This window comes from Protopterus annectens, chromosome 2.part1 (genome assembly GCF_019279795.1).
Source record: "Protopterus annectens isolate FY-2018-M chromosome 2.part1, PAN1.0, whole genome shotgun sequence".
NCBI lineage: Eukaryota > Metazoa > Chordata > Ceratodontiformes > Protopteridae > Protopterus > Protopterus annectens.
The window spans coordinates 1,308,455,100-1,308,527,188 of record NC_056729.1 but is presented as its reverse complement, the minus strand read 5'-3'; positions in this window follow the sequence as shown (position 1 = coordinate 1,308,527,188).

The following is a 72,089-nucleotide window of genomic DNA, read 5'->3' as shown; positions in this document are numbered from 1 at the left end:
AAATTTTTTTAGGTGCAAGAAGAGAGGAAGGAAAAAACTAAGTGGGCTGGCCTTCTCAAATCTTCTCTCTGTATTAAGGAGAGTGAACACTAGGCTCAGAATATGATGTAACTGTACTCAATTAAGTGAGCAAATGAGATGGACCCAGGAGGAGTGTTCTAATACAGACTTACAGAAGGGGTGGGCAATTCCAGAGCCACCAACACTAATACCAACACAAGAACAGGGATGGAGGTTGGGGAGCTAACTGCAGAGAGACACACAGCACACTGTTCAGAAACACACAATTAGTAAACAGAAAAAATTAAAATACGTACTTTTAAAACTGCAAGTATGAACTTAACAGAAGACTAAAATTCACTACTGCAAGTTTCACTTAGCTTCAGCTTGTAATGCAGATGTTTGTAGCCAAGCAAGTCTCTCAGGAGTTGAGCATAAAATGATTTCTCAAACTTTGTGGCTAGCACTTAAAGTACAAAGGAATCCCTCTAGGCTATTAAATATCAGATAACAAAGAAGTGATACCAACACCCCCTCTTATAGCAAAATAACTGCAGAGAGACACACAGCACACTCTTCAGAAACATACAATTAGGAAACAGAAAAAAATGAAAATACAGTACTTTTAAAACTGCAAGTTTGTACTTAACAGAAGACTAAAATTCACTACTGCAAGTTTCACATAGCTTCAGCTTGTAATGCAGATGTTTGTAGCCAACCAAGTCTCTCAGGAGTTGAGCATAAAATGATTTCTCAAACTTTGTGGCTAGCACTTAAAGTACAGAGGAATCCCTCTAGGCTATTAAATATTAGATGAAAAAGTGATACCAACACCCCCTCTTATAGCAAAATAACTACAAAGAGACACACATCACACTGTTCAGAAACACACAATTAGAAAATAGAAAAAAATGAAAATATAGTACTTTAAAAACTGCAAGTTTGTACTTAACAGAAGACTAAAACTCATTACTGCAAGGTTCACTTAGCTTCAGCTTGTAATGCAGATGTTTGTAGTTAAGAAAGTCTCTCAGGAGTTGAGCATAAAATGATTTCTCAAACTTTGTGGCTAGCACTTAAAGTACAGAGGAATCCCTCTAGGCTATTAAATACTAGATAATAAAGAAGTGATGCCAACACCCCTCTTATAGCAAAATAACTGCAGAGAGACACACAGCACACTGCTCAGAAACACACAATTAGTAAACAGAAAAAATTAAAATACGTACTTTTAAAACTGCAAGTATGAACTTAACAGAAGACTAAAATTCACTACTGCAAGTTTCACTTAGCTTCAGCTTGTAATGCAGATGTTTGTAGCCAAGCAAGTCTCTCAGGAGTTGAGCATAAAATGATTTCTCAAACTTTGTGGCTAGCACTTAAAGTACAAAGGAATCCCTCTAGGCTATTAAATATCAGATAACAAAGAAGTGATACCAACACCCCCTCTTATAGCAAAATAACTGCAGAGAGACACACAGCACACTCTTCAGAAACATACAATTAGGAAACAGAAAAAAATGAAAATACAGTACTTTTAAAACTGCAAGTTTGTACTTAACAGAAGACTAAAATTCACTACTGCAAGTTTCACATAGCTTCAGCTTGTAATGCAGATGTTTGTAGCCAACCAAGTCTCTCAGGAGTTGAGCATAAAATGATTTCTCAAACGTTGTGGCTAGCACTTAAAGTACAGAGGAATCCCGCTAGGTTATTAAATACTAGATAATAAAGAAGTGATGCCAACACCCCTCTTATAGCAAAATAACTGCAGAGAGACACACAGCACACTGCTCAGAAACACACAATTGGGAAACAGAAAAATGAAAATACAGTCCTTTTAAAACTGCAAGTTTGTACTTAACAGAATACTAAAATTCAGTACTGCAAGCTTCACTTAGCTTCAGCTTGTAATGCAGATGTTTGTAGCCAAACAAGTCTCTCAGGAGTTGAGCATAAAATGATTTCTCAAACTTTGTGGCTAGCACTTAAAGTACAAAGGAATCCCTCTGGGCTATTAAATATCAGATAACAAGGAAGTGATACCAACACCCCCTCTTATAGCAAAATAACTGCAGAGAGACACACAGCACACTGTTCAGAAACACACAATTAGGAAACAGAAAAAATGAAAATACAGTACTTTTAAAACTGCAAGTTTGTACTTAACAGAAGACAAAAATTCACTACTGCAAGTTTCACGTAGCTTCAGCTTGTAATGCAGATGTCTGTAGCTAAGAAAGTCTCTCAGGAGTTGAGCATAAAATGATTTCTCAAACTTTGTGGCTAGCACTTAAAGTACACAGGAATCCCTCTAGGCTATTAAATATTAGATAACAAAGAAGTGATACCAACACCCCCTCTTATAGCAAAATAACTGCAGAGAGACACACAGCACACTCTTCAGAAACATACAATTAGGAAACTGAAAAAATGAAAATACAGTACTTTTAAAATTGTGAGTTTGTACTTAGAAGACTAAAATTCACTATTGCAAGTTTCACTTAGCTTCATATATATATATATATATATATATATATATATATATATATATGTGTGTGTGTGTGTGTGTGTGTATGTGTGTATGTCTACATATATATATATATATATATATATATATATATATATATATGTATATATATATATATATATATATATATGTTAATACATGTCCCCTGCCATGCCATGTGTGAGAGAACATCACACATCAATACACAACATATCTACACAGCAGTACATGGCTGCAAAATGGACTGTGGAGCGTGGTGTGTAACCCATGTTGGGAACACATTGCAATTGTTTGAGAAGGTGGGATATCTATGTTGGCGAACGGTAGTAGGCACATATTGGTATGTAGGTTTGGTTGGATGACAAACAAGACAGCATACAGGGCTGGTATATGACACATGTGGTGGGTAAACACTGTGGATAGGTAGTTTTGTTTGGAATGTGGAGGCCATTTAGCCCCCATATGGGTACAAAAGGACCAAGGTGCCCACCCATGGACAGTTACAACAGCATCTACATGGTCATAAAGGTACCTGGACTGTGGGCTGAGCAGGAGGAGCAAGCATGTCTAACCTGTGTATGTGTACTGCATGCCTCCAGGTGATGCAGCACATACCCCATGTCTTTGTGGAGCTCCCTATTCACCAGACCCTGGACCTAACTGTGGGTGACATAAATATGTCTGTGTGTACTCTTTGTAGGGGGGCACCAACCACTGAGGTGGTTCCACATGAAGGTAGTACAGGAACATTAGATAGTGAGGTTCCATGGTGGGTTGCAGATGTGATGTGGCCTGGTAACATGTCCACATTAGGTGGGAGAGGTGTTCCTGCTGACAATTATCCCCTACACATACTATTGTGTCACTGTCATGGAACATATGGGGGTTGTAATAGTCCACACAATCCCAGATCATGCCCAACAGCATGCATTGATATCCCCAATAACAATGAATGGCAGATGTGTAGCAATCACATAGCAAGCATACAACATGCATAAATGGAAACATAGTGGCAGTGACAATGGCATGCAGGTGAAATACTCCATAACAGGCCAGCAATGCCAGTGCCCCCACAGGGAGCATGTCTACAAACACATAGCAGGAAGTGTGGTACAATACAATATATGTCCCAGTGGTAGATAAACTGGAACCATACCACTTGCGTTGTGTGCACATTAAGTTGGAGTTGATATGGTGGTTGGAGACTATGTGTATTTGATTATGTTAACCGTGTGAGTTGCTCAGACATATTTCCATGTTTATGTCTTTCAGGGACAATGGCACATCCAAGGAATCCAGCATACAGTGCCGCTGAGGATGACATCATAATCAACAGCCTCATCCAGCACTATCAGCTGCTCTTCTCTGGGACAAGCCTTGATAAGCATGAGTACACCGACATGTGGAATGATGTAGTCCGCAGGGTAAATGATGTTGGCATGCACAGCCATACTTATGAGCAGGTCCACTATCATTGTAGTGACCTGTTCTGCTATGCACGTCACCGTGCTGCTGCCATGCGGGGTGACCAACTCACAACAGGGGGGGGGTCATAACATCCAACCCCCCTCACCAGAGTTGAGGAGCTGCTCATGAGCCTGGTGGCACCTGCCTGCCCACAAGAGCTACAAACCTATACAATCACGGCGGTGGGTGCTACCTACACACCAGACAAGCGGCATGCAGGTAAGGTCCCAGGGCATATCAGTAGACCACTGTTGTGTATGCATCTGTAAAGGTAGATCATGCATATGTGAGATGTAGAGTCTGTTGCTGTGTAGTACTGATAATCAGTTGTGCATAATCTGTAGTATTGTGGACTTCATCTGTTGTTTTACTGTAATGTTGCATCCACCCTGTAGCAATGCCACAGCTGTGGCCACTGACATCAACTCTATCTCATCCCAATGTAGGTCCCTCTGGGATACAAGCAAGGCAGCAGCCTGATGCCAATGAGTATGGTTTATCATGCTTGGCAATATACTGTGCATGTCATAGCTAAGGTTTAGGCCATGTACACATCTAACACACCTACCTATAATGCATGCTGTACATGTTCACTGACAGAGCACACACCTCACTAAAGGGATTACCAGCCTCAAACACATGCAATACACAGGCCATCTCAGACAACTGTGGCTACACTCCAGTGCACATTGCCAAGGCACAGGTGACATCTGCCTAACATACACAGCTATGTCATACACAGAGCAGTTGAACATGCTACACATAAGGAAATCCCAGTCTCTCTACAAACACATGCTCCAGGGTCCTGAACCTCATCAACACATTAAACAGAACATACTGGAGGATAGAGTCCTGTCCTGGGGAATTTCCACACTCTGGAACAGACTACCCATTCATATCAAGCAATGCTACTCATTGGCCCTTTTTACAAAAACACTTGATAACTGGATGGGAAATTGGGAATTCACCCTGGGTAGTATGTCTGTGCCACAGCCTGATAGGGACACAGGGGAATAACATTATTAGGTGGTGCATGCCTGGAAGCCCCTGTGGCTAGGTTTATTTAGGCCCATGGAACAATAGACCAGTACTCACCTATAAACCTATGTGTACCACAGGCAACATCAGCCAGGGCTCACTACAGATATGATCTGCATAATGGCGGGACATTGCCAAAGCCATGTGTTGCAATGTGCTCTGATGTACCAGCACCATGTTGGGGAAGTACAGAAAGTTGCAGTTATGATACATGTGCTGCACAATCCACACCTCACACCAACCCAGGGATTACATACCCATCAGTATCTTGCTGGTGCCACTGTACACCTGCATGTTTGCCATGCATTGGCAGGGAATATGCCAGTACACATGGTGTTCCTAGTTTGGGATACTGCAATATGACACACATGTGTAGGCCACAGATGTTGAGCATTTGCAATGTGGCAGGAGATGGTGAGGGTATTTCATCCTGAAACACAACAGTGCACTGGAGGGGAGAGACAAACACACTAAGAATGGCTGTATCTGCACACAATCAAGGTCATGAAGTGTGGCAGCCATAACCCTGACTCCACAGCACTAGTGATGGTACTGTGTGACCTCCAAGGGCTGCACACGTGTTTAGCATGCAAACATGCAGGTTTGGGGAGCATTTGCAGGGCTGACTAACCAACTACTGGCTCATGATGATGGCCCATGCTACTATACCCCTGCCAGGTATTGTGACCACAGTAGTACACATAGCAGTTGTTGCTACACACCATCATGATATGTGTGTGTGCACACATATGCACCCACAAATGGTATGCATCCCAATCAGCATCTGCACAACTGACACATATGGCTTGTAATGCAATTGACTGCCTAGGTCATATGTCACATATCAGATATGTGTATTGTTGACATATGCATGTTGCATCATGACATATCAGGAAAGAGGGTGCTATATCAATAATGGTCTGTACACTCACCATAGGTTCAGTAAAGTGTGTCTGTTGTCAGTCTAATGGTATTCTATCACTCATACATGCACCACTGATGATGACATCTGTGAATACACATCAGGCATTCACAAACCACATGTGTCCACATATAATCCACAAACACACAGAGGCTGTGAGCAGCAGAGGAAACATAACTGACACACAGATACACATCCTGCAATGGTGTGTATACCTGTGAGGTTTGGTGCACATTGCATGCCAGGGTGCTGAACAGATGCACAGCAATGCTGTGGACATGGGTGCAGTGTGTTCCAGGGGAAGGGCCATCACCTACTAACAGAAGCCATGCATAACAGCCATGTATAATGCTGGTAACAGGGATTGACTACAGTTGCCCTGCATGCTGTTGAGCACCACATGTCCTGCAGGTTGACATGTGTGTAATTACAGATCTGTGTGTGATAATGTAGTGCACCATCACCTGCTATTGTGTGTGTTGGGGGGTGCTGGAGTTGTCTGTAGGTGCTTTCTGGTGGAGTGTATGGGTTGTCATGTATGTTGACTGTGTGTGTGAAAGTCTGTGTGTGTGTGTGTGTGTGTGTGTGTGTGTGTGTGTGTGTGTGTGTGTGTGTGTGTGTGGTGTCATTCATACCTGCCATCTTCCCTTAGGAGTCATGCAGTAGATGGACATGGACAGACATATTATACACCAGGAATACATGTCTGAACTGTGATTGGAGGACAGCTGATAGTACATGAGTGTCCACAGCCAGAATGATGCACAGGGAGGTAATACTACACATCAGGGATACTAGTTTAACTGCAAACAGCAGAAATGTGAAGGTAAACCCATGTATGCAGCAGTATGGATGCAGAGGGGAATCATTAGACTACACCAGAGTGTTTCCATATTGTAATGTACTCCACATAGACAGTAGTTAGTGCAACAGATCATGCAGCTATTGAACAACTGTTTCATATGCCACCTCTGTATGTGACATAATTGACTGACTGCAGTAGCTAATAACAAATGGCAGCCATTCTCAACACATGTGGGCCACACCAGGGTGTTACCCGGATGACAATATGGTGTCATGGACATAACAGACCCCAAACAAGGAAAAGAGATAATGGAGTAACAGGTCATCAAACAAAGAAGGAACATTATGCTAAAGTCCCAAATACCAAAACTGATAAATCCAAAGAAAACAACAAAGTAATAGGACACTGCTGAGATAAATCCAGTAAAAAGCACGATTTATTGATGTAAGCGCTTTCGGGATAACCCTTCATCAGACATAATTTTAATACAATAAAAACAGCCATATTTAAAATACATATCATCCAATCATTTACTTACAAATACCCGCCTATTTTGTAAGGCGGGTTTGATAGGTAGGACATCATTAAGGCCCGGGGGTCTGTGTGCTCTCAATTCTACAATCCATTTGGATTCCGCTAAAGCTGTTCTATGCTTAATGCCCCCCCCCCCATCATTCACCCTAACATTAACTATACACCTAAATTTAAAACTATGTGTGGGGTACAGGCTTATGTGTCTATAGAGTGCATTGCTTACATCACAGTTCCTAATGTTACTGAGATGTTGTAAAACCCTAACCTTTAACATGTCGTTGGTCATTCCAATATAAAAACATGCACATTTTTCACAATTAGCCATATAGACCAAATTCTTTGTCCTACATGTTGCCCTCCCCTTAAAATAAAAAATCTTACTTATGTCTGGATGTTTAAAATCTATATCCCCCCTAATATGCGTGCAGGCCTTGCAGTTGCCACATGGATGAGTGCCTGCACTCAAATTTATCTCCATCCTCTTATCTAAGTGTACCTCCTTGCATAGTAGGTCTTTTAAGTTCTTATTTCTTCTATAATTAAATCTAGGATATTCACCTACTATGTCTTTCAGTCCGATATCACTAGTTAGTATATTCCAATTTTTCCGTACTATCTGGCAAATGTCCTTAGCATTACTTCCATAGGTGAATAACAAATTAGTTTTTCTTTCTTTGTTACTGTTGGGCACCATAACTTCCTGTCCACCCCTATTAATCCTATGCAGCCATGGCTTGTGTCTTGTTTCTCTAAGTTGTTTATTATTGCTCACTATATTTTTAATCAATGGTTTCCCATATCCCCTAACAGCAAGGTGCTGTTCTAACTTATACAGTTCTTCATCACAATATGCATCCTCAGAACATACCCTGGAAATCCTGCCTACCTGACTTTTTATGATATTGGGAAAAATATGTCTGGGATGCTTGCTGTCAAAAGACAGCAATGTGTTTTGCCAGCAGTCCTTCCTGTAGAGTCTCGATGTAAATCCCATATCAGTCTGCTCCACACAGACATCTAAAAAATCAATTTTATCATACGATGCTTTTGCACTAAAACTCAAGAATGTGGTAGTCGTATGTAAAAAAGCTAAAAAGCTTTCAAAGGTAGGTAAATCTCCATCCCATAAAATAAACACATCGTCTACAAACCTAACATATAAAGTTATATATTTGTACCATTGCTGATTGTTCAAAATCTCTTTGGTTTCCCATTTTGATAGCACTATATTAGCATATGAGTTAGCACAGGGGGTGCCCATGGCTACCCCCCGTGCTTGTCTATACAGCGAACCCGGTCCCATAAATACATTGTTATGTAGGACCAAAGAGAGCAATCTTTCCACAATATCTCTCATATGTGCTGTAGCTCCAAGTTCAGTAATAACCTCACCCACAGCTTTGATGCCATAGTCATGTTCAATAACCGTGAACAGGCTGTTGACATCCAATGTAGCCATCAACAGTTTCTTACCCTCAATATGCTCAATCTTAGCTAATTGTTCCAAAAAATGTCCTGTGTCCTTCAATATGTTATTAATCTTCCCTAAATAGGGTTTCAGGACAAATTCTAGCCAAATCGAGGCATTCTCAGTGACCCACCCTCTGCCTGAGACTATAGGCCTGAGTGGTGGATCACTTAATGACTTATGAATCTTCGGTAAAGCCTTAAATATAGGCGTAGTTGGTTTATCTATTCTCAAAAAATCATATGTCTCTTTAGTTATCTTCGTTTCACCCAACAGTGTTGCTAATTCATTATGCACCTTTTCTATAATTATCTTAACCTGTAGAGGGTTAATCTGTTCATAGGCCCCATCTAAAGACAGTGTTTCCTTCAATTTTTTATCATACCATTCTGTATTTAATATTACTATGGCCCCTCCCTTGTCCGCTGTTTTTATTGTTATCTCCTTATTATTCATCAAACCTTGAAGTGCCATTTTTTGTGCCATCGTCAAATTGTAATACCTACTGGTGTTCTTACTATCAAAGTATTTGAATAGGTCCTTTTCACACCCATTCATAAATAAATTAAGAGAGGGTGTAAGATTAGGAGCAAAACTGCTAGGTTTTCTTAGTTCCATTCTATCTCCTACTTGATTATCATACATCAATTTGAGTGCAACTCCTCTGCAGAACAATAATAAGTCAAAAATAACATCACTGTATGTACATTCCTTACTTGGCACAAATGTTAGCCCCTTATTAAGAACTTGTAATTCATCGGTATTTAACAGAAACTTGGACAAATTATATACAATACCATTAGAAGCACCATCAGTCATTGTAAGGTTTTCCTGCATTTGTCCACATTTCTGTCCTCGCTCAATGATCTTTTCCCAGCACCCTTCTTTCTTACTGGTGCTGGGAGGGTTCCCAAAAAATGCAACACTCCCTGGTTGGTCTTAGGGCGAGCCCCTAGATCTTGATTATGCTCTGTACTGGTATCCGGCACTACAACAATATTGCAGGCAGCCGAAATATTAGATGGTGTGGAGGTAGCACTTGCTGGACAAGGAAAGACTGCCTCTCTTTCCACATTCAATATTTCGCCTTCACGAGTGAGTTCCGTAGAGGTCATAGAAATAGCCATTAAGCCTTCTGAGGTCAGGGTACTAAGATGCTGCTCAGTCAGCTGTTGTGATCACATGTCTGAGCTATTAGATGAATTATACCTGAGTGATTGGCAGCAGTTATTGCAATTATTCAAGTCTGATGCTGGATGGGGGAGTACAGACAATTAAGTAGGGACTTTGTCAATATGCAGGTAAAGTCCATTATTGTGTTGCAATTTCAGGGTTTGTGCATGGCTTTGTACATGTGCACGTGTGTGCATGTGCATGTGTGTGTGTGTGTGTGTGTGTGTGTGTGTGTGTGTGTGTGTGTGTATGTGTACAGTTAAGTGGTGATGTGCAGATCTTACAGTCCATTTCCTGTTTTCCCCTCACAGGTGGTGAGGTGTGGCTGGGTCCCACCCTCAGGGAATCTGATGCCACTGATACAGACAGTGACTATGAGGATAGGTGTGTTGAGGCACAGGAGGGGTTGTCAGGGGCTGACACTGGGCCACCAATTGACATCCCACAAGTACCCACCCCATCCATGCACACAGTCACACTGCCTCTACATACCTCATCACCATTGGCCTTGGCTGAGGAACAGTCTATGGTTGGCATTGACCAGGACAGTGTGGTATCCATGGCATGTGTGTCAGGACACAGCAGCTATAGCTGGATGTCTGGAGGGGTAGCAGGATGTCCGGCGGGGTACCACATAGGCAAGATGTTCAGGGGTGCTCATAGATGATGGGGTGAGACATTGGATCTCATCAACAATGTCATGTCCATGCATCAGGACAGGGTGGGAGAGTTGCGACAGCCACGTGGACGTATGCCAGCAACATCAGCAGCTGGAGGTCACCATGGATATCCCACCAGTTACAGCTGCTCCAGTAGTGGCAGTACCAGCCCCAGCACTGTGGGGGGGTGCTGTGCACAGACCATCATAGCAGCCACATGCACATGGCCCTGGCCAGTCCCAGGAGGGACCTGAATCCAGTGGACATTTGTCAACTTTGGGGGACAGTACTCTATTTGGCTTGTACCTGATAGTGCCTGTGGCAGCCCTGCCAGGCACAGTTCCTATGTCCGTGACCAGAGACGGTGAACTGCAAACCCTGCCAGGTACAGTCTGCAGCTGTCTCACAAATCCCTGTATAGGGAAGCTACATGGTGGACCTGTGTGCATGCAGACACACACACACACACACACACACACACACACACACACACATCAACAACAAACCTAGGGCAACCACATACCTGCACACATGACATCACAATTGGCCCATAACAATACTCAGCCCCCTCACACACACACATACGTTGTCACTTGTATGGCTCAGCCTAGGCCTTTGGCAAACCAACAACACACCCTGTGCATATAATGATACCTGTGCCACTTCCTGTCATCCATAACATTGATGCAGGGACAGGCTAACATGGTTCTGATGCACAGGGTGGCTGTACAGCAGTGTAGCAATGGCATGCTGTGTGTGTAGCATGTTATCAGCAGTAAAGTGAAATGCTAACACCCGGGAATGTGTAGCTGTGAAGCCATGATGCATTATAGCTGTTATTAACAATGTTGTATTGTTTTTACCATTATCTATTCTGATTGTGTTGTGGTTGTCCATGTGCCACATGGCTGATGGGTGTAGTGGTGTCAGCAGGCCATCTACAGTGGACACTGGTAAGTGTAGTGGGTGGTACACGACATGGCTGGGTACAACACACAGAGCCTTTGGTTTGGATGCAGTACAGATACAAGATTGTACACATGGAGGTATGTCCTTGTGCAGGTAACACATCTATTGGCCATGTAATCTCACTAAGACAGGATAAGCACAACCACACATGGGTATATATACGGTCTGCTATTTGAATGACATTGAAAATGCTAACAGCAGGGTGTATGTCCCTTTCCCCACTCTACTGTGATCCTCACCTCGGTAACATAGGTTTGCCACTTCTGGTGGCATAGCCCTAGCCTTAGGAGGGTATGAGGCACTCTACTACTGCAAGTGGTGGTAACGACAACTACTCAACCTAATGACATACACTGTACAGTATTACAGACAGCTATGTGGGGGATAGATGCAACAGCAACTGCAATGATGGTGGATGTGTCCACAACAGCCATACCCAGTGAGTTATAGCAACCCCAGTATTACTGCACACCTTTACAGTGTGGAGGAGGACATTAACACATCTATGACCTGTGAAGGACTGTATGTCCATGGGATGGCACCTGTGGAATGTTGGCATTTGCCAAGCAGTTCTGGGGGTAGCATACTCTGTGAACGGAGGTAGATCCCTTAACATCTACACACATTCCTACCTGTGGGATGGTGTAGAAAAGCCTGCTATTATCTACATAGGCTGTGTGAACCCCCTAACCCTCATCTACAACTGTCATGACTGCTTCAAGGAGATATACCAGGTTTAGGTGGCATTCTCTGCCTTTGACAAACCCAACATTGGTGGGGTCCAGAGTTCTAAGATTACCAGTGACATTGCCCATGGGTTCAGTGTTGATATGTTCCATGTCCCTGCAGATAAGGCTCATCAGGCTACTGGGTAGTATTTCCCAGCTGACATGGTGGGACACCCTTTGTGGAGGGGGATGACTGTTGCTGTGTGCCATTCAGTAGGCAGAAACCCTGAGTTGAGTCTATACTTGAACACAGTACTTAGGTAGGGTGCTGGTTTGTTCTGTAGTTCATGTAGAACGCAGCCTCTGTTGGTTTCTGGTCCCATGGATGCTGTGTTACTGGCTTTGGAGAGTGTGGTTCTTACCTGTGCATCCATAATTACAGTAACATTGCATCCATCTGGTGTACAGATGAGCCATTTAGGGGGTGAGAGGGGGGTCATGTGTGCAATGAACCCATCTGCCAGGATGTCGGCATTATCTGTTGCTTCTATCTAATACTGCCATTGCACTGTAACTCAGAGCAGATGTCAGTATTGCCATTGAGATCCCTGATTTAGCTATACACTGCTTTGTGGGTATCCCTGGCAACAATGGTGAATCCATTGTCAGGTGTAGGCCTGTTGGATCATATGGGGGGTGCCAGCAACTTACTGAGCCTGCCCAGGGGTTCCCTCAAGCATGACACTTTACTTGACTGTACTGCATGATATGTTACTGATGCCAGCCTGACATCATACAGGTGGGATAGAGTACTGTTAAAATGTAGTACCCTTGTCATGTAAGGTCCTGGTTATGGGATCTGCAACAGTTGGTAGTGTATTTCAGGCCAGGCATGTTTGGCTGTAGGGGGGATACCTATTTGTACCAGACATATGTTTTCTGGGCCTCTCAAACCCATTAGAGGTGCATGTGGACATATATGTTTTTGTTATGTTCCCAATTTTATCTACGGGTGTATGTCCATATATATATATATATATATATATATATATATATATATATATATATATATATATATATATATATATATATATATATATATATATATATATATATATATATATATATATATATATATATATATGTATATATGTATATATATATATATATATATATATATATATATGTGTATGTATTTCTATATCTACAGCTATATCTACATATATAGATATGTTATATCCATTTAGATATTAATACACACACACTCACACACACACACACACACACACACACACACACACACACACACACACACACACACACACACACAGACACACACAGACACACACACACACATACATACACATACATCTACATGTTGAAATACATTCCCCGTAGTGTTGAATACCTGGGCTGGATGATATGTTTGTGAAAACATCATGGTTGTGCATATCTGCCATGGCTTAGTGGTAAATCACTTTGTCTATGGTGTGCAGGGACCTAGGTTTGACCACTGTAGAAGCTGTTTATTTCGTTGCTGGGCAGAACAAAGCCCATTGGATACAGACTGATTAAGGCACTTTTAAGCATTTGTAAGTGGGTTTGTGTGGGTTTGCATGGAGATAAGCACTGCTAACTTCCAGTTACAGTGTCGTACACTTAGTTCACTTCTAAATTGCTTAACCTGTGTAGGCAGTGCTTACCCCCGTGCAAACCCACTTACAACTGTTCAAACGTGCCTTAATTACTCTGTATCCAACGGGCCATGTTCTGCCCAACAACAAAATAAACAGCGCATGCAAGGCTCAAACCCAGGATGCTGCACACCATCGACAACGTGATTTACCACTAAGCCATGCCAGTTACAAGCAAAATGGATGTTTTCAGAAACATATCATCCAGTCCAGTCAAAACATAGCATACAGTCCAGTCATGAAACAGTCCAGAGAATGTATACCATCATCTAGATGTATCTGTGTGTAAATATATTAATAACTAAACAGATACAACATATCTATATATGTGGATATATATATATATATATATATATATATATATATATATATATATATATATATATATATAAATTTCTAAAACTATATACATATATATTAATATATATGAACATATATACATGCAAATGCATACATCAACACATATATGTGTCTACACTTATATGTCTACAAACACAGCAAGTTACATATGTGTATGCAGATATACATCTATGTAGGTATATACGGACATAGTTATATATATGTAAGCAGATATATATATATATCTATATTGGTATATATGGCCATACATCTGTAGATAGCAATGACAGATTAACAAACACACATATGTCCACATGCACCGTTAATGGGGTTGAGAGGCCCCACACACTATACGTCTTGTACAAATAGGCATCCCCCCCCCCACAGCCAAACAAGTCCGCCCTGCAATACACTACCAAATGTTGCAAATCCTGTAACCAGGATGTGACACGACATGGACACAAGATATTAACAGTACTACATCCCACCTGTATGATGTCAGGCTGGTATTGGTGACGTATCATGCAGTACAGTCTGCCTCCCATAGGAAATGTAAAATGTGGAAGCCATCAACCTCCCCAGGATACAGATACACAGACACAGATATGCAGATACATATATATATATATATATATATATATATATATATATATATATATATATATATATATATATATATATATATATAATTAGGGTCTATAATAGAACAGCAAAGTTTTGGTTCTCCTGTAAGAGGTGTTGCTACCTGCTGTCTGTAACACTGATGCCCACACACAGGAAGGATTGTACAAATACCCACAAAAGGTCCCTGTTATATCTTCAAATATAACCTCTACTGTACATAACATGTGAAGCAGTCTGATATCTCACTGGCTTGTTATCAGATATGATGACACTAATTATGGTGTACAACACATATGCACCACCTCATGCACAACATATGTACACAGGTTGACAGAGTTGTTGCTGGAAGCACATACACAGGGCCAATAATGACATGTTGCTGGGATAACCTCATACATTTACTGTTGTAACAGGGTTTGTTGCAACATATGTCCTGTGAGGGATAAGAAGCCAGTAACTGTCACGGCTTTCACCATCTACAGACTGCAATCCTCACACTACCTTCTGCAGTCCACATATAGATGCTCCATTGGTAACACATGAAACCAAAGGCAAAACACACTGCCCTGTCTGCAGATGACCCTGCATATGGGGATTCCATATAAATATGGAACTGACATGGCAGGTATGGAGACATGTAGGAAAGTCATATCCACACACACACTGTTAAACCAACAGTACTCCACATGCAGTATAGCAGCACTTACAGTCTGTAGTCAGGTCAGGCACATCCCCACTCCTGTGTGCTGCCCTGTTTCCACAGTGTATGTTGTTAGAAGTAAATCCCTGATTCATCTGAGATGCTGTTTGCCAAACAATAGATCTAGTTCCTGCTCACAGAGAATGAAAAGGGCCAACACCAACATGATGTTCCTAGATATTGGAGTGTGTTTCCATGCAATTGGCTATGGGAATGTTGCCACAGCTGTTCCACCTGCTATCAGCTAGGGGAGGGCTGCAATTTGTGCAGAGGCCATCAGCTGATCATGAGCATTACTTAAAATACACATGCTGCTGCCAAGCAAAGCAGGTGCAGGTCTCCACATCCACCAGAGAAGGAGTGGAAGAGGCAGACAGAGGCAAAGACAAGGCAGGGAGTGGTGGGAGAGTAAAACTTAAGCATGTTTGTGTCACACACCTACCAACACAGGGTGTCAATCCCCTGATGACTATGTAGTGCTATCACAGTTTTATACAGTTATTGGATGCGCCACATGGGTTACCTATTGTAGAGGCCTCAGAACATATATGTGATGGTGACTGACATCTGCAACAGGGATACAGTAGCTATACGGTAGATGACGTAAACATGCCTGTCCACATGTACAGGTGCCAGCATCAATAGAGCCACACTCTCACAGGGATGCACACACATTGACACACTTGGCAGGGCCAGGATTACAACTCATCAGTAGTGGGATTGCCACACCACATCACTGTGCAGTATCACATGCACCACACGGGTCATACACGGGTTGTATGGACAAAGGGTATGGGGAGGTGTCTGACATCAGACAGCATGCTTCAGTATGCCCATGGGGGTTGTAGGGAGTATGGATGTCAACATATGCACCATACAACACACACACACACAAACACAGAGGGTACCAGTACTGACATGCATAGGTGCATGTCTGCACGGATGTGTGGTGCTTGACTGTGCCAGATGGCTGTACAAGGCTAGACAATGGGTATACCTTGGCATCAGGCCACATGACAATGGTCTGCATTGTGGCTCAGGGCTGTAGTGTCTGCATTTGCCCACACAGGTTGGCATTGTATCCCCCATCCAGTCACCTGGGTGACTGTTGTGTGTGGCCAATGATGTGCATCGCTTGCCATGTATGTGTTCCTTAGTGCATGACATGGATGGTGTCTGGGATGTGCACACTTCCCACATGCATGTACAGTGACATGTGGAACTGTACCTGGGGTGTCTGGCCCATGTTGTGAACACAGATTATCATCAGACATGCCAGTCTTGCCCACCTGTGGCGGGAACTGGTAATGGGCAGCAGGATTACCCTGCACCAACATTGATAGCATGTTAACGGCATTCCCTGGTGTCAGTGGCATCTGTCAATACATGGTATGTTGTCAGGCATGGTATGTCCTTTGTGGGTCACATGTGATGGCACCACAGATGTTTTAGGTGTCCATTGGGGAACATGGGGAAGGTGCACGGTCTGCATGTACATGCATATTGGACACATGGGCCGGATGCCATGCCCTCTGTAGCCCACAGCTATCACCCCATAGTTACTATCAGTGACCAGTATGCAGTGTACTACCCACATATTGGCTGTTGCCTAGGCATGTGCGTGTGTATGAGACATGGGTTGAGACTGTGCTCTGGATAACACTGGGGTTGCTAACTGTGATTGACTGGACTTGATGTCACATGTATGGGTATGGCTTTGCACCCCAGCCTCTAAGCTATTTCACATCTGTTATCCCTGTATGGTGGACATTGTGATATATAGTACGGTCACCATTTAGGAAATATGCAAAATCCAATCCACATTGGCCACAGGTGTCACATACTCACAACCACCTCCACACAAGATATGTGTTACAAACACATGCACTTGTCATGTCTGGGAATAGAATCCCTACCTAACTAGTTTATTACACTACAGTACTACACAGTTATAGTATGCGCCAAGGCGATTACTGGAGTACTCCTTCTCCAAAGGTGTATATCACATTGGGTGACATCAGCAGGCTTGTCAATGTAGGACATTCGAATTGTAGTGCGTGTGACTAGACCTAAAATGCATTGCTCCCTACACAAACAGTGACACACACACACAAAAAACATCCGCAGCCAACCTGTGTGGGTATAGAACCCCTAACAGAGGTCTATATCACACTACAGCATGAAGTTGTTATAGGATGCACCACGGGGATTACTGGAACCCCTTCCCCAAAGGTGTATTTCACAATGAATGACATCAGCAGGGTTGCCAAAGTAGGCCATTTGAAATGTACTGTGTGTGACTAGCCTATAATGCATTGCTCTGTACACAGACATTGAAACACACACACAAAACTTCCAGAACTGCCATGGGTGAAGATGGAACCCTACCACAGTTCTACATCACACTACACCAGTATGCAGTTACAGGACACGCTACTGAGATTACTGGGCTATAACCTTTCCAGAGATGTATTTCTAGGTGGGTGACATCAGCAGCCTTGCCAAAGTTGAGTATATGAATTGTAAGGCATATGAGTACCCTAAACAGCATTGCTCTCTACACAGTCAGAGACGCACACACACACAATTGCCAAGTCTGAGGTTAGAACTCCTAACTAACTACTTTATCACACTATAGCAGTATGCAGTTACATGATGTGCTACAGAGCTTATTGAGCTATAACTTTCCCAGAGGTGTATTTCTAGGTGGGTGACATAAGCAGCCTTACCAAACTTGAGTATATGAATTGTAAGGAGTGTGAGTACCCTAAAAAGCATTGCTCTCAACACAGTCATAAACAGACAGACACACACAGTTGCCATGTCTGGGGTTAAAACATTTACCTATCTACTTTATCACACTACAGCAGTACACAGTTACAAGATGCCTGTGGAGATTACTGGGCTACAACCTTCGCAGAGGTGTATTTCTAGGTGGGTGACATCAGTAGCCTTGCCAAAGTTGAGTATATGAATTGTAAGTACACTAAACAGCATTGCTCTCTACACAGTCAGACACGCACACAAACACACTCACAGTTGCCAAGTCTGGGGTTAGAACTCCTACCTAACTAGTTTATCATACTGCAGCAGAATGCAGTTATGGGACATGCCACAGAGATTACTAGGCTACAATTCTCCCAAAGGTGTATTTCACATTGGATGACCTCAGCAGGCTTGTCATAGTAGGGCTATGGTGAGGCCAGTGTGTACATGGGTCATAACCCATTTATCTACAGGTTGACATGCCGCATGCAGGCACACATGGGGTCATATGTCACAGGTACGTGTATACAGCTGCTAGATGACTACTTCCTTGTACAGTCATGTTGCACAGCTGGTACGTGCACTACATAGTTTGTAATGCTGACAGATACTTGTGGCTAGTATCTGCAGTGAGTGACATCTGCACCTCATGTGTTTAGGGCCCTTTGGCTGTGTGCTGGGTGGGACAGGCCTGGATGGCTCCTTGTCACAGTCACCACCTTCCACACATCTATGTATGTCTACCTATGGCTTATTATAGTGTGTTGTCCTGACATATCTGTTTGTATTCCTATCCACTGTGTGTGCAAGGCATGAGTGGTGCATACTGACAAGTGTCTGCACTAACAACTGGAACTGGCAGATATGTCAGGTCCACTGGTGTTTGCAGTCATGGCCTTCATTTGCTTAAGTGTGCGACCATGCCCAGTATGACCTTTCAGTATGTTGTTGACTGACATTGCCTTTATTTCTCTGTGTGAGCATGCCCAGTATGGCCATCTGTATTGAATGTGTGGATTGTGTCCAGGTAGTTTTTGCTGTAGTGCTGACCTTTGTGTTGTACACCGACAGGTAGCATGTTATCTGCACGGTATCCATCGATCATTTGGCTTTGACTGTTACTACATTTCTGCATAGCAGGGAGGGGGCACACCTGACTGTTTCTACATTTCTACACAGGAGTGGAGGGACACACCTGACTGTTATTACATTACTATGTAGGATGGGGGGCACACGTGACACTTGTACACATTTGCTATGACTGTACTGGTATGTCATGTACTCCATTTCATTCTGTATTGCCAACTATCATGCTGACTAGAGGCATACCAGTGTACTACAGATCGTGGCTTTGGTTGCCCTACATATTATTGTCTGACTTCCTACCCTTCAGAACTAACATCCCACTGCCTGCCCTGCTGTAGTCTGTCTGTGTAGGCCTGGAGGTGAGGTTAACCATAGCCATCATTCTGGGGCCATGGCACACACTCTGTTTGGGTTTGTCTACACCTGTCCTGCTGGCTGCGACTGTTGTTGAGTATGCGAACTGTCCTGACTGGCATGTGTGGGTCATATGGACACACATGTTGCTCAGCACATTTCCTGCAGTGAGTTTTGTCACCCTGTATAGTACTGGCTACTATGGTGACTCCAGTATATATTACAGATGTCAGGGTGCCACTATGGGTGTCTACTGTCTGCTGCCATAACATTGAGCCGCCCAATTTCCTTGCATGCTCACATCCATACCATAGCTACAGGTAATGACACATTCTACTCCATTTGGCAATTGGTAGGTTGATTGACTTACCTTGAGGGTGTGCCAGACTTGTGGATGGTGCTGGAGGGCTGCCTATGTCAGATGCACATAGTACACTCCCTATACATGGTTGAGCACAGGCAGTGTCATGTTTGGCATCTCTTTTACTGTATGTGCGAGTCAGAGAGAGGTGTCATTCCCTAGGCCCGTACTGTGTCAGTGCATGTGCCTACTGGGGCAGGTTTAGGTTGTTCCTCCCCCGGGTCACTCTGTGCATTGGTGGGGGGAGGGGGTTGTGGCCCTGCCCCATACTGTTCCTGCTGCAGCTGTTTCCTCAGGACCATATTGTGTAGCATAGCACATACCATAACAATTTGGGTACATGTAGCTGGTGAATACTGCAAAGCTCCACCAGATGTGTCCAGACATTGGAACCGTGACGTCAGCATCCCAAAAATATGCTCTATTATATGTCTGACACCACAACAAAGGGAAGCAACACCAAACTTGGAAAACAACCAAGGCAAAACTGAAATCACGCAAGGACTGTATTTAATAAAAACACTCCACAAATAAAACAAACAAAATAATAAACAGAGCAGACACAAAATATACGAGTACTAAGCGCTTTCACCCATCAACTCTGTGGGTATCTTCAGAGTAACCCTTCTACTATTATATGTCTGGCCTGTGCGTGTGCCTCATTATGACCTTCTTGTTCAGGTGTGTGTGCATTTCTGATGGGTGTCATCAGCCACGGCTCCAGTGTGTACCCAACATCCCCCACTAGGTGACCATAGGGGATGTCCCCATTGGCAAATCACTGGTACAGCTGCATCAGATGTCATATGTGGGAATTGTCATAGCTTCCAGGGCAGCCAGCACACACATTCATTTTAATGCCCATCACTATGACCTGGCAGTTGATGGAGGGGATGCCCCTGCAGTTGATGTAGGCCCTACCCTGCTCACCTGGTGGTGCTTTAATGAATATGTGTGTGCAGTCTATAGCTCCCACTAACCGAGGGCATTCTGCTATTTGGTGGAAGAGACACATATTGATGGTCAACAACTCATGGGTGTTGAGGAAATATATGTGCTCACTGGCATGAGCTGACATGGCATCCAGGAACTGGCGGAATACTCTGGATGCTGATGCCTGTGAGATTCCCATGATATCCCCAGTTGTGCTTGGGAAGTACCTGTGGCTAGTATACCTAGGCCTACACATACCTTGGTATCCACTGGGATGGGTTACCCTATGTCAGTTTGGTGTGTCAGGTGTGGCTGGCACAGCTCAGCTATTTGCTGCAGGAGGTCTCTATCCACCCTATAGCACTCTACTATCTCCAGCTCATGTAGTCCCTGGTAGGTTACCCTGGGTCTGTGCACTCTTCTCCGTCTCCTCACTGTGGGTTGTTCAGCAGCATTCACATCCTCACCACCCTCAGCCTCTTGCACATGTTGTTCTATGTTGCCTGCTGAAGCCCTTCTCATTTTGTAGGTTTGTTTGTTAAAATTTCCTCGCTTGTATACACCAGTGGTGTAGAGTGTGGGAAAAAAAAGTGGGGAAGGTGTTTGCTTAGTTTATAGCAGTGTTCTGGGCTGGCCTGGTCTGCTGCCTGTGTAATTGGCTGATTCTGATACATTTCACCTGCCAGCTAAGCTAGTTCTCCTTGATTACCTCCCTACTGCTGTTTTCCCTTCCCATTGCCTCCTTGTTTAAGCCCGTGTGTGCGCCATGCAAACAGAGTGCTCAAATGTGCACATTGCTGCTATTTCTAGGTTTAACTTCTTTTTTCTTCCTGTAAAACCTGGTGCATGGCACGCACACCTGCTTACACTTTGTAAAGAGTGCTAGGCAGGTTAGACACACCCCCAGCTTAGCTGTGCTAAGCTAGGAGCAAACCCAAGCCACAGGGCTCCAATCTGCTTACAGTATGCCTGACACACCCACCCATGATGTCACCTACCTCCTAGTCTTGCACTCTGCTATTCATACTCTTACTGTTGGGACCTGCCTCACATGCTGAGGAAAACTGGAATTCACTATCCTTCCCCTCATTTGCATAGGATTGCCTGCTAATGCATAGTTACATGTGTCACACTGAGCCTCCCCCCTTACCAACCACTATTCACTGACCAGGCTGTCTTTTGCCTGCCATTGACTTGCATGGCAGAATACTGATTTTAGTTACAATGCTTGCTTTAGGATCCCGTTTGTGCGCTGCTGCCCTATGCTTAAACAGCTGAGATCAGCGAAAAAAAAATTAAAAGTTGATTTTTATATTTTTTGTATTGTTTGCAATGTCAATGGCCTTATACTTGGCCATCGGCATGCTTTCTCAATAATATGCAGCCTTTATGTGGAGTGGTCATGTCTCAGTTTTGGGTTTTGCAGATATGTACTTGATTACTAACCGAGTACATTTCTGCAAATTATGCTAGTCCTGCACAGCCTGATTCCAGCTTCCTGGATAGCAGATTTACCTCATTTGCATGGTTTTCACCTGCAAATGTGGTAATTTGCATACAAGGGCTGGGAACGTGCAGGACTAGTGCAAGAGCACTAGTGCATGTCAAACAACCATGTACGTAGATGGCTCGGCCGCCATATTGCCAACATTACCTCTTACACTAATCATGCATGCTGTGCAGGGCTTGCTGAATCCGGGGGCCTATCTTGGGTCATAACAAATATCTCTTATGAAACAATCATTCTTGATGATGTTGACATACATTGGCTAATTCTTACATCAATTTCTCCCACTACCTGTATAAACCTCTTCAATTTCTCACAACTTATACTATCCCCTACAAGGTATGATAAAATAGAAAGCAAGGATCTATATTGGATTGCATCCTAGTATCCAAGCCAAGTAAATTTCAACAAACAGGAACCCTTCCCAACACACTAAGTGACCACCTACTCTCCTACACCAACATACTCCTAAAAAGCATCTATAAAGACAATCCATAACCTAACAAAGTTTAAACTAGAGTCCTTTTTACACATACTAAAATCTACTAACAATCTACTAACTGGACTAACCTAAAAAGTCTTCCTTTTGATACAGCTGTAAATCACTTTGTCACCATATTCTTAAGCATTCTTAACAGCTTAGCTCCTCCTCATACTAAAAGAATTAAAGTCAATCATGTCCCATGACAATCATGTGCCACCAAACAACTAATGTCCCTAAGAAATAAAACAGGGAATGAATGGCTAAAAAATAAAACACATGATTACTTACAGTATTACAGACAACTGTAAAATAAAGTAAAAAAACTCACTATCACTGATAAGAATCAGTTTTATAACTACCAGCAATCTAATAACTCTCACAAGCCCCAAAAATTCTGATCATCAATCAGTTCACTTCTTAAACCAGGCACAAAAAAAAATTCCAATCCCTCCCTCAGATAAATCTCTCTCATGTCTGTCTTTCCCATTTATGCACCATGTGGTACATTGGGGAATGAGCACCCTTCAGCACTCAATGTTTATGCAACAGTTACAGGTTTTATGGGCTCAGGTTGCTAGCCCAAGGCCCCTCCCTCCTTGGACAGGACATCAAACACACTCAAATGCACCCACTCACACCTAGGGCCAATTTAGAGTGTCCAATCCACCTACTGCATGTCTTTGGAATGTGGGAGGAAACTGGAGCACCTGGTGGAAATCCACATGAATTCAAGGAGGATATTCAGACTCTGCACAGAAGGCACCCCAGCCGAGAATCAAACCAGGGAACATCTTGCTGTGAGGCAACAATGCTAACAGCTACACCACTGCACCACCTACCCATTTAAATCCCATTGTGAAATTGTCACCCTCTTTAACTCTCACTTCATCAACAGTATTTTTAACCTAGTGACAAACAATACTCACCCTTCACCTTCAGTAAACCAATCCTCAGCTAACAATACTTCTCTACCAAGCACTAATGTCACTGCCCTGCTGCTACTACTCATACCTTTACACTTCACCCAGTTTCTACTAAGCTTATAAAAAAAATTCTACTAAAACTGAAAGCAAGTTCTGACTCAGCAAATAATCTTCCTGCTCAATACCTCAACTTTGCTGCTGGGGCCATAGCCTACCCACTCAGGATTCTTACCAGATCAGTCACAGAATCATATGTCCCAGGCATCTGTAAGTAGTCCTTCATTATCCAACTACACAAAGGAGGTAACTGCTCAGATCTATCTAATCACCTTTGTCTAAAATGCTTGAAATATGTGTCCATACACAACTCATTAAGTATTATCTTCTCCACAACAAACTACTGACCCCAACCCAGCATGGTGTCAGAACAAATCGCAGCACTTCAATTACTCTCTTATCCTTTATGGACACTGTAAATTATGGCAGAGATTCCAGTCAACTTGTATCTGCACTGTTTTTAGATCTGTCTAATGCATTTGATATGGTTTCTCACACTAAGCTCTTATACCAACTTTCCTCACTTGGCCTCACATCCTCCTCCCTGACATGGTTTAAAAGGTATCTGTCTGATAGACAGAAGTCAGTAAAGTGGCATGGCTCCAATTCTTCCTTCCTTCCAAACATCACTGGGGTACTCCAAGACTTCATCCTTGGGTCCCTTCTATTCAACATATTCATAACCAACCTTCATTCATCCTCCTGTCAAACCACTTTAATCCAATGTGCTGATGATTCAGCTATTATCTGCTCATCAAATAACCTAACTAACCTGCAACAAATTACCCAAGAAGCTTTTGCATCCATTGAACTCTTGTTAAATATCTACCAAATACTACTTAACCTCAATAAAACAAAAGTCCTACTTTTCTCCAAAAGGACAAATAAGAAAAAAAAACAAATTTTAAAATTCATTCCCTAAATGACATTCTAATTGAAGCAGTCTCACACACCAAGCTGCTAGGTGTAATCATTGATGAAAACCTAACATTTTATCTTCATATCCAAAAAAACATAAAAATATACCACAAACTATGTATATTACTCTACAAACATTCACGATTTGTCTACCAGAATCCCTCTTGCAAATACATACTTATTAGCTTCCCTCTTGTATGGGGGCTAATATTCTTCCTAATCTCCAGATCTCCTTCTTATCAAAACGTGAAGCCTGCTATAACAAAATAGCAAAGTTTGCCACAAACTCTTCCTACTCTTCTCACCACTGCTCTTCACTTTAATCACTACAATGGCTCGAGCTACCACAACATCTTAACTTCTTAAAACTCAACTGCCCACAACATTATCTATAAGCCCACTAGCTGCCCTGCTTTAACTTCTGTTCTCTCTAGCTACCTCCCCACTAGATCTCCATCCAAAGGCAAACAACTTCTATCGGTACACAAGCCCAATAAAAATGTTGGAAAATACCTCTACTCCTATTCCATTGTCAAAGCCTGTAACAATCTTTCCACAAATATTAAAGGAAATGACAACCTTCACAAACTTAAATTTGCCTTGAAAGAATTCAAACATGGATCTGTTCCTGCTCCAATCCCACTTAATCCTATATCATTTCTCTTTAACTACCTCTGCAAATACCTTTTGCTCTTCACTACATTTATACCTACATCTTCTCACTCCTACTCTTAATTTTTTGATAACATATAAGTCAGGCAAACAACCCTCTTTGTACCCCTATCTACCATCATTCTTTCACATGCTAACTACTTTTTCTGCCAACTCCAGATCTCTTCTTCATGCCCCAACTTCTCTCCTTAGTAATCGATTGACATTTCTTTTTTTTTCCTTTTCCTCTCATAAATTCATCTAGCTGACATGCATATTCTTTATTATACATTTGCCTAGTTCTTCTGTACTAATTATTTACTTTAGAGCTTTTCTCCCTGGGCCTCTACTGAAAATGGGGGTCCCTGGACCCAGTCAGACTTTCCCAGTAAACAAATGTCAAATAAATAAATAAATAAAATATCCATATACAGGTCTTATATTCCCTGTAATCATAGGATCATAGGAGGTTACTAGGCTAATGGCCTTGGGTCCTTACAAGCCTAGCCAAGAGTTTATCCTCAAAAAAGAACCCTCATTCAGCAACTGTTGCCCCTGTCAGTGAGGGACAAAGATGGAACCCCCTGGGACAAATTTGTGGTTTCCCATCCACTCATCAAGGTTGCACACAAAGAGGGTCAACGAGGTACTCTGTTTGACATGTATGGGAAGTCTATTGCAGAGAAGGGGCAGCCTCTAGGAGGCAAACCTGTCTCTCCAGCAGGTTTTTTTTTATGTCACATATTAGATTTAGGCCTATCAAGCAGGTAATGAGCAAGGAGCTAGACGTATGGATATCGAGCATCTCTAGTAGGGTAGGGTCCAATATTGTCTTGTAGGAGAGCCACGGATAACCTCTGAGCAATCTGTATGATACTGAACAGAGTGATAGCAGTTTGAGCCTGTCCACATAGGACATATGTTGGAGGCCATAGATTCTCTTTGTGAGGTATTTCTGTGGCCTTTCCAGTTGGTGCAGGTGTTTGGAGAGGTACATTTCAAATGGGGCATTATACTCAATTATAGGCCTAATGAGGGAGGAGTACAGAAAGGTAATAACCTCCTTTTTTCTGGATGCAATCCCTTTACTTATGAAATGAACCAAGTAAAAGGCTTTTCTGATCACTGCTGCCACATGATGTTCGAATGTGAGATTGTTGTCAACCTGAGTACCCAGGTATCTCACCACAGGTTGTGTGTTTAGGGAGTTGCTGTTGATGTGGTAATCAGTAGAGGCCATGTTTTTGACGAATGGTATGATAATACATTTTTTTGCATTTAACTTAAGGTCATGACTTTGACACCAGTTATTTGTAGCTGTGAGACCCTCTTGCAGTATGTTAACATCATTTGGGGAGTCAATGACAGCACCCAATTTACAGTCATCCACAAACTTGGTCAGCCACAGGCCCTTTGTCTTTGCCTGAACCTCTGAGAAGTAGATGCCAGATCCCTGGATGACACCACTAGTGACAGGTCTGCTGTCAGAGGTGGTGGTGCCTATTTTGACAGTCTGGAGCCTATCGGTGAGCCAGTTGGACACCCAACTGACAAGATAGGGATCTACGCCAAGTTTTGTTAGCTTTTTGATGCTGCCTGAGTGGGGGATTGTGTCAAAGGCCTTGGCCAAGTCAATGTAAGCTGTATGCACTGACTTTCCCACATCCAGGGATTTGGTGACAGTCTCAAAGAAGTCAACCAAGTTCAATAGGCAAGATCTTCCCCGGACAAATCTGAATTGGGTGGGATCAAGTGCTTGGAAATTGCCTATGTCCTTGTTTATGAGATCCATAATAATATGCTCCATGGCTTTACAAATCAGACTTGTCAAGCTAATGGGGCGATAGATTCCCGGATCAGTAGTGACACCACCTTTGTGCAAGTGGATGACAATGGCAGTTCTCCACTCTGCTGGAATGAAGTTTGTAATTGGGCTGTGGTTGAAAAGGGTGCTCAATGGCTAAGCTAGTTCTTGCTGGAGATGGTGCAGAATACAGCCTGGGATACTATCAGGTCCCAAGGAAGATGTATTCTTTGCCTTGTATAGCGTCTTTAACACTTGATCTACAATTTATTTGTGTTGCATTGAATATTAACTGAACTGGAAGTTTTGACTCTGTTTTTTCAGTTAGTTCCCCACCCACCCTCCCTGGTTTTGTTTTGGTGTTTATCTTGGTGGCGTTGAAACTGCCCGCCGCTCTAGTAAACTTGTGTTTCGATACTCCTTCTGGGCCCATCTCATTTGCTCACTCAACTGAGTGCAGTGAGATCATATTCTGATTTCAGGCACTCCTACTGTGTACAAAGAGAGCATCTGAAAAAGAAAAAAAAATAAGCTTGTTTCCTGCCTTTCCTGTAAGTGGTATAGACTGCTTGTAGAAACAGAAAAACAAAGGAATACAAATCCAGCAAAGGTGTAGAACAGCTGCAAATAGCTCGCTGACCAAATGCGATTTAAAGATAATTTGAAACAACAATGGTTCGGGTTGATAGCGTTAGAACTTTTATTGTAACCAAGCACTTTCGGAGAGAATCGTATCTCTCCTTCTTCAGACAAAACGTGAAATGCAAAACAATCATTTGTAACCACTTCCCCCTTAAATAGGGTACTAATTAATCAATTATTTAATAAAGCACCATTTTCATTAAATTTAATATCATATTAAAAACATTTAAAAACGTAATGTTTAAAAATCAGCTTTCTCTATTTGCCCATCTTTTTTATATATTTGCAAACGAGCTTGTTAAAACCATGTTTGCATATGAGCTATAACTCTCTCATTTATTTATGGTTAGTGCATGTGTTTAAATGACATAATAAACATTTAAAAGTATAACGATACAACAATAAACAATAAACAGTCCGTGGGCGCAAAATGCTGTACTACAACAAACTGTATGTATTATTGTCCCACTCAGCTACACTTTCAGTTGTCATTTGGTTAGCCAAACCATGGTTGAAGCATTTAAACTTTATTTTTATACAGCGTTTCTGTTCATGGTTTGATCCGACCTCTATGAACAACTGCTGGGTATTTTAATGCTTAAGTAAACGTGTATCCGTTACTATATATGTGCTCTTAACCATATTATATTTACAACCCTATAGCTTATGTTTTATTGTGTTTGGACAATCCAGTCGTTTTAAAGATGTTAACAATATTGAAAATAATATTTTTCATTGGTCATAATTGAAGTTCTAGGTAAGCAGCCTAAAAGATGAATCCATAATCAATTTACTCAACTGTAACGAAATTAACAAAATCAATCCATTCAAAAGTCAAAGACTTATCGGAATTAGTTCACTCATCCAAAATAATATTGTTTTAAAAATAATTTTTAAAAACACTGAACATGCTAGCCACTTTAAGCATATTCTCCATATGTCATAAACCTGCTAGGAGCTATGAAATTCATACAAAAAGTATATGTTTTTTTGAAAATGAAACTCTTTAAACTGAGTAACATTATGTTGTGTCCACCTTTTGTTCCTTGAAATAAACCACTTTAAAAATGATAAAGGTAATGTATTCTATAGTCAGCCCAATATCGGCAGTGTGGTATCTCATCTCTTGAGAAAGCTGATTTTTAAACATTACGTTTTTAAATGTTTTTAATATGATATTAAATTTAATGAAAATGGTGCTTTATTAAATAATTGATTAATTAGTACCCTATTTAAGGGGGAAGTGGTTACAAATGATTGTTTTGCATTTCACGTTTTGTCTGAAGAAGGAGAGATACGATTCTCTCCGAAAGTGCTTGGTTACAATAAAAGTTCTAACGCTATCAACCCGAACCATTGTTGTTTCAAATTATCTTTAAATCGCATTTGGTCAGCGAGCTATTTGCAGCTGTTCTACACCTTTGCTGGACTTGTATTCCTTTGTTTTTCTGTTTTTACAAGTTTGTGTGGTTTTTTGAATTCATAGACTACTTGTAGGCTTCTGAGCCCCCAAGCCTTTCTGTGTTGGAGGGAAGCCTTCTAGCTTAATTTTGTTTCTTAGAACTAGCCAGTTTTCTAGTTTCAGCACTCAAATCTGTTTCTTTGAACTCACCACTTGTTCAGAACTTGTACTAAGTACTAAATAAGCTGCAGATTACTACAGCACTCAACTTTCCTCACTTGTCCAGTGGAAAGCAGTTTTTAGTACTTAATAAATAAGCACCTATCCAAGGCATGTCTAAGGGTCAGCTCCCAGTGATTTCTCCTGTCTACCTGATAATCTGGGCATCTTGGCGCAATGCAGCAATTGCCTCATGTGCACAGATAACCCTCTCCTCCTACCATCCAACACTACAACCTGTATGAGATGCACTTATATAGCCAAACTGGAAGCAAAGCTCTCTTCATCCAAGACTGGACTAGACAGTCAAGAGGAGAAGGTTAACACTTGCACCACACCACACTCATCACATAGTCCCTCAAAACCTACACCACCAAAACACACACAGAGAAACACAAAACACACACCTACATTTGTGGAGGCTCTCAATAAAATCCTGCCCAAGCATCAGGGACCTCCAAAGCAGAAACACAAGCAAACTCCACCCCCCAACACAACCCAAATGACACATAGCCCACAAACTCAGTGTACCACTCAACCACAGCCCATAAGGCATAACAACTTACCCAACACTCTAGTCACAGGTGACTCTATAGTCAAGCACACTGATGTTCTACTCACCAGGCTAAACATGGAGAAAGTTACTGTCACCTGCCTGTCAGGTGCCAGGATCTGCCACATAATGCACGCACTCAGGTCACTCCACAATAAGTACAGATATGACACTGTCATTGTCCATGTTGGTGTGAATGACCTGAGACGTACCTACTTGGACTACATGAAAAGAGACATGGAGGAGCTCTCTGATCTTGTAGCCCAGGCAGGTATGACCCTAGCCCTGAGTAGCATCCTAGCATCACCCAGAATGATACCACAGTACAAGGACAAAATGATTGACTTCAACAATTGGCTAAGCTTCTGGTATCATTCTAAGGGGATCCAGTATTTGTCTGCCTGGGACGACATGATCGACAGACCACGATGCTTTGCCAGAGATGGCCTGCACCTATCACCCTTGGGATTCTGGATAATGGCAAAGGCTCTTGCCACCCCTATAGTGCTTTTTTTAGGCAAGGTTCAAATGACAAATTCAACACCATAACAGGTACATGCAAGCAAAATCTGAGGGTAATGCTACTCAATGCTAGAAGTCTAAACCTCAAAATGCACTCACTCGAGGCACTCCTTAAAATGGAGAACATCGACATCTGTGCAGTGACAGACACCTGGTTCAAAGCTCCAGAGAGCACCCCTGCATTGCCAGGCTATAATTTATACCACAACTTTCAGCCACCTAACCCGGAACAAAGCACTAAAGGTGGAGGCGTGTCCATATTCATTAAGGTTATCCACACCTCCAGGCTAGTTTCACAGCATAATGCATCCGAGAATATCCAAGTGCAACTAACTCTGGGCAAGACTGCAATCCAGATTTTAGCTTGCTACAGACCCCCCACCATGCCCCAGGATTCCCACTCCTCATTTTTTGATACACTGGAAAGTATTAGGGTACAACCCAACACCCTAATAATGGGTGAATTTAATTACCCCACCATTAACTGGGAAAACTACTCATGTACCAACACTTTTGCTCAACGTTTTCTGGAATTCATAAATTCCAATGCCTTGGCTCAGCTTATTCACACTCCCATCAGGGGCAGCAATATCCTAGACCTGGTCATTACCAACATGGGTAAACGGTGTTCCACACCAGACGTCAATTCCTCATTGGTCAGATACGACCACAAGCTAATCACCCTAGACATCCACATCCCACCCCCACCCCCAATTAGGGAAACCACCGTAAAAAACTTCTCCAAAGCCAACTTCACACTTCCTAAGACAATAGTGGCAAACTTCATGACACCCATGCAGATGGACAATATAGGTACAACAGCTGAATCCTACACAAATGCACTTAATAAGCACTTACATGACTGCATGGATCATGCTATCCCTAATGGAACCAAGATGCTATCCTCCAAAAAAAGGAAGCCCATCTGGTAGTCCTCTGCCATAAACAAGCTCTACAATAGAAGAAAGAAGGTGTTTCAAAAAAGAGTAAAATCCCATAACTGGAGGATCTCCCTGGTCAACCTCAGTAAGAAGCTGAGATCCCTCATAAAATCCTCCAAAGCTAGGTACGAAAACAAAATTGCCACTGATGCTAAAGACAACCACAAAGCATTCTATAGCTATGTCAAGAATCTCAATGGCAACACTCAGATCTGCTCTGAGTTACAGCACAATAGCACTAAATATACAGAACCAACTGATACTGCCAACATCCTGGCAGATAGGTTCAGTGCTAACTTTACGTCTCACCCCCTAGAGGGCCCATCCCTATATCTGAAGAATGCAAAGTCCCTGTAATCATGGCTGCACAGGTAAAAACACACTCTCCAAAGCCAAGAACACAGCATCCATGGGACCTGACAATATTCCAGGCTGCGTTCAACATCAACTACAAAATTAACTGGCACCCTACCTAAGTACCATGTTCAATCATAGCCTCACCTCAGGCTTTGTGCCCACTGAATGGTGCACCATGACAGTTATCCACTCCACAAAGGGGGACCCACAACAGACCCCAGAAACTACCTCCCCTTTCGACTAACAAGCCTGGTCTGCAAGGCCATGGAAAGTATCATCATGGAACTCATAAAAAAAGACATTGGTAATCTCCAAACTCTCGACCCTACCCAGTTTGGGTTTGTAAAAGGCAGATCATGTCTCCTAAACCTGATTGACTTCTTTGAAGCAGTCACCAAAGCCATAGATGAGGGTAAGGTTGTTCACACAGCTTATCTAGATCTTGCCAAGGCTTTCGACACCATCCCTCCACTCTGGAATTATAGATAAGCTCACTAAACTAGGTATAAATCCCTATGTCACAAGATGGGTTGCCAACTGGCTCATGGACATAACCCACACTGTGAAAGTAGCAGACTCCAAATCCGACTTCAGACCAGTGACAAGTGGAGTACCACAGGGTTCAGTCCTGGGTCCTCTTCTGTTTGGTATCTACTTCTCTGAAGTACAGGCTAACACAGAAGGTCTTTGGCTAACAAAGTTTGCAGATGACTGCAAACTAGGAGCCATAATCGAAACTTCTAACAATGTGGGCATACTACAAAAGGGCCTTACTGAGACAGATGCCTGGTGTCAAAGCCATGGCCTGAAGCTCAATGCCAAAAAGTGTACTGTCATCCCCTTTCATAAAAACTCTTTACCCATGAACTACCACATAAGTGGTATTCTACTTAATGCCGAAAGTGTGATAAGAGACCTTGGGACACAGGTAGACAGTAATCTCTCCTTTGATAATCACATCACCACAGTGGTCAGGAAATCCTTCTATGTGGCTCACCTCATCACAAAAGATTTCTCATCCAGAAAAAAAGAGGTCGTTGTTCCCCTCTACTCATCACTTATTAGACCCATTATAAAGTACAATGCACCTTTTGGTATGTACCTCACAAAACATCTACAACAGCTGGAAAGGCCACAGAAATACCTCACAAACAGGATTACTGGCCACAAACAGATGCCCTACTCAGACCATCTTAAAAAACTCCAACTTTACTCTGTTGCATATTGCCAACTCAGAGGTGATCTCTGCCTAACATACAAAGCTATGTCAAGCCCAGAGCTGTTGGACATGTTCCACTTAAAGAAATCCCAGTCCCTCCAAGCTACATGCTCTAGGGATCTAAACCTTATCACCGCAATAAACAGAACATGCTGGAGGGACAGATTCCTGTCCCAGAGACTTCCCATACTCTGGAACAGACTACTTATCTATGTCAAACAGCTCCTCATTAGCACTCTTCAAGAAAAATCTTGATGATTGGATGGGAAATAGGAAATTCACCCCAGGGATCACTTCTGTGGCTCTGCTCGACAGGGGCACAGGAAAATAATTGTCTTGGGTGGCGAAAGTCAGGGTACCTTTTTGGCTAGGCTTATATAGGCCCTAGGGCTAATAGCCTAGTACCTACCTATGAACCTATGAACCTATGAGATGTGAGGTGTTGAACAAGTATTGGGGATGTCAAATGGGCCTTTGGGGGAATGGGGGGGTGAAGTTTGAACTGAACCTATCAGCTAGCAGGTTGGCTAAGTGAACAGGATCAGTGTAAGGGGTACAATTAAGTACTAATTTGGAACAAACCTGGGCTTTGCCATGGAAGTTCCTGATGTAACTGAAGAAGGACTTGTAGTTTCCATTCGTTTTGGAGGCTAGTTTCATAATTGGCTTTGGAGGTTTTTACTAGTTATCTAATTTGCTTGTTGAGGCTGAGGAGAGAGTTTTTCCAATTTGGAATTTGTTCCTTTTTACCCTTGGACAATAGCTTTTTTTCTTTTGTTGTAAAGCCTGTTGATAGAAGATGTCCACCAGACAGTTTTGTGTTTCCTTGAGGAGCAGGTTTTAGTTCTGTTGGGTATGGCTGAGTCCATTCAGTTGTACAGGTGCTTGTATACTGCATCGGCGTACTGTTTAGCATAGTTGTGTGTGTCCTCTCAGGGTGGCAGTGGTGTGAAACTACTGATACCTCCCTTAGGAGGTTGTAGTCAGCTTTTGAGAAATTTTTTAGCCTGGTTATGTCTGCAGAGGGGTTGGGTAGGATAGAAACTTTGAATGAGACAGACCAATAATATCTGATCTCACCAGGGAAGAACATACTATGGGAGTGGTGCAGCGGTTGCCCATGTTGGTGAGAACCAAGTCAAAAATGTTATCTCCCCTTGTGGGGGATGAGATGAGCTGGTCTAGTGCATTAGAACTGATGAGGGCAAGGAATTGTTGGGTGAGTGCATTAGTGCAGGAATAGTTCACCCAGTCTGTGGTGGGGTAGTTGATGTCACCAAGGATCTGGGTGTTAGGGGTACCTTGATGGAGTCAAGTAAGTCCAGGTAGGATGAGTGGGTGTCCTGAGTCATGGAGGGGGGTCTATAGCTGGCTATAACTTGGATGGGTGTCTTGCCAACTGTCAGTTGCATTTGGAGCAATTCCAGTGCATCATGCTGGCAAACCAGTTTGGAGGTGTGCCTGTCCTTAATGAAGATAGAGACTCCATAGGTTCATAGGTTGGTACTAGGCTATCAGCCCTAGGGCCTATACAAGCCTAGCCATAACAATTCCCTGGCTATTTCTTCCCACACTATTTACTTCCATGGAACCCTGTAAGGTAAACACCTTAACCATTGTCAACTCTCAACCCCTAAGTTCATAAATTAGTACCAAGCTAACTATCTTTATTGTCCATTTCAAGCCCATCCATTACCCCATGTGAGAATCAAACCCTGCACCTAGTGCCTATAAGATGAACTCCCTAATCACCGTGACAACCTCTGACAACCACCCTTAGTCATTCTGACCTCGTTTTGGGGTCATAAAGTGTGGAATGAGGTATAGCCTAGTAAAGCAAGGGTGTTCTCCTCAGCCCTGAACCAAGTTTCTGTGACCGCAAAGACATCAGCATCTTCCAGTGTGAGGAGACCCTCCAGTGAGTGTATTTTTCAGGTTAAGGCTACTAGCGTTAAGCATCATAACCTTCAGTTTGCTTTTTGACAGATCTTTTATGTTGGGAGATTTGTCTTTGGGACATAGCCTAAAAAGGCACAATGGGGGAGGCAAGAGCCTTGGCCTAGATCCGGAACACCAGAGGTGACAGGTGGAGGCCATCTCTGGCAAAGCATCGAGGTCCTTCCCAAATGCTCTGTCTGTACAAAGTAGATAGAACTGATGAGATGGGACTGGTAGTAGTGTCTGAAATCAAAGAAGCAAGGGGCAAGTCCTTCCCAAATGATCTCACTGTACTCAGTTGAGTGACCAAATGAGATCGGTCCAGGTGGAGTGTCCAAACACAAATTTACTGTATGGGCAGGCAATTCCAAAGCCACCAACTTTAAGACTGCAAAACTAATCATTTCTTTTTATCCTTATCCTGTCTGATTGTAACTTTTGAATACATACACGTGTATACTACTAAAATACAGTAGTTAAATATTCTATTGCATTGTGAAGGGTACTAAAGAAGCATGACTGCAGTTATGTTTTTTGTTTTAAAAAAAATTCATGTAGCACTCTCTGGAATACCTGAACTGTGAATGCTGAAATGTAACAATTAATAGCCAGGGCTTTCCTTAGATGTAAGACAGATCTTGGAAGTCATAAAACAATAAAACACTTCCACATCTCAAGCCTAGTAATTATTTCTCTTTCAAGACAAAATAGAGAGTTCCCTAGTATAGACATCCTGTCTTCTGCTGTCAAAAATTAATTCAATTTCAGCTATTTTTCTGACATCTCCTGTGTTCTAATTTCCATTATTAAAATATATACATTTAAACAGTTACAACAGTGTATGTACATTTCTGCTCCTTTTCCAGTAGGGCATGCTGTGGTTACATCTTTAAGCTCAGTACTTTGCAAAGTATCTCTTCAGCACACATCTGTATAAACCATCTTATATGACATACAGTTCTAACACATTTGTAACATAGGCATATAAATAATGTTGATATTCACAAATGACATATAATTATTTACAAGGTTCCAGCTAGCTGGGCTGGTAGTATCTCCTTTCATGGCACTCATTATTTCAGCAAAGTAACTCCCCCATTACTCTCCCTCAACAGTCTAAGTAATGTATGATGAGTACCATTTCAGCCATGTTGTATGTGCAGCAATTCTTTTTACTTATATCTAGTTATCTCTCACAGAAACTATATTCTTATAAAACTAGAAAAGGTCTTACAAGTTTTTTTTCAGTGCAATGCTACACAATTCTTTAAATCTGTAACCGCAAGTTTAATTTCATAACTGTATTACATGCAGTCATATTACTGATATTTGAACAGCACTAATCTTCTTCCTTCAGCTTTTCCCGGTTAGGGGTCGCCACAGCGGATCACTGTCTGCTCATGATTGGCAGTGGAGTTTTACAGTGTCGAGTTGCCAGCCTGGCGCCCAACCTTCCACAGAAGGCACACACATGCAAGCACTCATGCCTATGGCCAATTTAGTGTGTCCAATCCACCTACAGCATGTCTTTGGGATGTGGGAGGAAACCGGAGCACCTGGTGGAAACCCACGCGACCACAGGAAGGACATGCAGACTCCGCACAGAAGGCACCGCAGCCGAGGATTGAACTGAAGAACCTCTTGCTGTGAGGCGGCAACGCTAACCACTGCACCACCGTGGCCGCCCTATTTGAACAGCACTAATACATTTACAGATTTACCTACACTGATTACTGTTTTCATATTCTTTACTGAAATTTTAATTTATTAGTGTAACCTCTTAACATGTAGCAGTAGTTTTGTCTGTTGTCAACAAATGCATGCCTGATTATATAAATGCTACTTTTTTATGCATTTCAGAATGTCACCTCAAGTGATATCTGAATGTTGAAGTATGTGTACTTATACAATTTTTCTACCCTCCTTTTGTATTTTGCACACACACACACACACACACACACACACACACACACACACACACACACACACACACACACACACACACACATACACACACACATAAACATATATATATATATATATATATATATATATATATACACACACACACACACACACACACACACACACATTTATATACAGATTAAAAAATGTACTTCTCTGGCCTTCTCACCAAACCTGGTCAACCCACACGGCCAGCTTGTCATCACTATGCTTTGGAAAGTTGCCATACCTGTGACGGTTCTGCTGACTGGAGAGTGTTATACCTGTCAGAGTTGACAGGTGGTCACCCAGCTCCTGACATATCTATTTTCTTCTCTTTCTCAGACGAGCCAGGAACAGACCTAGTGCCTTCACATGTGTTGCTGTCATTCAAAGAGCCAGAACCCGAATGAGAAAACTGTGGTTAGGGCGGTTCTAATCAGGTTTAAAACCACTCCTTGTTTGGTGTGACATCACCTTGACAAAACCCTTTTTTACTAGCATGCTCATTAGACCATGTATTGATAACATTGGCAGATTTGGTGTAACCAAAACTGCTTTGTCTTACAATTTTTTTCTTAAAGGAAACACTTACCAGAGCATAGAATTAGTAATGTATTATTTCTAAATTTATCTAAAGTGTTGCCAGTAATATTTTTTCATAACATTTACATTTTTCTTATGTCTGAGTTTAGCAGTATTTGGTTTCTTGTAGTGAATTGGAGCCTATTCTTTTTTATCACTTTTTTTAATAGGTAGTAGAGGAAAAAATTTCAATACTAATATGATGAGATACTTCTAGGACTTATTTTATTTTATTTATTTATTTATTTTCAGTTTGATTACCGGGGAAGTCCACTGGGCCAAGAAGTGCCCATTTTCAGTGGAGGCCCGGGGAGAAAAGCTCCATTGGCAGTACAATCAAGGTTACATAATACTAGAGGTAAATACAAAAGAAATATACAAACAGTCAGGAATGCATGCTAAACATCGAAGACAGTGAAATACAATTTTTTTTTTTTTTTGAGGCAATTAGATATTTACAATATTTACATACTTAGAGACAATTGAAAGTCAGCTAAATCTATTTTGGAGGAATATAAATGAAATATGAGAGTAGATAGGTGCAGGAGTATAGAGAGCTTAGTGGAGAAATCCGTAGAATTTATATAAGGTGAAAGCAAGAACATTTCCATTTGGATGATAGGTGTAAGAAAAGTTGGGTCTTGAAGGATTCCGTGTGAGGTATAGTCCTAAGTGATGGAGGGAGAGAGTTCCATTTTTTACCTAGAGAGAAGGAGAGTAGAAGCTGGCCAGCGGGATGTTTGGGTTTGTGAATGGAGATTAGGTTTTGGTGTTCAGCTTTTTATATGTTAAGGTGTGATATACATCCTTGGATGGCCAGGGATTAACCTTCAGATTTATTACAACCTGAAATTCAGACAACTCCATTTTCGATATTACCACTACATCCTTATATTGGCTAGTTTGGGCCAAGCAGTGCTTGTCCATGAATATCTTGCCATTGGTGAGGACTGCTGTGGAGTTTATAAGCATCCACAGTGCATCCATGACTTTTTAGATTCATTCATGTAGTGTGTCACTCATGTTAACAATCGGCAAAAATCCAGAATATGCTGATATACTTTGCAACATATTCATGTTATAGTAGGATTTATAGACATTCATATAAATTAACCTAATTTGCATGCTAAATGTGTAAATTCTCCTAAATTTATGCCGCAAGGCTGAGTTGCCCCATATTGATTCTTCAATAGCTGAGATAGGTGTCAAATTACTTACGATAACTCAGATATCAAAAAGTAAGAAAAATCTTATAAATTAATAGTTATTAATAAGCCAATTAACAGTTGCTATCATAATGTTTTAAAGGTCAGTTGCAATGCATTTTGAACTGTATTGTGTTTTTAAACATAGCATTGAATGACTAGTGAATTATGTGCAAGTGCTTGCAAGTCGTTTGGCATGTGGTGCTGTTCATTGAAAATGTCATAAGTGAACAATGCATCATTACAGAACTTTCATATTACCCATATATCTCAGAACCTGTTATTGCAGATGAGATCACATGTACTGTGTAAAAAGACAGAAATACAGATGTGTAAGGAAAGTGTTGTTTTACTCCTGTCAGTGGGGAGGAATACCTGACAATGGCAGACACGACTGCATTTTAATGTAGCTGCAATTACTTTCATTAGTTTTGAATAAACTGAAGTTGTGGTGAGCTTTGAAATCACATTTCTTTTTGCTTTCTATGTATTTGTGTTGCTGGCAGGAATAACAGGCTAATAGTTTATGGCAGCACTTAGGAGATATGGCAAACTGCTGTTTGATAAAAGGGGGCCCAAACAAGCAGAGGGGAGCAAAGCACGCAGCCAAGCAATTGTTGAAATCAATGCAGTTGAAGGCAGAAACAGATCTTTGGCACAGTGCAAGGAAATGGCAAATAATATAACAAGACATGCTAGAAGCAAGGTCCGGCAGAATGCAATATTCATTATGGGGGACTCCAAATTTTATGAAGTTAACACCAGATGATGAATTTCTTCTGTCCATCCATGGGAATGACTATGATACAGAAGATGGTGCAACAGGAATAATTAGAGGTGGCATGTACACTGTTCCATGTAACCAAAATCTGCAGCAGCATTTGCATTCATCATCTCTTGAAGGATGGTTTGAAGTATACACCTTTTAAATGTTTAAAACTGAAGGGTGACAAGCAGTGTTGTAATAATACATGTCACAATTCATTATTATTTGGTCAGACTTGTACATCAGTAGCTAGTTAAAATGAAGGCAGACTTCATTGTTAAGTGTCCCACTCCCCCTTATAAGCATGCATGCTTTTGCACTCTTATTAAATGTGTTGTAATGATTTTGTTTACAGACTCAGTATCAGAAACAGTTTAAAAGTGACAAAAAAAATGGTTGAAGTCAGCAGTAAAATAGGTGCTGCTGCCGCTGCTGATGATGACAATGACAATGATGATGATGATAATGTAGTTGTATTTAGGATGCAATATGAGGGAAGTGGCTGGCAGTCTCTCTGTGTAATGGCAGACTTGCTCACCTCACAACATGTTGGTAACTCAACAGAAAGTGACACTACATCATAAAGTCAAACACAGACTGATATTTCACTTGCAGTTATACACCAGTAACACACCTGCACATCTTCACCACTGTTTGCATATGCAGAATAACACTTTGAAGATAAAGGCAAGCAGTCTGAGGCCACATTGTGCTCTACGTGTTTTTTTTTTTTTTTTTTTTTTTTTTTAAGAAACACTAACCTGAATATTCTGGTCCATAGGTCTGGACTAGATGCCACCTCTTAATCTGTGCGGCCACATGCCATGCATGAGCCTGCCATATGGGGTCCCTTAATACTGCTGCTGGCTGGTCATCGTTAGTCATAGTGGGACTAGAAATGGAAGTTGCATTGACAGCATGGGCCACTTCACCACCAGACCAGTGCATAATCATATTATACAGAATGCAATAGGCAGTGAAGATCTTACATGCAGTAGCTAGGTCATACTGAAGGGCACTTCCAGACTCATGCAGGCAACTTCAGGAGGCCAAACACCCTCTCAATCACAAAACAGGTTTTTGACAGGTATATATGATATGTTTTACTTCTCATCTACAGCTCCAGATAGATTTCTCACTGGAGTTATGAGTCCTGGCTGCACTGGATATCTAGCATCCCCTTTCAAAAAAAAAAAAGAAAAAGAAAAATTAAAGAGAGAGAGAAATGGGAGGTGGAAAAAATAAGAAAATACAGATGAATATGCAGCAATTACATTTAACATGAATAACTAATTACTTAAAAAAACACTTTCAACTTACCAACAAGATGACCACTGAGCATCCTACCATAAGGGAAGGTAGGTAAAGTGAGCTAGTGTGCCAGATATGGGAATCCTGTTTACTGCCAGGATATAGGCAGAGACATTGGTGATGCACCCCCATGCATCACACACTACCTGGCAATTGCTGAAATGGAAACCCTTCTTATTACGGCACCACTCACACAGGGAAATGTGCCTTCCAATAAAAGGCAGGCATAGGCCAGTATGGTCCTGAAAAAACATTGGGAAATAGATGTACTCATCCAAATGTGCTAAAACTACCTCTAGGAATGCCTTCAGTATCCATGAAGCAGAAGCCTGCCCACTAAGACCCTTATTAACCTATCAAGGATTTCTTGTTTATCAAACTTATAATGAGTAATTCTTTGTTTATAGTTTCACCTTCTTGCTGTGTGAATGCCACTGGGTGCAAGTGGTTTTGGCCAAGTCAGTATAGCTACTCTGACATAGAAATAGCAAGGCTCATTGCAAGGGATTGCATTTTCACCAAATGCAACTCTGATACATTTGGTGAGGTTTCACTTTTTATAATGCATCTGCAACTAGCGCAGGAAAGTGAGAAAAACTAACTGTGAATTGCAAATGGTATAAAATAGCATCAATTAGCATAAAAACATTGATGTCACTTTTCATTACCATCTCATTGTCTGCTCATTTGCATAACTAAATTAACATAAATGGCCTCTATAAATTGTGGCTCAGCTGCGCCTGTCTGCACTCGCCCATGACTCCCCTAATGCATTTGCATTAATGACTATCAATGCCACCCTTAGTTTAGTTTTAAAGCATTGAGACTTCCATTATCATGTTTCTTTTCTTCAGTGTATTAGCTAAACCACAATTAGGTAGAGCGTGAGACTTCATGCACATGTTGTTGAAGTTGGAAAGTAAATGTATTTAAATTATAAAACTATACAGCCTAAGGGGATGAGTTTGGAAGTTAACTTGAATATTAAGAAAGTTTATTTTATGAAAGTTTTTGTAATAATATTATATGTATTTATTTGAAATTGCAATTTAAAAAAATAATTTGAGATTTGTGCACATTAAATGAACAAAATATTTTGATTGTATAACTGATTAATTAATCATTATTGATTGTGTAATCGAGAAGAAGCCTTGTATAAATGAAGTGGTTTGATGCAATAGTGTTATTCATTGAAGGAGTAAGCCGAGGTGCCAGAAGTACTAGTAAAATAAAGTTCAGCTGCCAAACTGTTGGGTTCTAGTGCATTTTTTGTGAAATTCTTATCTAAACATTTAAAATGAATTGTCAAAGCAAAACATTTCAGGAGTGGGGAGGGGAAACAGACACTCTTTGTTGCAAACCAGGTTACAATTAACTTCAGAATGGGGAAATGAACGTGAGAAGGCCAGAAAATGAACATACTGGGAACTTCAAGTATCAGTACCAGCAAACAGTCATTTGTAGCAGTCAGTCATATGACCTTTTATTCTACTGATGTTGTGAGCTAAGAGCAGACTTCAACAGTGAGTAAAAGGTTACATCTCGACCTAGACATAAAAGCTAGTATATACTTTTAATAAAATCCAAACAGCAAATCATAGACCCATTATCTCATCAACAGTGACAGTAAAAATGGTCCATGCTGGGATCAAAAGCAAACTGTGATTAGTCTTTGGGTAAAAAACATTATGCCAAGAAATGCCTGTATATGTCTATTAAATTACCACTCAAGATCTGGCATAGCTGGTTCACTAACAATAGCATGAGGATTAGATAAGACACAGTAGTACAGATAGATATGCAGTCTAGAGAGTAAACACGTTTAATGGGGGCACCATTATGTGTGCACACATGCAACATCATGAGTGACCTAATCTCAGAATGCTGCAAAACTAGTTCCTATTTAACCAGTAATAGATAATGGTCCACCTACCAGTATTTAGAGAGGTAAAACAAAACCCTTACAGACAAATACAAGTATGTTACTATAATGTCTTATAACACTCAATTTAAAATATGCATGCACAGACTGACAGACAGACACACAAACACAGAGATCTCTATACACATTCTGTAGAATTTGTTCAGAACTTGCACCAATGTTGTTATGTATGGCCCTGATCAATTTGGGAGGTGAAAACTATTAAAAGTTTGTAAAGGGTGGCAAGATCTTTTAAGCATGCCTATTTAAAGATGTATATGGCTACATATTGTATGGTTCCTGTGACTGCTTTCATAAAAGTATTCCTATGTTCCCAAGTTCCTATTAAGGACTTTTTAAGGTGGTAACCTGAAAGTCCTACTGATATATAGTTAATGTGGCATTGCAGTGTAATGTTCAAAATAAATGTAGATTCAGTTAACTAAAATGTTCTTAATCTGTTACATTTGCTAGGCATTCATACACCTGTATCTTAAGTTAAGAAAAAGACACAGCATATGGATAAGTTATTTGAATTTATTATCATGCTGAAGAAGCAATTTTATTCTCTTTAACATGTTAGTTCTTTCAGCTCATACGATTGTTTGTACATTAGCTGAATTTATTAAACTGTATTCATTTCTTGCAATATATTTCTCTTTTTTGGCTTCTAGCAAATTACGGAAACAATTTGCAGTACTTAGTAATTTTACTTATATGAGTCTAGGGCATAATACTGCAGAGGAAAAAGGCAAAGAACCATATATAATCTCCAAAAAATATATGCTAGGAGAGCTTTTACAAATTTGGCTATCAAGATGGGAATTTCTCTTAACATCATATCAGCTTTATCATTAGGATAATGTGCCCCTAGACACCTAATTATTAGATTGCCTCTTCTTGGATTACTTTCCTTGGAAATAAGACCTTCTTTTAAATATATAGTGAATTTTTTTAAGTTGGTTCTGTCCAGAAAACATTTTGTTTTCCACTTTTCTGGGTTGGAAATTGTTTTTCATATTCAGAAAATTGCAGTTCCAAATCTCCTTAAAATAAGGTTACAAGATAACGATCAACGTGCAAAAGGGAGCTATTTTTTTTCTTTAGTGCAGTCACAATCACTACTGCAAGACCTAGTCAAGTTAAATGAGAGTTCCCTGAACTGAGATTATTGCACTCAGGTGTACTAGAGGCCTGGAGTTTTAAGTTACCTAAACTCTCATTGTTTATCATTACACTGCTCTTTCTTCGATGTAAATACTTATCTGACATTCCTTTTGAAGCCTATCAAATAATATCTTATTTTATTGTTTTTCTTACCTGGTAAAAACACAGAGGAACCTTAGGGACTCAAACTGCTTATCACTGCATAGTTCCGTGATTGATACTGCACTCTTGTTTTTCATCATACTGTGCCAGGTTAGAAAGGCAGCCTCTCCAGTTATATAACTCCCTTAATCTGGTTTAACAAAAATTTAACTTTTAACAGAAACTTTTAATGCAATTGATATGTTCTTGTTACCTGTGCAAAATGATGACTTACTTTCCCGAAAACTAACAGTTACTACTGTAATCTACATGTGTTATTTAACTGACCTAGAATTGTAGTCCTTATGAAAACACTCAAAGAATATTCAGCTACATGTGTGAATCAGAGAATAAATTGTCAAGTTTTCTTTTTTTTCCTTTTGCTTTTTAGATTATCATGCTTTCTTATTGAAAATCCTGCTATAGCTAGATGTTGAATCTGTACTAAGGATGACATGCTGAAGACGTTTCTGCTCACACTGGTGCCATAATATCCAAATAAGCATTAACAACTGACCAAACAAATAAGAATAAATGGTATTTTTGATGTAGGTGGGGTGGTTTTATTGATGCTATCTATTAAAATCATATTACCTGAGTGAATATGTATCAGTTTAAGCAACTGAAAACACTGACTGTAAAAAATTATTTTTAGTTGAAGTAGTCATAGAAAGAGCAAACAACTCACGACCCCCAGCACTAAAAACCTTGCCATTTTCATAATGAAGCAATTCAGGCAATAGGGTAATATAGTAGCTAGGGCAACAGTGTGTCCTGTAAAGGAATTGTTAAAAGGTAAACTTCCTTATGGAGTTAGTTAGGAAACTAAATGCAGATGGAAAATAATAATTCTGTACTACATTCTCAGCATGAGCATAGTTGCACCAACTATTACATCATCTATTGGCATAATGGTTAAGGTCTCCAACTGCAACACACAAGGTACAAAGTGTGATTCTGAATTACAGACAATGGCTATGTGGAGTTTTAATGTTCTCTCTGTGGGTTTTCTCCCACTTTTCAAAAATACATTGGGTGTTTCCACCATGAATTCATCCAAGAATAGAGTTGTGGGTGGCAACACAGACTCTAGTTGGTGCCTATTGGGGTAAGAGTTGCATAGACCAAGTGCTTTGGGTATCAACTGCATTGCTCAGTAGATAAGAGACCATAGATCACAGACAGTGTATTGTGCTATGGCTAGCCAGTTGATGGTGTGTTTGGTCACACTGACTAGGATCTATGGTTAATCATCAAAAGAATTAAATGTTGAACAGCTATTCATCAGATGATATCGAATGGCCATTCATCCAATGTGTAGTTGTGAGATGGGGAAAGTGAGTACTTGGCCAACACTTCCCTGTGTCATGCATGGCAGTATTGCAAACCCACCCGGGGGGTTCACCCACCACACCCCCCACACCCCCCAACTATATATACCAACTCAAAGACTGCATTACAGTGGGGAAAAGGGATTTGTAATACTGCCATGTGTGAGACGGGGAAGTGTTGGCCAAGTAGTTACTTTCCCGTCTCACAACTGCATGTTCAATGGATGGCAATTTGATGATTACCATTCATTGAATAGTTGTTCGATGTATATTTCTTTTGATGATTAGCCGTAGACCTCACTGACCAATGGCATCAAAAATGGCCACAGATATTTGCTAGTGTTAAGTGTATTGAGGACCTGGCCTACTCTGACCTATGCCAGTGACCCATTCTCACATTGGAAGGGTCTGTGTGCCCCTATAGGCCAGTGTGCGGTAGTGTGTGCACCAGCCATCAGTTCTCATAAGCTACTCGCCACCTGGTGTCCAATTGAGCAGCTTGAGTTATCTGGAATAGCTCTGTTGAGCAAACGCTGGACATAAATCTAATCAACCTGCCAAACATTAACTTTAGATTGCTACTGTCAGTATAGGCTCACTGACAAGATGTAGATGGAAGTAGATGACATGATGGTGAAGAAGAGGCTGGACATTCTCCCTACATCCTTTGTATCCATGAAGTAAGATGGAAGGGTAGAGCAGCAAAATCACTTGTCATGAGATCCAGAGTCTACTACAACTCACTGGCAGGAAAAATTAGAAATTGTTGGAATTGTGATAGAGAAGTCTCATAAGACAGTGAGGTACATCATCAGAATTAGTGAATCATGGTAATCAGACTGTGGTGTAAAGATAGGGTAGTATTTATAATCACAGCCTATGCCCCACAACAGGGCTGTGATAGTGGAGAAGACTGCATTAAAGCGGTAGTTGCAAGACCCACTAGATAAGGCAGAGCAACATGACTTGTTGTTGATAATGGATCCCTTAATGCAGATATTAGGATAGACAGAAGAAGATATGAGGACTGCCGGGGTCCACATGGGTGGTGCAATAGGAATACAGAAGGAGAGGCCATGGTGGATGGCTTTGCATGAGGGACAGTCACAAGATCACATACAAAAGTGGCCAACATGCAATACAAGTGAGCTTCTTCCTAGTAAGGAAAGGCGTTGACTAGAATCAGCTATTGCAAAGTCTTCCAAGTGAAGCATTCGACCCACAGCATAATCCCCTAGTTGACAGAATCAATTGCAAACATTGGTCAGAAAAGGCTCTTAAGTCAATAGAGACTAGATTGAAGACCTGGAAATTTACTAGAGAGAAACCACAAGACTTCAAAGAAATACTCAGGGCTCTTGTGTATCAGGGAGAAGAGAAGATAAGTAAAGCTGAAGAAGAAGAATGCAAATGCTTCAAAACAGTACGTGTGAGGATTGTAGAACAGATATGTGGTTGAGCCTGGTATGGAAATAAGGTACATAAGGAAATCAGGTGGTGGAATGCAGAAGTCCAGGAAGTAATCAAAAGAAATAAGATATGCAGATAAAAGTGGAAAATAGACAATAAAAAACAGGCTAAAAATAATACTGGTTGGCTAATAGGGAGGCTAGGCGAGTAGTTGTAACAGCAAAGAATACTTCTTCAGAGGCACTCTACTAACATCTGAAAAATGACTCAGCAGATGGCACAATGGAACTCTTAACAGGTTGCAAGGTAAAGACAGAAAGGTAAAGAAGATGGCCATCAGACACCCATCATAAGGGATGTCAGCAGCAACCTGCTAACTTGTCCATGGGACATCAAAGGCAGATGAAGGAATATTTCCAGCAGCTTCCAAATTAAGAAAATCCCTTGAAGCTGTACTGTCCCTGACACAGCCTACAATGAAAGAAAAAGAAGAGCCCACCCTAGCAGAATTAATAATAACACCAAGAGAAATTAAGTCAGGAAGGCAATAGTCTTAGATGGGGTCAGGGCAGATATAATCAAGATGTTGAGTGAGTTTGGGTAAAAATGGCTTCAGAGGGCTCTTATAGTAGTAAGGACAGTAATACATATTCCCTGACTGCAAATAAGCATTCTAGTATCAGTACACAATTAAAAATGGGTTATTCATAACTGTGGGCAGTATAGAAGCACTATACTCCGGTCACACTGCAGGAAAGTTCTGGAGAGGGTGACTGATGCATTAATATACACAGTAATGGAAAGTAAGATGGGTGACGAGCAGTATGGATTCAGATCAAAAAGCAGCACAACCAAACTGATGTTTAAAGTAAGACAAGTAGCTGAGAAGAAGTCAGAAATGAGGAAAGAGCTCAACTGACCCCAGTTAAAAAAGTATATAAATAATTAAATAAATAAAAATGGGTACTCCTAGGCTTGGAGAAAGCATATATAAAGGTTCCAAAAAAGCTGATTTGGACAGTCCTGAGTTTGTTCAAAATCCCAGAAATCAAATCCCAGAAACATTGGTAGAATTAGTGCAGGCTATGTACAAGGACCCAATGAAACAAGTATGAACAGTGTTCTGACTCAGAGAGGGGTTCCCAGTAGGAGTGGGTATGCATCAAGTTCCAGCTCTGAACCAAGTGTTGTTCAAATTGGTAACATTCTATACCAGCAAAGAGATTAGAGGGGATAGATCAACAACGATGCTGTATGCAGATGATGTGGTATTAGAGGCAAACTCTGAGTAGGAACTCTAGCAAATGGTAGGGCAATGGAATGCAAAACTGGATGCTCACAGAATGAAACTGAGTAAAAACAATTAATTCATCATGGCAGCAAATGGGGCAATCAGAAGAAGCTGAAAATTAAAACAGAAAGAAAAAGTGCCACTGGGACAATTGAGGAGAAAGGAAGTCTGAATGTGGAGGTCAAAGCAAGAATCAGAGGTGCTGCAGCCAACTGGCATAGAGTGCCAGGAGTAATGTACGACAGAAATATGCTAAGGAAGCTGAAAGGTAAGGTGTACAAAACAGAGTGCAGTCATTACTACTGTATGGTACAAAAGTCTGGGCAATGAAGGTAGAGCAACAGAGAAAGCTAAAGGTGATAGAGGTGAAGTGCCTAAGATGGGTGGTAGGATGCAAACAGTGGGATAGATGAAGGAATGAGAACATCAGAGCAGACATGTAAGTAACTCCAGTTGCAGGGAGTATCACAGAGAACCATTTATGACCATTCAGGTACGTGTGCTAGAAACCAGAAGACAATCTGTTGAGGTTGATTTGTGACAGACAAGAAGAAGGCTAGATGAAACAAGGACTTCAAGCAGAGATGGATAGATTATGTGAGAGACCTGCTATAATCACACATGACTGTTGAAAAATGTAGGATACTGGCACTAAATTGGGAGAGATGACAACAGTTGAGGTAATATCCTAACTGCATGCCCAGCTTCACTTAATGCTTGAGCCCGATCGACCCAGCCCTTAGAGCCAATCCTTATCCCGAAGTTACAGATCTGGCTTGCCAATATCCCTAACTTATACTGTTCTAACATTCCAGAGGCTGTTCACCTTGGAGACCTGCTGTGGATATGGGTATGGCTCGCTGCAAGACTTACACTCTCTCCCCTGGATTTTCAAGGGCCAGCAAGAGCTCACCCATGAAGAAAACATGATAATGATGATTACATCTTTAGTTAATATTTTAGAAGTCTGAAAGCAGTTATTACTGGGGCTAAAATTCTGTTTGTGGGTATTTTTATGTTTCTAACCATTTCCATTTACTAGAACTCAAAGTGCACTCCTGTCTTTGCTTTCAAGAAAAAAAGTACATTTGGACAATGCTACTTTAGGGATTCCATTTGTTACAAACATTGCTTGACCATATATTACATTAGATTCTGTGAAATGTTTTGTATCCCGAAGCATAGCTGAGTTTGCAGGGAAAATACAACACCTCCACTCCTTCAAAGCACCAAAATCATCAAATATACGAAACAGGAACACATCCACTGTGAGTTTGAAAATTCTTTTAATTCTGGTACCTCGGCCTTCGCCTTCTCCTGGAAGGGAAAATATCAGTACTAACTTGAGGGATAATAGAGCATAAAAAGGAATGATGGTATGTGGTTAGAGTTGTAAGGAATGCTGGAATAAAATTAAATCCTCAAAAAAGGCAAAAAAAAAATGCTATCAAGAACACGAAAATGTTAAGGGTTATTTTAAATAATGGAGGACAAAATTCTTATATATTGCAATGTCCAAAATACCAAATCTCATATAGCTTTTCTAAATAAAATTCACCTGAATGGGATCTTAAAAATATGTTTCCCAAATGGAAAATTAAAAATTTTGTTCAGAGTAGACTTAAATTATGAAAAGTATTATAAGTCTTTTGTCAAAGAATTCACTTTTCTATACTCCCTAAAACTTGCAAAAGTAAAATACATTTTTTTCTGCACTCTTAAGTAGGCATAAGTACTTTTCTGCAGTGATCATCTTCTAATGACATAGTTTTGGGGAGAAGTTCACAATACTATGACATGACACAAACTTAAAATTAGCATTCAGCAGTTATCAGAATCATAAGCAGAACTTTCAAACTACTGAATTTTTGTGATCCTAGAATAAGGTCCTAAATCTTAAAACAGCAATAACTGGGGATTGCCATATAATACACAGAGAATAAAGTCCTGTTTCAGAAAGGATGACATAGCCAAGTGTTTAGAATGCCCCGCATTCTATGTGGGTAAAACCGCTAAGGCATTTAAGACAAGAATATATGAACATATATCAGATATAGCAACATGACTCAAAACTAATGCATTAAGTAGACATATAGAGAAAAATAACAGTCACAAGTTTCGTTTCTTGGTCATTCAACATATTATTATTAATGACGTACATGGTAGGGTTATACCTGAACATTTAGATGCTTGTGAATTATGTTGGCAGCTGAGGTTTAATGCCAGTGTTTACCCAGGAATAAATGAATGTACCAGTTTATCAAGTATATTGAAGTTGAAAAGACATGGGTGTATTTTATAAAGTTATAGAGTTTTTTTAAATAGAATTGTTCATAAGATTTTGTAGAGGTTTGCACATATTATTTAAGTATATATTTTTTATTTATATAACTACCAAGTGTATAAAAGATACGTATGCTGTACTTTTTAGGACACATGTTTTTAAATGGAATGGATTTAATTAATTGAATAATTAACTAAAAATAGGAAGGGTATAAAAGGGAAGTGTTTAAGAAAGGGAGTTGTTCGAATGAAGTCTGATTCATGTAACAGATGAAAGCGCTCAACTGTATATTTCTGAATAAACCTGTGTTTTTAGGAGTACCTCGGTGTTTGTCTGCTGGTGTGCACCCAATTTGGATTGTGAGTTTCTTAGAGATATTACTGAACTTATAATAACTTATTTAAGCACATTTATGAAAGGAGAATGGAAAGAAAATAAAACAAAAACTCTGAGTAGATGACATTCACATGAAAGCTTCAGAAGAACTTAAACAAGCATTATTTTGAGCCTCCTTGCTTTGAAGTCATGAACGCAGCAAGGATTTAATAAAGGACCTCACATAAATTATCAATATTTTTACTGGTAGTATTAGAAGATAAAACAGATGACAAATCAGGACCTATATAGCCTTTTTACTTTATGGTGATGGATGAAGTAGGTAACTTCATGGATAGTTCCATTTCATCTGGGTCAGTGAAAAAAATAAAATTCTTGTTTATATTCAGTACTCTATATGGGATAGATATTAACAGAACAATTAAACTGATCTTAGCATTAAACGACAAAATAATATTGACTAAAAATAATAATCTGATGAAAATGATCTGTGGCAGACAGGAAGATGGCAAAAGGAAACAAAAGCTTCAAGCAAAGAGATGGATAGATTGTGTGAGATAAGACATGTTTCAGGTAGTTATGCCTATCAAAAAGGTAGGGGAGTTGTATTCAAGATATTTATAAGAAACAATATCCTTCAAATTTTAATTGGATTTCTAAAAGCTGGCAAAGAGTGTTTCTTCATATTCTCTGTTACATGGAAAATCTCATTGATATTTGTATTTTTTATCTATGGATGATATATTCAGGTTTATAGTAATAAACATAACAGACTTAATAATAATTATTAAGGTGTTAAAATATTTTAGATGTGTTAATAATTTTATTCATTCTTCCTGATCTATTTTAGAACCATATTTACATGTGTTTTTCTGCTATAATATAATGATCTGTTGAGACTCTCTTTATTGATATTCTGGTCTTATCTCATTAGGAATTAGTCAGTTTAGATTATTAAACAGAAATTAGAACTTCTCTGGATTTGTGGGTTAATGTCAACATTCCTAGATTACTTATTTTAGTTATCTACATCAATCTATAGCTATAGAATTGCTGTCTTAAATTGTACATTGTGTTAATCTACTCTATATTAAGATAAATCTCTTTCTTTTTCATTAAAGTACTAATTAGAATTATTATTTGACATGACACTTCAGCTGACATATCTAATCTAATAAACATCCTCTATATTGTAATTGGCTGAGTTCTTTAAAATATTATCTCTTAACGTAAACATCATTAACACTGCTAATAAAATTAAGTCCTTATTTAAATATTACATTTTTAACAAGACAAACTTCATCTTATCTCATAAAACTCATCTTTTAGAGAAATAGGTTAGTTCTCTTATTAATAAAGAGTATGAATTTGTAGTGGCCACATCATTTAAACATAAAAGGAGAGGGACTAATATTGTAAGGAAAAAGAGTGCCACAGTGCCTAAAATGCAATATGTTTACTATGACCCTAAAGGCATGTTTACTTTAGTTATCTTAGAATGTAACAAAAGACTTTTTACAGCTGCTTATGTATAGTGGTTTCAAGTGGTTTCAAGTGATTGGTGTCCAAGAATATTAAAAGTTGGTTTAAAGTAGGCATTAGTAAATTGGATGAATAAACCAAATTGTGGACTGAAAAACTAAAAGTAGAAAAAGGGGATAGAAATAGAATTAACATTGTTAAGGTTATAATAAAAGAATGCCAATTAGTTTTAACAAAAAAGTGAATTACCTTTATGAAAAGTAAAACCAAATCTACATGCTAATGCACAAAAGGGTCTACACAGATTAGTTGATACATCGGGATTATTTAATAAAATCAACCAAATTAAATGTGTGAAAAATTAACAAAGTGGCAAAACTTCATCAGGCATAGATGATTATTTTAATACAGAAATTGACAAACTTAAGAACATGTTTATTGAGAGAGGATACCCAGCCCCTCTTATAGACAAGATAATTAAAAAGGGGTGAAAGAGACCTTTGAGGTTGATACCAATACTGGGAATTGACCCTGTGCCTGACTACAAATCAACCATGGATATGAATATAGGACAATCTGATTAGCCATGACTCTTGGGACAGGTTCTTTGTGCTGAAACACCAAGTGACCACACACAAGATTACTAACATCAGTCAAAACAACTGGCACATTTTTAAAACCAATGGTGACATCCTTAATAAGTTAGGAGAGCAGTCGATGTTTGTTTACAAGCTGGGTAGTAATCTGAAGAATACTTTTTAGAAAAGAAACATCTACCTAAAAATACAAGACTCCCAGCCATGGGATCTACAATTGCGGGAGATACCCATATTGTTCATATATTTTGGATTTAGACTGCCTGGCTTTGGGCAACTATTTAGCCATTTCTACAAAGGAAATTATAACACAAGCAGAGTGGCTTATCTGCCTAAGTGTGAATCCTGTCCTGCCTTTTACATAGGCAAAACTGAACGTTCTCTTAGAAAAAGAATTTATGAACACCCATATGATATTCAATCTAAGAATTCTAAAAATTTTCTATATAATCATTTGCTGTCCTGTGTGTCTTTTAATAAGTTTGTTTTTAACATATTGGATATTGTTGAACCCAGCTCCAGGGGTGGATTGTAGGAAACCTGTTTAGACTATAGGGAATATTACTTTCAGATTAGGCTGGATACCACTCATCTCCTTGGAATCAATGACCAGATTTCTATTTTACCAGTTGTGAAACTGAGGGCTACCAAACTCTGATAGCTGGGTTTCAATGTTTAATTTCATTGCTGTTGTTTTAGTCACCTCTGTTGACCATAGGGTGGTTCTGGATTTACATTGTTGATTACAACTGGCTTTGTTTAACCTGTTTTAAAATATTTTTAATATCATATTCCTAATAATGCACTGGTTCTAATTTGATCAATCAGTTTTTACATTTATTAATTTTTAAACAGCAGTTTCTATTTTGATTCCTTTGTGTTTCATTGAAGTTATGCAGTGTGTTCTAGTTTGTTTGTTTGTTTTTTAAATCAGGTATCTGTCCCTTTAAATTTTAATAAGAACTGAGGATGTAAGTTTTTTTAAACAGCTCAAAACCGCTACTTCTTGTCCTGAAGAAGTACTTGTTCCAGCTTACTTGACAAAAGCACTTAACGTCTTAGTGTTATGCAGTTTTTTTTTAATTTACTTTGATTTTTATCAGTTGTTAAATTAAAGCTCTACATGTTTTCTATAACGACTATTGTCTACCTTTCATTTTTGGTTTTCCTGGTGGCAGGGTCACACAGTGTTTGGTTATCTTATTGAAAATTCCCATACTCAGCCAGTCTTTTCTTTATTTCAACTTTTGATTTCTGTAGCTTTATTAGTTCATCTGAAGAGCTAGTTAAAGCTTCTTCTATTTTTCTGGCTGTTGCTATTTGAGTTGATCTATTCTTTCAATGTTTTATTTATGAATGATTTTTTCCTCTAAATTACTGGAAGCTGTTTCTTGTACCAAAGCAGAAGCTTGAATTGTGTTTTGCTGCACAGCTCCAGTATTCTTCTCAACCAGTGTTTTCACTTTACCTTATATAGTTGATTTTCTTTCAGGTTCCAAATTTCATCTTTGCTGCCATCCAAAAGTATACTTTTTAGCCAGTAACTGAGTTTTACCCAAGCTGACTACATCACTGGCCCTTATTTTTCAGTTTCTGTTTTTACACTGGCAGAGCTAAAATTAAGTTGTTGGTCAATGTGCAGCTTTCTTGGAAGTCCAGCATGAAAATCTATTAGTTAATTTAGACTAAGCATTTTTTTCTGTTTTTTTTCCAAAGCAATGGAATGAGATAAGAATAAACATACTGAATCCTGTTCAGAACTGAAAAGTATAAATTGTTGGTTATGAACAAAGATTTCATATGTTTTACTGTATTTACCTGTAATTATCGAAAACCCACTTCACCGAAGTTCACAATGATGACACGACATTGCCGAAAACTTAATTTTCAGAACGTGTACATCACCAGAATTTTACTCCAGGAAAGGAGACACTCAACCACCATCAGGAAATTTGCACTTTTCCCCACTATAGTGCAATCTCAGAGTTGGTATATTAAGTTATGGGGGCCCCCAACTTGGGTGGGTTTGACATTCTGTGGTGTGTTTGTTTTTCCCTGCAGGCCAAGTATCTCCTTTCCCAGAGTAAAACTCCAGTGGTGTGCACGTTCAGAAAATTAAGCTTTCAGCAATGTTGTCTTGTTGTGAACTTTGGTGAAGTGGGTTTTTGATAATTACAAGTAGATCCATTTTACAATCCTCATAAATCATGAATAGTAGAATCCATGAGCAACACCATCAGTCAAGAAAATTATGAAGGATGCATTTGTTTTTGTCATGGGTTTATTTGTTCATATAGGTAAGTGGAATAGTCCACTTTACTCCATTTCAACCTTAACATAAAATATAGGTTCATAGGTGCTTACTAGGCTAACGACCACAAGGGCCTTTTTAAGCCTAGACATGCATCCCAAATCTCTGACAAGTTCTGATACCCTTGATAAGTGTAAGGATGGGCCTGGGAGATGAACCATTTACAGGTTACCTGCTTGCATTAGAGACATAGATGCCAAACCAAGGATGAATTTCCAGTTTCCCATCCAATTGCCCAAATTGCTCTTGAATTTTGTTAGGGAGGAACTCTGCTTCACATGGATGGGGAGCCTGTTCCATAGATGGGGGAGTCTCTGGGATACATACCTATCTGTCCAGCAGGTTCTATTTATATCACAGGCAAGGTTTACATATTTAGAATAAGTAATTCTGCTACTGTTTGTTTTGTGGATATGCAGGAGGTACATCAGATTGGAGTCTGACAATGCCCGGTATGCCAGACATAGATCTCCCCTCAAAAGTCTGTAGGAGACAGAATACAGGGATAAGGCCTTGAGGTGATCTGCATAGGATATATTACTTATGTCCTGTATTCTTTTAGTGAGGAACCTCTGTGGACATTTCAATTGTTGGATATGCCAGCTTAGGTACATACCAAAGGGGGCATTGTACTCAATGATAGGCCTAATGAATGCTGAATATACTGGAACAATGACTTCCTTGGACTTGGCTGCCATACCTTTGTTTATAAGTTGTGCAACATAGAATGATTTCCTTACCACTGTAGACACATGATCAAAGGTGAGATTACTATATGTGTGAGCTCCTAAGTTCCTGACTACTGGGTCAACTCTAAGGGGTGTACTGTCAATATGATAGTTACCAGGGATGAATGACTTCCCAAAGGATACTGTTATGCATTTCTTGGCATTTAATTTTAGCCCATGGCTCTAACACCAGTTGTTTGTCTGTATCAGCCCCTCCTGTAGAACATTTGTGTCAGTGTGAGATTCAATGACAGCTCCTAATGTGCAATCATCTGCAAATTTAGTCTGCCAGAGACTGCTGACATTGGCCTTGACTTATAAGAAGTAAATGCCAAAAAGGAGCGGTCCAAGGACTGATCTCTGAGGGACTCCACTTGTGACTGGCCTCTTGTAGAGGTGGACTCCTCAATTCTAACTTCCTTGGTCCTGTCTCTGAGCCAGTTGGCTATCGATTGGGTGACATATATCACACCAATAAAAATACAGTGCACTGGTATTTTGATTACTCTGTATAAACACAAAAATGTCAGTCCATGGGAAATAATGAAAACAGGAGATTGACAGCAGTAAAGCAGACACCAACTTAATCCACATAACTATCTGGGTAAGATGTCAAATATGTAATGATCTGTTAAATGTTAAGTAACATTTCCTGAACATTCAGATACTATTTTTCCATAGGGAAAACAACCGTAATGCTTTTGAAAAACTTATTAGAGAGGACAATGTTTTGACATCAAGAGAGATTACTTTCCAAGTAAGTAGTGTGAGGCCTTAAAGGCCATTTAGATACAATGAAGCGACTACACAATAACAATTCTTTTTTCAGTCTGTAACTGCCTGATTTGAATGTCTGTTGGACATGTTTAGTTCTGAGTTCTATGCAGTGATTTCACTTTTTTTCAGATTTATTACCTTGTAAATTAATGTTGATATACATATGTATACTTTTGTATGAGACTGAAAGGGAGACACTTTATATCAACCAGACAGATGAAGCAGTGTTCCATATGTGAAGCACCACTTATGGACTAACATGTTGGACTGTGAACAACTTGTTGATTCATTTATATGATACTCTAGCAATAGTAGGCATTGTATATTCCAAAGTGGTAAGATTGGCCAGACTTTCCACTGGCTTCTCCTGAAAGCAGACAAGAGAGTCTGAATCAAGCTGGAAAGAATGAAAAAATGCAGAAATACTAATGATGGTGCATGTACATATGCAAGCTCCTATTGGCCAGCCTTGATAGAATAGAGGGATAAAGCTCTAACTATGGCCCATGTCATGTGAACTTGATTAGTGCCTGAACTACTTGACAGAACGGACAGGGTAGGAAGGTAGGTCCATCCTAAGGGGGGTGACCTTGCTGACTCTAACAATAACTCACAAACACTGCACAGCCCAGATGTAATCCTGGTGTGTGGTACAGTTTTATTGATTTTGATTATAATGAAAACAATCACATAGACATATATAAGATAATTTACATTATAGATTTACAAATTGATAACATATATTTAAAGCATTTAAATATGAATATACGAACAACAAAGCAAACAAACTAAAGTATGTACATAGGCATCCAGTATTTATACATTAACATACACTATAACCTTCCTTTTGTAACTTGTTCTCGTGTATGACAAGGAAAGTCAATTACCTTTATGCAAAATGATCATTTTTTCCAACATATTTTGTAAGTTAATCCATAAATGATATTCATATGTCTTTCTAAATGTTCTAGAGGTTATGGTTCTTATCTGTAAATGACTAACTTCTTTTAATAAATTAGTATACTCAAAGAATGTAGGAGGATGGTTTGAAATCCAGATTTTTGTTATTATCTTTCTAGCCACTGCCAATATAGTCCATAGTAATGAGTATTTGGTTTTCCTAACACATTGTGGAACAGGTGTATTAAATATGATTAATGATTTATTCAATATGAAGTTGTCTGAAAAAACTGCTTGTAAAAAGTCATTTACTTTATTCCAAAAGATATTTAAGGTTGGACAGTCAATAAACATATGTGCCCAGTTAATATCTACATTAGAGTTGCATCTATTACAGATGTTCTGTTTTTTTATTAATTTTGTCCATTATTTGTGGTGTATAAAAAAATCTATTCATGAACCTCCATGTGTAAATCTTCCATTACAGAGAAAATAATGTTTTCCCAGCTGATTGTAGCATATTGACCTTATCTTGCTCACTTGGGGAATTATGAGTAATTAAACTATAATAATTCCAGTGGTTATGTGTGCAAGAAAATGTTTCTTCTCTTAAAAGTCTATAAATAAAGGAGAGACTACCTGAATATGTATGCTGGTGTAATGATGTTGATTGAATAAATTGTAATAATATCTTGGTGTCATGTTTGCTAGTTGGTGAAGCTAGTTTCAGCTTATTATCAAGATATAGTATAAGTGTTTGTATATCTAACCATGATGAATTATTAAGTTTATATTCCTGTATAATATGATCCATTGAACTAGTCTTGTATTCATAAGTTAGCTGGAACCAGTATTTGAGTTCATTGTTTTTCAGTTGAGAAATGTTGTTAATATCTGAGGTAATAAAAGTCTCTTGTGTATATGCTATAGGAAATAACAAAAAAAAGTAGTCTTTATATTTAACATGTTTATATATAAAGTTTCTAAAGTTAATTATAATATTATGTATGTAACTGGCAGTATGATTAGGATTAGTATGTGTGATTAAATATTCTTTTAAGATCCATATAAAAGGTGTGTTTATGAATTCTAGTTGATATGATGTTGGTCTCATTATAAGTTCCATGGCTGATACTTTCCATAAAGATTTCAATTTAGCTAAATAGGTTATATCTAAGAGCTGAGAAACTGATCTGATTATAGTGGAAATCAAATAGAGATTTAGATCTGGGAAAGCTATTCCACCATTCTTCCAGCTGTTATTATGTTGATTAATAATAATTCTAGGCTTTTTTGTGACCAAAAGAATCTTAGTATTAAAGTGTTTAGTTTATTTATAAACCTTTTTGAGGGTAGAATTTGAATGGATTTTATTATGTATAAGATTTTAGATAGAATTATCATTTTTATGATGGTTAGTCTTTCTTCAGTAGTAAATATTATTGTATTCCATTTTGAAAATAATTCTTGGATATTTTGGAAACATTTGTTATAGTTTAATTGAATTAGTGATTTAATGTCTTTGGCAAGAATGATTCCAAGATATGTGATTTGATCTGCGTTAGCAATGTGATATGTATTATTTCCTATCATCCTTTTTTTATTTTTTTATTATTAGGATATGTGGGTAGAATTTTTGTTTTATTGTCATTGAATGATAGACCGGACATCATTTGAAACGTTTTAATTGATTCATATAATGACATGAATGAGGAGTCATTTCCCTTTGTAGTGATAAGAACATCATCCGCAAACAGCTGGATTTTATCCATTTCCAAACCCTCTATTTCTTTATTGTTTCTTATTTCATTTGCCCATGGTTCCATGATCAAAGTAAATAGTAGAGGATAGAGAGGACATCCTTGTTCGGTGCCTTTTGTAATAGATATTTTATTGGAAATATATGACCCTATTTTAATATATGCATAGGCTTCTTCATCATATAAATGTTTTAGAAGATTAACAAAATTATGTGAAAAATGTAAGCATTCCAAAAGAGTAAATAGATAGATCCAGTTAATAGAATCAAAGGCCGCATTAATATCAAGACTAATTAATGATAAGTTCCTTTTATTCCTTTGTGAGAAGTCTATAATAGCTAGGGTTCTTTTTATATTATCAAAAGTACTTCTGTTAGTTATAAATCCTGTCTGGTCTTCGTCTATTAAGTGGGGTAAGAATTTCTTCAATCTTTCTGAGAATATATTCATAAACATCTTATAATCGATATTCAGTAAAGATATTGGTCTGTATGAAGAAAAGAATTTTGGGTCTTTATTTGATTTTAAAATAGGGGCTATAAATGTATATTTCCAGGATGGGGTGTAATATTATAATTTTGGGTCGAATTATATACTTTGTGTAGTAAGGAAATAGCCATTTTGGGCATTATCTTATATATTTCAGGAAGTGAGCCGGCTCTCTGTCTGACTGCTCCAGCTTCCTGCTCAGCAAGAAGAGACAGAAAAAAAAATAAGGATTTCATTACTGAGCCCCAGAGCACGAAAGAGATTTAAACCAGTATGGCAAACAAAGGGAGTTTACGAAATTCGCTTACATACGTCTGAGACAGCCCCCCAAGCTTATAACACTCCGCGGGCTCCCCAACATACCGCCGCCGACCTGAGAAGACCACTCCAAGTGCGAATGCACTACAAAGATTCAACCATCTGTGATTGACTGTAAAACAAAACACCTAATAGTTGCTCAAGACAGCCCCCCAAGCTTATAACACTCCGCGGGCTCCCCAACATACCGCCGCCGACCTGAGAAGACCACTCCAAGTGTGAATGCACTACAAAGATTCAACCATCTGTGATTGACTGTAAAACAAAACACCTAATAGTTGCTCAAGGTAATGAACCGCCCAACCTAAAAGTGTTTTATACACTTACTTTCTACGAAACAGAACTTACTTTATATTAAAATCATAAATAAAGTATATATAAACCATACGGTCACCTTAAGACCTAAGGAAATCCCTGTGGTGTAATCCCCACGAGGTTTCATTACACCCTTGTGGTATTTCCGCCTCTACGGTTGCTTAAGGGAAAAGTATTGGGCTAGACCAGTATGCTCCACGGGCGCTTCTTCCAGCATTAGGGTAGGTTGTAAACCAATTCCTACCTTGCTGCATCTCCCATTTTAAACGGAGAAACTAAGAGTATTTGTTTGCATTTTACATTGTACTCATTTAGAGCTCGCTTTGTAGAGCATGCAACTTTACTGTAACTGAGTACTACACTGTATTGATGTCTACTTGAGCTTTTTATTTCTGCTTAAGAACGCTGCTAAACGCGAGCGTGTTGATTGTAGTGCATGCTCATCCTAAGCTGTACACTGCTGCATTTATAACCTTGTTGTTACTGTGATTTTGAACTGCTGCATTTATAACCTTGCTGTTACTGAGATGTTGGACTGAACAAATGTTAAATTGGGCATAGTACTCTGCTTAGTGTACTGCTTAAAGCGTGCGTGTTGTTAACTGAGCACGCTCAACCTAAGTTTGAACCCTGCTGCAGCTTTATTGATAGCCATTACTCTTATGTTGAAAGCCATTACTTTTATCTGAGTACCACTATCTTTTGTTGTAAGTTGAATTAACAGATCTTACAGTTTGTACTTGGCTTGGGAGCACGCTCTCCCTGATAGACTGGCTGCTTTGTAGCGTTGATTTGTACAGCTGCTTTTGCCTTGTAGCGTTTATTTGTACACGTGCTTTTCACTAATGTTAAAGCAGTTTGAAACGTGCAATTTAATGTTTATGCCTTCCTATGTCTCTTACCAAAACTAAGACTATTTTAAACTAACGACAATAACCTTCTTTCATTATCTCTACTTTAGACAGCCCCCCAAGCTTATAACACTCCGCGGGCTCCCCAACATACCGCCGCCGACCTGAGAAGACCACTCCAAGTGCGAATGCACTACAAAGATTCAACCATCTGTGATTGACTGTAAAACAAAACACCTAATAGTTGCTCAAGGTAATGAACCGCCCAACCTAAAAGTGTTTTATACACTTACTTTCTACGAAACAGAACTTACTTTATATTAAAATCATAAATAAAGTATATATAAACCATACGGTCACCTTAAGACCTAAGGAAATCCCTGTGGTGTAATCCCCACGAGGTTTCATTACACCCTTGTGGTATTTCCGCCTCTACGGTTGCTTAAGGGAAAAGTATTGGGCTAGACCAGTATGCTCCACGGGCGCTTCTTCCAGCATTAGGGTAGGTTGTAAACCAATTCCTACCTTGCTGCATCTCCCATTTTAAACGGAGAAACTAAGAGTATTTGTTTGCATTTTACATTGTACTCATTTAGAGCTCGCTTTGTAGAGCATGCAACTTTACTGTAACTGAGTACTACACTGTATTGATGTCTACTTGAGCTTTTATTTCTGCTTAAGAACGCTGCTAAACGCGAGCGTGTTGATTGTAGTGCATGCTCATCCTAAGCTGTACACTGCTGCATTTATAACCTTGTTGTTACTGTGATTTTGAACTGCTGCATTTATAACCTTGCTGTTACTGAGATGTTGGACTGAACAAATGTTAAATTGGGCATAGTACTCTGCTTAGTGTACTGCTTAAAGCGTCGTGTTGTTAACTGAGCACGCTCAACCTAAGTTTGAACCCTGCTGCAGCTTTATTGATAGCCATTACTCTTATGTTGAAAGCCATTACTTTTATCTGAGTACCACTATCTTTTGTTGTAAGTTGAATTAACAGATCTTACAGTTTGTACTTGGCTTGGGAGCACGCTCTCCCTGATAGACTGGCTGCTTTGTAGCGTTGATTTGTACAGCTGCTTTTTGCCTTGTAGCGTTTATTTGTACACGTGCTTTTCACTAATGTTAAAGCAGTTTGAAACGTGCAATTTAATGTTTATGCCTTCCTATGTCTCTTACCAAAACTAAGACTATTTTAAACTAACGACAATAACCTTCTTTCATTATCTCTACTTTAGACAGCCCCCCAAGCTTATAACACTCCGCGGGCTCCCCAACATACCGCCGCCGACCTGAGAAGACCACTCCAAGTGCGAATGCACTACAAAGATTCAACCATCTGTGATTGACTGTAAAACAAAACACCTAATAGTTGCTCAAGGTAATGAACCGCCCAACCTAAAAGTGTTTTATACACTTACTTTCTACGAAACAGAACTTACTTTATATTAAAATCATAAATAAAGTATATATAAACCATACGGTCACCTTAAGACCTAAGGAAATCCCTGTGGTGTAATCCCCGCTCCGCTTCGCCCTCGCTACGCTCGGGCTCGCTCCGCGCCCCTCCCTGCCCCCTATTCCCACCCGCCCCCACTACCTCTACATTTATTGGTCGTTAAGCCCATCCCCCTTACCACCATCCAATTACAACTGTCCCTCACCCTGTACCACTCCCTTCCACTTCTCCACCAGTCTTCACTACAAAGTCTACTCCTCCAGTCCGCCCACCCCTTTTTCCCTCCCACTGTCACTCCCTCCTCCCTCCTCCTTGCTCTGTTACACACCAATTTGCAGCAAGGTAGTTCCCCCAGCTAATACCACTTACCAACCCCCCCCCCTCATCTTGGATAAAAACGCTCTTAGTACCTTCCCCCTCACAATATTACTACTTATCTTATCCTATCTGGTAACTAGGTACGAAACCCTAGACCCAGCAGGCGCCTACTTCCCTAATGGTCAGACCTCCCTGCACTCCCATGACACCTCCAATGTCATTCAACCCTCTCATCACCCTGCTATTAATGCGTGCTCCAACAGTATCCACCCTACTCTCTGGTACCCGAAAATATCCTCAACAAGGGAACATCTTAAACTACTAATGAAACTCCAAAGAATACTTGATTATTTAAAAAAATCCATAACAAAAGATGGTGATATCCACCCTAACCCAGGCCCCACCATTAACATTGACCAAACCCCCTGAATGCTGCTAGTAGCCTAGCAGGCTCCCTACGTATGCTTCACCTTAACCTAAGAAGTATTAATAACAAAGTACACAACTTGCATGCTCTGCTTGCAACCCACTCCCCTGACATCATGTGTCTCTCAGAAACTTGGCTCAAACCCAGCACTAAGGATGAGGAAGTCATCCCACCTGGGTATAATATCCTCAGAGCCAACAGAACTACTAGAAAGGGTGGTGGAATAGCTGTCATGTTCAAGAACTCCTTGAATATCACTAGGAATCCACTCCAACCTCCAAAAGTCCATAACCAGGAATTGCTTGCTCTAAAGCTATCCCTAAACAACCAAAAAAGTATTAATCTCATAGTCATCTATTTCCCTCCAGGCAACAATGCTGAATACTTAGAACAAACTCTTAGTTGGCTTTCCACCTTCTATCCCCAGGAAACGATTATTTTAGGAGATGTTAACATCGACTGGTCTCTCCACACCTCCCAACTAAATCCACTCCCCATTAACTTACATGGATTTTCCCAACTTATTCTTTCCCCCACTAGAATTGGACATGCCCAACAAAAGGAGAGCATCATAGATTGGATCCTTACTAACAAGGATCCTTCAAACTATACCTCAGGGACCCTCCCCAACGACCTTAGCGACCACCTTATCACTTTTATTATTAAACACAAATGCTCAACTACAAACCCCCCCCTCACCAGACTAGTTAGGAACAACAAGAATTTTGTCCCAGATCAATTTCTTGAAGACCTCTATGCATGTAACTGGTCCATCCTAAAACTCTACCCTTAGATCAGAGCGTGTCATACTTTAATGACACCTTCCTCAAAATACTTGACTCTCACGCTCCTAAGCGACTCATTAGAACTAAGGAACGTATCGCACCTTGGCTATCTAAAGATACTAAAACTAAAATTAAACTCAGAGATCAGGCCTGGAACAAATGGAGAACCACAAAACCCTCTAGATCGCATCAAGTTTCTTCAGCTTAGAAACTCAACCAAAGCAGCCGTTATGTCTGACAAAAAACAATATTTCTGTCACCTACAAGACAAACATCAAAATAATCCCAAAAATTCTGGGCAGGTTTCAATCACCTCCTCCATCCAGGCAAATCCACTACCCCACACCAAACACTCATGGTTAAAGATCCAAGTGAAATAGCTAACTCTTTTAATTCCTTTATTACTGAAACCATCCAGTCCCTCGCCAGTCAGCTTACTTCATCCCCCGTGGCTCCAACCCCAACCACCTACCCCACTCAAACTGCCTTCAATTTACAACCCACCTCCACCTACTACATTCGTACCCTCCTGAAGAAACTTAAACCAACCACCCTAGCGGCTGACCTACTCCCAGCCAAATACTTACAAATAGCTTCTGATGCCATAGCCTACCCTGTATCAATCTTAATTAACCGGTCAATCGCCGAAGCCTCTATTCCCTCAATCTGGAAAATCTCGTATATCATTCCTCTCCACAAAGGAGGGTCCTCCACTGACACAACAAACTATAGACCCATAGCCATACTCTCCCCCCTATCTAAAATTTTGGAACGCTGCATTCACAAGCAACTCATTACCCACCTCATACAAAACAACCTCCTGTCCAACACCCAACACGGCTTCCGCCCCCATCATAGCACAACCACGGCTCTCCTCTCCTTTGTTGATTCAATTAACCTCAACCGGAATAACAAATTAATCTCCTCCGCGCTTTTTCTAGACCTATCGAAAGCCTTCGATATGGTCAACCACAATCAGCTGCTCCATACACTGGAAACCTTTAATCTTAGCAAAACTACCATAAATTGGTTTAACGCATACCTCTCCGGCAGAAAACAGGCGGTACAGTGGCAAAACAGGATTTCAGACCTACTCCCCACTAACATCGGTGTTCCCCAAGGATCTATTCTCGGTCCCCTTCTTTTCTCCCTCTTTATTAATGGTCTACACTCTATCCTCCCTAGAGCCACCTGCATTCAATACGAAGATGACTCCACCCTAATCTGCTCAGACGACTCTCTCACCAAACTCCAAGTCACAACCCAAAACTGCTTTTCTATTGTCGAAAAATGGTTCTCAGATCTAAAACTCCTACTTAATCCAACCAAAACCAAATTGCTTCTATTCTACCCCACCCCAGCGACTTCATACGGAACGGATCCTCCCTATACCCCCACCTCAACCTTCGCTGTGTCCTCTAATAATGGTACCAAAATCTATCCTGTCACCCACACCAAACTACTTGGAGTGACAATAGACCACAAACTGAGATTTGACATCCATGTAAACCAGACCATTAAATCACTTAACAAGAAACTTGGGTCCATGTATAAAATAAAGAAATTCTTAACCCCCCACACCAAACTAACCATTGCCCGTACCCACCTCCTATCCACACTCCTCTATGCCTCCCCAATATTCTCCTTCCTTCACAAGAAAGAGCTTAATAAACTATCCACTACCTATAACCACATAGCCAGATTCATTACCGGGCTGCCCTACCGCACCCATCACTGCCTAAATCTAAAAACACTGGGATGGCTAGAATTGCCCAACATCCTCAAACTCAACCAACTTACAGAGGCATTCAAAATTATAAAACATCCTGAAAAAACTCCCTCACTGAACAATATACTTACCCCCTACTCCAATCTAACATCCCTTAGGTCATCCAAAAGTATTCAAGTGTTAACCATTAAATCCACTAACTCGGATGGTGAAGCTCTGTATGCCAATTCCATTGGCAAACCCTGGAATGCCCTCCCAAGCAACCTTAGACTTATACCCACTCTCCACCAATTCAAAAGTCAACTCCGAGCTCTATTAAAATCACAATGGCTATGTCCATGCTCTAATCCAGACTAATAGCTCAGGCTCCCAGCTCAACCTGGCCTACCTAGGCCTCCACCCAGCCCTTAACTTTAAGGGTCCACTATGTAGCCCTAATTATCCATCTTTACTAACTGATATCACTAATTGAATTTTTTATACTATTACCTACTGTTATATTTTGTATTTTAATGTTACCTGTCTCAATTACCTAAGTTATGTCACTATATTTGTTTATGTACCTCTGTTCTTTGGAGCTTTTCTCCCCGGGTCTCCACTGAAAATGGACATGTATCCAGTTGGACCAACCCGGTCAACAAATGTAAAATAAAAAAAAATAAAAAAAAAAAAAAATAATTCCATCGTTACCTGGAGCTTTGTTTAGTTTAAGCTTACTTACTTGACTTTGTATATCTGATAAAGTAATTTGTTTATCAATAACTTCAATTTGTTGTTTGTTTATTTTATTAAATATATTCTTGTTAATATAATCTCATGTTATCTTGTGTTTGAATTTATGTAGATTGATTCATTTCATCAAAGTGACATCTAAAATCTTCTAATATATCTTGCATACTATGTACTTCTCTTTTCTTTTTTTGCAGAATGTATTTCTTTAATATAATTATATTTATTTAATCTTTTGGTCTTATTCTTAAGGTTTGATAGATGTTTAGGATTTATAGAATAAGCAAGAAACCTATATTTTTTTCTAGTGTTATCTTTGTTTTATGATGTAGGATAGATCTATATTCCTCATTTAGTTTGTATATCTCATCCCTTATATTCTTTGAAGACAAGTTGTCTTTATTATTTGTGTATAGTGAGCCCAGTTTATCCTGTATTATTCTTATATCGTTATCCCATATTTTCATCTTATTATGAAACCATTTGTTTATTTGTCCATATAAATATGCTTTTAGGGCATCCCAAATAAATATATCAAGTGTGTCTGATGCTGAGTTTATATCAATGAAGTTTTGTGTCTCTTCTGTTATGAATAATTGAAAATCCTAAAGTTGTGTGAAATATGCTGGAATCTTTTTTTATTTGGACACTATGGGTGTTATTAATATTAAGTTCAAATATGATAATATTATGGTCCGAGATTGGGCAGGATATAATTTTGCTATTGGTCAGGTTATTCATTATCTGTCTGGAAAGAAATATTCTATCAATATGTTTTGTATCCATTAGAATAGAACTTGTATTGTAATGAGTTATGATCCACAAAATGATGTATGTCTTTGAGTAGGTATAAGTTTATGAAATTTATAAGTTATTAACTTGTGCTGTAATTTTTCTTTTTCCTGAAGTGGTTGTATCTTTAGGGTCTAAGATACAGTTGTAGTCACCTGCCATAATGATATGTCCCTCAGATAGTGAAACTATTTGATTCAATATGTGTCTAATAGTATTAGTACCAACACCAGGTAACCAATAGTTGTTTATTAATGCATATAGTTTCTTACCCATCTCAATTACAGCCAAGCAAAGCATACCTTTATTGTCTTGGTATGTTTTGATTATTCTGAGTAATGGTAATGTTTTGCTCCACAATATTGCTACACCTCCTTTTTTTTTTTTTTTTGTACACTCTGAGCTTACTATATTTGTGCATTTATTTGTATCTAGAAAATTAATAGTATCTTTTGTTAAATGGGTTTCTTGTAAGAATACTATATTAGGTTTATGAAAAGCTAGATATTTAAATAAATTACTTCTTTTATACAGATTGTTCAAACCATTTATGTTAAGTGACATACCTTTCAACATAGTCATATTATGTAATTGTACCTGAAAAATGTGTTAGTCTTCTTCTTCTTCTTCTTTTGGCTGCTCCTGTTAGGGGTCACCACAGCAGATCAACTGCTTCCATTTCTTCTTGTCCTCTGCATCTTGCTCTGTCACACCAACCACCTGCATGTCCTCTCTCACCACATCCATAAATCTTATCTTAGGCCTTCCTCTTTTCCTGTTACCTGGCAGCTTCATCCTTAGCATCTTTTTCCCAATATACTCTGCATCCCTCCTCAGTGTATGTTCAAACCAACATAATCTTTCCTCTCTGGCTTTGTCTCCAAGCCTTCCAACCTGGGCTGACCCTCTAATATACTTATTCTTAATCCTGCCCATCCTCGTCACACCCAGTGCAAATATTAACATCTTCAACTCTGCCACGTCAAGCTCTGACTCCTGCCTTTTTGTCAATGCCACTGTCTCCAACTCATATAACATAGCTGGTCTCACTACCCTCTTGTAGACCTTCCCTTTCACTCTTACTGGTACTTGTCTGTCACAAATCACTCCTGACACTCTTCTCCACCCACTCCATCCTGCCTGTACTCTCTTCTTCAACTCTCTTCCACACTCACCATTACTCTGAACTGTTGATCCCAAGTATTTAAACTCATCCACCTTCACTACCTCTACTCCCTGCATCCTCACCATTCCTCTATCCTCCCTCTCATTCACACACATATAACATATCAATATCATATGTATAATGTGAAAATTTCTGCAAAAAAGTGAATTTGTTCCTAGTAAAAATATTAAATCTCATGTCTTTAGAAAAAAAATGTATTCCTTGAGCTTTATTCTCTATATATTCTGTAAATAAGCTACTTTGGATGTCAAAAAACTCTTTTTTAAAAAAAGTATTACATACACTAGATGAAAACAAACACCCCAATGCTCCCGACCTGGAGTTATAACCTCCTAATCCCAATGACATCTGTCACTGAGATCAACCCGTAAACTGTAACAACAGAGTACAAACTCCACTAATAACATACTTTATATACTTTAAGTTAGAAACATTAAGATAACCAAATTCTAATGAAATCATTAATTGTTCTAATATAGTGTTATCTGTAAGGTTTATACATTCATAGATATATCTAATAAGAAACCTATGTAACCTAATAGATTCAAGATATGATTTACATTCCAAAATAAGGCAAATGTCTAACAGATTATTTAAAAGGACTAAGTAATTTAGCCCACTGCCTTACTATTAACATAGATAACAGAGGTTGTGTGTATAAACAACATTTCTATTAGGCTATCAGATATAATACGTTATCCAGGACATGATGTTATTGTTCAAACCATGGTTTGTTTAAATGTAATTCTATTTTGTATTAACATGTTTGTAACTCTCGTTATATCTCTTCCCTTTATTTAACTTATAAACATGAGCACGAGAGGAAAGAGAGAGAGAAAAGAGAGAGAGAAAAACAAGTAAAACAAGGCTAACATGTAGTTAGGATCTTGTGTAAATAGTTATATTTAGAATGACTATTTAGAAGACGTAGGTGTAATTATAAACAGTATGTCATTTAAATAAACATTGTATCACCCCCAAATGGGATGTATTCACTATAAACATGTGTATATACAACCGCTTTCACTAGTGGCAGAAAAAGATATCTATTTGCAAAGTTCTTTTTAGTATACCACTTTTGTTATTCAATTCTTTGCTATGCAAACAAACATTCTGAAATGATATGCATAACCTTACCTATGACACTTAAATATAAAGATTGCACAAATTTGTGTAGATATTAACTTTGAGTATGGTAACCATAATAATAGTATGCAGTGATACTTCAAAGAAAGATGAGGGAGAGAAAAAAGAAAAAAATATATTTTATACATATATACACACATATATATATATATATATATATATATATATATATATATATATATATATATATATATACATATGCACACATACATATAAATACATAAATAAATAAAATTAATGTTACCATCAGTATTTACACTTGTAGGGTCTAAGAATAAAGCACATAGATATTTATATTTTAATACTCACACAGTTCTCTCATAACCATCTCCTCTCTCACCTCTTTTCTTTTTACATTTGCTTCCTTTATCTGTTCTGTAATCCTTTCTTCAAGTCACAAAAGATGAAGATATTATGTTATTGTAATATGTAATCTTGTCATCGACCATATAAAGGATAATTTTAAGTAAATAACAGTTGATTTAAAACAAAAAAGACTGTTAAACCAAGTTACAGTCAAAATACAGTTCTGCACTTCATGGAAATGTTTGTCGTACGGTGATGATGTCATCCAGCTGCTTCACATCATCGAGGGAGTTCAGAGAGAGAAGAGGTGATTCCACAAACTGTAGAAAGTTTTACAAATGAATAAGTAGCTCATGAGAGCACTGCATGAGGTAAGGAGAATGTTCAAAGTTGTCTCCCTTATTTTACTGGTGGGAAACAGCCGAGTTTCAGTAAAAAAAAAATGTTTTATACATGTGAATCAGCATATATCTGTCTCCCATACTAGAAACTGCAAAACTGTCATAACAAAAAAGTTTTCAAACAAAGCATGAAAGTAATGTAACTTTTCCTACTGATTTATTTTGTCATTTAAAATGACTATGTTTATTTTTAACTATATATATTCCCTAGAGTTTAGATTACTATATAAATAATAAGCCTTGTAATAGAAACACATATAACATCTCCCAGCTTCTCAGAGCTAATGTATGCATTGGCATTTAAACCCACAGATACTACTCTACCTTCCCAACATTTACCTATCCTGAACAATGTATATCATGTACATATTTAATAATTACATTGTGAATTCTTGTTCTACTCTGAGAGTGTAACACAGTTTATGCTCAGTGCTGACCAGTACTGTATGATTAGAAGTGAGATGGAAACTGCTATATGAATATGTTATTCTCCATGACTTAAATAAAGTGCAATTAGAATAGAGAAGAAGGCTTTGAGTATGATATGCATTGTTATTACTTTAAGTTTAGAGAGACTTATGTATACTATGCTATATATGCAATAAATTATATGTATATATAAAAAAACTTTTCTTCTTTTCTTTCCCTCCCCTCCAGCCTTCCTTACTTTATATTTTCCAATGTATCCCTTCATTTTATCTTACATAGAATATTAAATATTTATAATTGTATATATTATAGCTATGTGAAATTAAAGTGTAATATACAGCTAAGTTGTATCCTATACTATGAAGCAGAAACTGAGGTAATGCATTTTATGTGGTATGCTTACTTATATAAAATGAATACTTAAAATGTTAATTATAAATATATTGATGGTATATTAAGTATGTTATATTACACCAAATTAAATTATGAATGAAACATTATATATATGCAACATATGAAAAGCAGTGTAAATCTTACCTTGCATTTATAACATATCAAAACAGACATGTTAATAAAAGCATAGTCCACAATAATAGTTTGTTTTATAAATAGCCTGTATTTCTCATTTATTCTTTAGTCTCTTTTGTTTTTCAGTAGATTTCCATGTAGTTTTAGGATCCTTTCTTTTAAGAGAGGGGTTGGCCCACTCCATCTCTTCTATTTTTTCACTAATTTGTGGTTTTTAACATATGTCACAGCAGAATCAAGATCCTCAAACAATAAAGGTCTATCAGGAAGAAAAATCTTCAGCCTTGCTGGAAACAAGAGGTGAGTCTTAATCTGTACCTTTTTCAGTTCTTTAATTAGAGGTAAAAAAAACTTTCTTTTGGTAATTACCATTGTTGAATAGTCATTATCGAAGTGAATGATAGAGTCATTGCATTTTAAAGGTGA